Below are 72,089 nucleotides of genomic sequence, written 5' to 3'. Positions count from 1 at the left end.
ACAGCCTTGACGTACTCCTTTTCCTATTTGGAACCAGTCTATTGTTCCATGTCCAGTTCTAACTGTTGCTTCCTGACCCGCACACAGGTTTCTCAAAAGGCAGGTCAAGTGGTCTGGTATTCTCATCTCTTTCAAAATTTTCCACAGTTTATTGTGATCCACACAGTCAGAGGCTTTGGCACAGTCAGTGTATAAACCAGATCACTTCTCAGGGACTAATGTATGTTCAGTTAGAAGGTCACATAAATTTAGAACTGTGGCATCCATGATTGGGCCATGTTCAGTGAAACAAAGAGAGTAATTTTGCTAAGAAGAGAGTTAAAAATAAGAACCAAAATAAGCATTAAAAAGGGTTTAACAGGTGGCTCAGAGGTAAGGAGTCTGCCTGCAATGCGGGAGCCACAGGAGACTGTGTTCCATCCCTGGGTCGGGAAGATCCCCTGGAGGATGGCATGGCGACCCACTCCAGTATTCTTGCCTGGAGAATCCCATGGACAGAGGAGCCTGGCGGGCTACAGTCCACAGGGTCACAGAGAGTCGGACACGACTGAGTGACTGAAGATGCATGCAGCAGACCTCAAGAAGGAGTAACAGATCCAGATAAAGAGAAAGTCCATGTGTATATCCGGTTCCTACAGCCTCTCCTATTCTTAGATGTTTACTGTCTCCATGAGTTTGCTCTAGACTCAGATTTTACCTGGTCATTGCAGACACATCACTTTGATGTTAATGCACTTTGAAGAAATTGTTCCATTAAAAAATAGTTTTAGACTGCAGAAACATTGTAGAACTAATACCAAAAAAAAAAAAAAAGAGAGAGAGAGAGAGAGAGAGATGCCCTTTTCATTATAGGGGACTATAATGCAGAAATAGGAAGTCAAGAGCTACCTGGAGTCACAGGCAAATTTGGCCTTGGAATACAGAATGAAACAGGCAAAGGCTAATAGAGTTCCTCCAAAAGAACGCACTGGTCATAGCAAACAGCCTCTTCCAACAACAAAACAGAAGATTCTACACATGGGCATCACTAGATGGTCAATACCAAAATAGACTGATTATATTCTTTGCAATCGAACATGAAGAAGCTCTACACAGTCAGCAAAAACAAGAGTGGGAGCTGACTGTGGCTCAGATCATGAACTCCTTATTGTCAAATTCAGACTTAAATTGCAGAAAGCAGGAGAAAACACTAGATCATGCAGGTATGATCTAAATCAAATCCCTTATGGTTATGCAGTAGAAGTGACAAATAGAATGAAGGGATAAACAGAGTGTGTAAAGAACTATGGACAGAGGTTCATTCCAGAGGCAGTGACGATCAAAAACATCTCCAAGAGAAAGAAATGCAAAAAGGCAAAATGGCTGTCTGAGGAGGCTTTAAAATAGTTGAGAAAAGAAGAGAAGTGAAAGCAAAGGAGAAAAGAAAATATACACCCATCTGAATGCAGAGTTCCAAAAAATAGCAAGGAGAGATAAGTAAGCCTTCCTAAGTGAACAATGCAAAGAAATAGAGGAAAGCAATAGAAAGGGAAGGACTAGAGATCTCTTCAAGAATATTAGAGATCCTAAGGGAACTTTTCATGCAAAGATGGGCACAATAAAGGACAAAATTGATATGGACCTAACAGAAGCGGAAGATATCAAGAAGAGGTGGCAAGAATATACAGAAGAACAACACAAAAAAGATCTTAATGAACCAGATAACCATGATGGCATGACCACTCCCCTAGAGCCAGACGTTTTGAAGTGCAAAGTCAAGTGGGCCTTAGGGAGCATCACAACAAACAAAGTGGAGATGATGGAATTCCAGTTGAGCTATTTCAAATCCTAAACTATGATGCTGTTAAAGTGGTGCACTCAATATTGTCAGAAAATATGGAAAATTCATCATGGGCATGGGACTTGAAAAGGTGGGTTTTCTTTCTAATCCCACAGAAAGGCAATGCCAAAGAATGTTCAAACTACTGCACAATTGCACTCATTTCACAGACGAGCAAAATAATGCTCAAAATTCTCCAAGCCAGGCTTCAACTGTACACGAACCAAGAACTTCCAAATATTCAAGCTGGATTCAGAAAAGGTAGATGAACAAGGGATCAAATGCCAACGTCCACTGGGTCATAGAAAAAGCAAGAGACGCCCAGAAAAACATCTACTTCTGCTTCATCAACTATGCTAACCCCTTTACTGTGTGGATTTCAACAAACTGTGGAAAATTCTTCAAGTCATGGGAATATCAGACGATCATACCTGCCTCCTGAGAAGCCTGTGTCCAGTTCAAGAAGCAACACTTAGAACCAGACATGGAACACTGGACTGGTTCAACATTGGGAAAAGAATATGTCAAGGCTGTATAATGTCACCGTGCTTATTTAACTTATATGCAGAGTACATCATGTGAAATGCTGACTGGGTGCAGCACAAGCTAGAATCAAGATTACAGGGAGAAATATCGATAACCTCAGATATTGACAAGTGACACCATGCTTGTGGCAGGAAGTAAGGAGGAACTAAAGATCCTTTTGATGAAAGTGAAAATGAAGAGTGAAAAAGCTGGCTTAAAACTCAACATTCAAGAAACAAAGATCATGGCATCCAGTCCCATCACTTCATGGCAAATAGATGGGGAAACAATTGAAACAGTGACAGACTTTATTTTCTTGGGCTGGAAAATCACTGCAGATGGTAACTCCAGCCATGAAATTAAAAGACACTTGCTCCTTGGAAGAAAAGTTATGACCAATCCAGACAGTGTATTAAAAAAGTGACATTACTTGGCCAACAAATGCCCATATAGTAAAAGTTATGTTTTTTCCAGTAGTCACGTATGGATGTGCAAGTTGGATCATAAAGAAAGCTGAGCCCGGAGAATTGATGCTTTAAAACTGTGGTGTTGGAGAAGACTCTTGAGAATCCTTTGGACAGCAAGGAGATCAAATCGGTCAATTTTAAAGGAAATCAATCCTGAATATTCATTGGAAAGACTGATGTTGAAGCTGAAGCTCTAATACTTGGCCATCTGAAGTGAAGAGAGCTGACTCATTAGAAAAGACCCCGATGCTGCGAAAGATTGACGGCAGGAGGAGAAGGAGATGAAGGAGGATGAGATGGTTGAACCCAAATACTAACTCAATGGACATGAGTTTGAGCAAGCTCTGGGAGAGAGAAGGACAGGGAGACCTGGTGTGCTGCAGTCCATGTGGTGGCAAAGAGTCGGACACGCCGGAGCAACTGAAGAAAAACAACAACACAGAGGCATTGAGAAGACGGTGCGGAGGGTTCGTGCCTCCTTCTTCCATTTCCCGAAGTTATCATCTTACGTAGCATTGATATGTTTGCCAAAAATAAAAATTTAACTTTGGTATAATACTGCAGACTTCATTCAGATTTCAATTTTAAGTTTCTAAGAGATAGAAAAACAAATTTTAAAAAAGAGAGAGAATTTTATTGGGGCAGATAGTATATTGAGAATTCAGTAACCCAATGAACATTTAAGGACTGTTGCTAGAATGCTCAGGGCTTTGTTCTGTTTTGTTTTCAGAGTTCTCTTAGAAACTACCATGAACCTTTATCATTTCCTAATTAATGTCTCGGGATTTTCCTGGTGTCTCAGATACTAGAGAATCTGTCCACAGTATGGGGGATTTGGGTTCAATCCCTGGGTCAGGAAGCTCCCCTGGAGAAGGGAAGGTTATCCACCTGGGAAGTGTTCTCGCCTGGAGAATTCCATGGACAGAGGAGCCTGGCAGGCTATAGTCCATGAGGTCGCAAAGAGTTGAACATGACTAAGGGACTAACATTAATCAATGTCTCTGGAGCCATATTAACATAGTTCAGCATCTAACATAATTCAGTATCGGATATAGTACCAGAACATAGAAAGTGCTCATTAAATGTTTCTTTAATTAATTGTTCTTATTTTTGACTTCTGTTAGACCTGGATGATAAATGTCTTATTCTGCAAACATAGAAAAAGTACTTTAAAATCATATTCAATTTTTCTATTTAATATAAAAATGTATGACTCAAGTCCATTGAACCATCCACCAACCTGCCCGCAATAAAACAGTGAAGATATGTTGAGGAAATAGCAGAAAACACTTTTTTTCTCACTTTATAACACACTCATAATAAGCTAGAGTGATATAAGTTATTTTTAAATCACACTACAGTTTTGTTTATCTCAAATATGTCAATCTACATTATTGATTTAACATGGAAATATTCAAGTCACAACAGATCTTGCAAAAATATGCTTTAAAACATGGTTTTAAAATTTTATTTCTGCTTCCCTAGCTGGAAAATTATAAAACATTGTGAGTTTTGTGTTTGCTTTTTTGTTTATACATAGTGATAATATGTTACTATGTTACCTTTAAAACCAGAATGGATTACTAAAACCAAGTGAGAAGTTAAGGGGAAAATTTTTATGTGTGTGGGTGTGTGTTCGTGTGCATGTGTATGAGAAAATGCTGATTCTGAGAATGAAAGCATCATTCCAATTAAATGCCGGAAATATTTCCCTGAACAAGACTGAACTTAAAGAGCAAATACTCTTTAGCTTCTTGTTATCTCTCTCTTATTAATTAGGTACTAACTTTAGTACATTGAACAACCTCGTTGCACTTATTTAATATTTCTATTGTTTTACTTTTTATCTCCTTTGATTTTTAAAGAAAAATTTCCAAAAATAATAACACTTTTCTTAGATACTCTTTTTAAAAAATTATGAGACTGAGTATAATACAAATTGCATGGATTCATTGAAACAACATTTACTCTGAGACTGCTAGTCTCCTTCTAACTACTTCTCAGGGAGCACTGAGAGCGGGAGAATGGGCCTCTAGCCTGGGGTTTGCTTCCACACAGTGACTTTATCAAATAACTCCCCATGGCCTCAGTTTTTGTAAAAGAATTAATAATAATAATGTGTGATATGCATAATGTCTAATTCATAGGTACACAGGCCTCTAGATATCAGGTAGAAATTTTGCAAAGCCTCTATGCAGAAAATTACAAGAGATATTAAAGAACATTTAAAGATGGATTGTATCAGATATATGAAGTAGGCAAATAAAAAAATCAATATTTAAAAAAATCTAGCAATACTTGTTAATGATATAGCAATTAACTTAACGTATGTTCTGCTAACCATTAAGAATATAGTATGAATTCTTTTAGAGGTTGTGGGATCAAAATACAAAGTAAAAAGACCCTGTCACCTTCCCCTAAAAACACATCAAAACTACAACTATATATAGAGAAACTCTCACTAAGAATAACATGAAAACTAGCAGAAGGTCTCATCTACAGTTAAGGCTGTAAAGAAAAAAGAATTTGATAGGCGGTAAAGAGAAATGATCCAGTCCTAACGGACATACCCACTAGGAACCCCAAAAGAAGAGACATCGCAAGCTCAGGCATCTTCCCTAAGGAGTGAGGTGTCCCAGCCCCGTACTAGGCACCCCAGGCCCGGCGTGGGACCCCAGGGAGAGGGTCCCCGTCGTGGGTTTGACAGTCAGGGGCTTATTGGAGAGCCGGCAGAAACAGCCCTGGGCTTGCACAGCACACTCCCGGACTGGCTTGCTCCCACTTCCAGGTGGAGGTGGCCGATTGAAAACTGCCTGTGGCTCTGGCCCGCCCAGGAGGACTGCCTCGGCAAGGCCCTCCATCCTGACTCTGCTTCTACCTCCACACCGCCTGCTCAGGCACTGTGCCCACTAAGGCTGAAACCACCGCGGCCGTCAGGCACGTGTGCAGCTGCGCCTGGGAGAAAGCAGAGCCAGGTTAGACGCGCAGGCCCAAGCACTCACACCCGGGCAAGCGAGCCAGAGGCCTGCCCCTGTATCACGCCGGGGAGAAGCCCAGCACCCTCAGGGCTTCTGCTGCAGCGCCGTGGTCTCCAGGGCCTCCCGCGGCTGCTAACCCCAGAGAGGATGCTGACCACTACTGGGCCCGGGGGAGCGCCAGCCGGCACTCGGCTCTAGCTCAACCACCCACCGAGAAGGGGCCGCCAGCACAGCCCAGAAAGCCACGCAGCCTGTGCTCACCGCAGAGCCGGCCGCGCGCCGCTGCACAAATGCGGACTGCACGCGGGCTCCGCGCGAGGACAGCCCTTCAAACGGGGTGGGTAACTCACATCTAATTTGATGGAAACACACAGAGAAAGTCAAGCCAAATGAGAAGACAGGACTATGTTTCAAATTAAAGAATGAGCTAAAATCCCAGGGAGTGGGGGGAGAGCATCTGAGAAAGCAGACAGCTTTCCTGACAAGATGTTAAAAGCGATAATAAGATAAATGCTCACTTGACTAGGGGGGGAAAAATGGAAGGTCACAGTGAGAGCTATAGCAAAGGTCTAGAAAATATGAAAAAAAAAATCTGTTTTCCTAGACCCTCTCCCCCACAACAGCTTGTATGTATGTGTGTGTATATATATATATACATATGTGTGTGTGTATATATATATATCTCACTAGAAGGAAATAGTAATAGAATAGGAGAAGCAGAAGGAGATACAAGTGAGTTGCAAGAGAGAATAATGAAAATAACCCAAGAAGTAAGGAGAACAGTAAAGAAAATAAATGAGGATTGGTTAAGGGAACTCTGGAACCAAATCAAACATAGTCATATTCTCATTATATAGTTCTCAGAAAGAGAAAAGTGAGAAAAGGGGACAGAAAATGTGTTTGCTAAAATAATGGCTGAAAAATTCCATAACAAGGAAGGAAACAGACATCCAGATATAAAAGGGACAAAGTCTCAAACAAAGAGACCCACACAAGTGCATATCATAGTCAAAATGACAAAGATTTAAGAGATGACTGAAAAGGAAGCAAGAGGAAAACAGAGTCATAAGCAAGTTGATAGGATTCTGAAACTCTCATAATATTACCAACTGATTATCCAGTAGAAACTTTTCACATAAGAAGAAAGAAGCATGATATATTTAAAGTGATGAAAGAAAAAAAAATGAGGATATTCTACCCAGAAAGATCATCATTTAGGATTTAAAGAGAGATGGGTTCTTAGACAATCAAAAACCAATAGTACATCACCAATAAACCAGCATACAAAAAACGTGAAAAGGTCTTTAAGAGAAAAAAAGAAATATGCAACAAAAATTAAGAAAATACCCTAAGGCATAATGAATCTCCAATACATTGGCCGCCTGATGTGAAGAGCTTCTTCACTGAGAAATACCCTGATTCCGGAAAGATTGAGGGCAAGAGGAGAAGGGGGTGGCAGTGGATGAGATGGTTGAACAGCATCACCAACTCAACGGACCTGAGTTGGCCCAAAGTCCGGGAGACGTGAAAGACAGGAAGCCTGGTATGCTGCGGTCCATGGGGCCAAAAGAGTAAGGCATGCCTTGGTGACTGAAAAGGAACGAAAAATCTCCCTGAAAACAGCAGATACATAATAAAGGCAGAGGGCCAACCACTTGAAACAGTTAGCACAAACGTTAAAAGACAAGAATTTTGAAATTCACTGTAACTACATAAGCAGTTTTGTGATAAACACAAAAATATGACATAATAAACATGAAAAATATGAGGGAGTCAAATGCAAACTGTTTAAAACGCGTTTGAATTTGAATGACTATCAGGGTAAAGCAAATGATATTGCTATAGGTTAATGGATATGAAGTCCATGATAACTGCAAACCAAAATTCTATAATAGACCCACACAAACACAGGAGAAAGGAGCCCAACCATAGTACTAAATAAATTCACTGAACCATAGAGAGAGAGGCTGAAAGAGGTAGAGTTATAGAGACAGCCCGAAAACAAGTCACGAAATGCCAAAATACACACTCATCTTTATTCAGAAAAGCTGTAGGATATAAATCCGATTTTCAGAAAATGTTGCATTTTTTACACTCTTAACTATCAGAGAGAGAAATTAAAGAAACAATATCATTTGCTATTGCACCAAAAATAATAAAATACTTAGGAGTAAAACTACTTATGGAGATGGAGGATACAGATTCAGAAACAATATAATAAGACAGTGATAAAAGAAATGAAAGATGACCCAAACAGATGGAGAGATAGACCATATTCTTGAATTGGATGAGCTAATATTGTTAAAATGGCCATACTGCTGAAGGCAACGTACAGATTCAAAGCAGTCCCTATCAAAATACCAATAACATTTTTTTTTCTCAGAACAAGAACAAATAACTTTAATATCTGTATGGAAACACAAACTACCCTAAAGAGCCAAAACTGACTTGAGAATGAATAACAGTGCTGGAGGAATCATAATCCCTGACCTCAGACCATACTACAGGGCTACAGTAATCAAAACAGTATATTCCTAGAACAAAATCAGACACATACACCAGTGGAGCAGAGTAGAGAGCTCAGAAATAACCCTAAACACATATGACCAATTAATCTAGAACAGAGGAGTCAGAAGACTGTGCAATACAGAAAAGCCTGCCCCCTCAATAAGTGGTGCCGAGAGACCCTGACAGCTACGTGGAAATGAGCGTTACAGTATTCTCTAACACCATACAAAATAAAGTCAAGATGGATTAAGGACCTCAGTGTCAGCCCAGAAACCGTAAAACTGCTGGAGGAAAACAGTCATAACGCTTTTTGACATAAATTATAGAAATATTTTTTGAATTCGTTTCCTGAAACAAAAGAAATAAAAGCAAAAATGAGCAAATGAGACCCAATTAAACTTAAAAACTTTTATATACCAGAGGGAACCATCGCAAAATGAAAAGATAACCTAGAGCATGAGAGAAAATATTTCATCCCATAACATATGAATATCAGAGTTGAAGAAAATGCCAGTTAATGCCACAAAGCAACATTGCTTTGCAGCTCCCTGAAGGAATGTGATTAAATGTAACTATAAGACCATGTGTCTACTGTGTTAAACAATTAAAACTAGTACAATCATCACTGATAATGTGTTAAACTGCTCCATCCACATTGCAAGCTACTTGGCAGCATATCAATTCAGTTCAGTCGCTCAGTCGTGTCCGACTCTGCGACCCCATGAATTGCAGCACGCCAGGCCTCCCTGTCCATCACCAACTCCTGGAATACACCCAAACCCATATCCATCGAATCAGTGTTGCCATCCAACCATCTCATCCTCTGTTGTCCCCATCTCTTCCTGCCCTCCATTCTTCCCAACATCAGGGTCTTTTCCAGTGAGTCAACTCTTCTCATGAGGTGGCCAAAGTACTGGAGTTTCAGCCTCAGCATCAGTCCTTCCAAAGAACACCCAGGACTGATCTTTAGGATGGACTGGTTGGATCTCCTTGCAGTCCAAGGGACTCTCAAGAGTCTTCTCCAACACCACAGTTCAAAGGCATCAATTCTCCGGTGCTCAGCTTTCTTTATAGTCCAATTCTCACATCCATTCATGACCACTGGAAAAACCAAAGCCTTGACTAGATGGACCTTTGTTGGCAAAGTAATGTCTCTGCTTTTGAATATGCTATTTAGGTTGGTCATAACTTTCCTTCTAAGGAGTAAGTGTCTTTTAATTTCATGGCTGCAGTCACCACCTGCAGTGATTTTGGAGCCCCCCAAAATAAAGTCCCCATCTATTTCCCATGAAGTGATGGGACCGGATGCCATCATCTTAGTTTTCTGAATATTGAGCTCTAAGCCAAATTTTCACTCTCCTCTCTCACTTTCATCAAGAGGCTCTTTAGTTCTTCACTTTCTGCCGTAAGGGTGGTATCATCTGCATATCTGAGGTTATTGATATTTCTCCTGGCAATCTTGATTCCAGCTTTGCTTCCTCCAACCCAACATTTCTCATGATGTTTTCTGCATATAAGTTAAATAAGCAGGGTGACAATATATACAGCCTTGATGTACTCCTTTTCCTATTTGGAACCAGTCTGTTGTTCCATGTCCAGTTCTAACTTTTGCAGCATATAACAAAGCTAAATACCTGCAGTCCTATAACTTACCAAGTTCACTAATTATATATATATATATATATATATATATAGGGAACAGCTATCTAATCTCTAATCCACTCTGATATTCTTGTCTGGAGAATTCCATGGACAGAGAAGCCTGGTGCTGGTGGGCTACAGTCAGTGGGGTCGCAGAGTTGGACAGGACTGAGCAACTGACCCTTACTGAGCTACTAACAGATATATGCTACGAAATTTCTAAAAAGTATTTCCACAGCAGTGCTGCCAATTTAAACCTGAAATTGAAAAGCGCAAATGTTCATCTGAAACATAATTAGCCTCCTCCTCCAAACAAATGTCAAATCAAACAAAACAGTGTGGTGCATTCATATAATACTAGTAGGAAATGGCAACCCGCACCACTGTTCTTGCCTGAAAAATTCCATGGACAGAGGAGCCTGGCTGCTTTCTCTGTGACCATGGGGTCCCAAAAATCAGACACAACTGGTTGACAAAACCACCATATATCTGTGAGAATAAACACAGTATAAGACTCTAGGCAACAGCATAAATGAATCTCCTATAATCATGCTCATAAAAAAAGCCAGACTTTAAATAAGCACATCTGTTATGATTCCGTTTATAAGAAGTGCAAACTGTAGTGTGTCCCATTGAAAGACAGAATAGCTGTCACCCTGGAGGGTGCAATGCGATAGGAAGGGGACAGAGTGTGTTGCTGGTAAAGTTCTATTTCCTTCTCTCAGTGTTGGGAAAACGTGTGTGATCGCTTTATAAAAAGCCATTCAGTATATACTTAGTTTTCTGGGTTACTATCATACTTGAATAATAACATTCCATAAAATATTTTTAAATAAAGGATTATTTATTCTCATCACAATTTGATATCTATTTTCAAAATTTTTTAAGGTTCCTGAAAGCTTATTTGTTAAAATCCACTAATAATTAAAATTAGCAATCTAGATCTCATTAATAAAAACTCCATTTACACCACTTACATTTACAACGTATATAATTCTGTTTGTAGTAATGGTGAATGGATTGTTAACCTTCATTTTATTCCACTTTATTTCACTTAATTTTATACTTGTCGCCTTCCTGCTCACGCCCCATCACTCAGTCATGTCCTGCTCTGTGACGGCAGCCCACCAGGCTCTTCTGCTCGTGGGGTTGTCCAGGCAAGAATCCGGAAGTGGGTGGCCATTTCCTCCTCCAGGGGATCTTCTTGACCCAGGAATCAAACCCACGTCTCCAGCATTGGCAGGCAAATTCTTTACCGCTGAGCCACCTGGGAAGCCACACTATTTCACATTAATATAAACAATACACATTTAGTTCTAGTAATGTTTTTATAACATTTAATATTGAAAGAAATGTGTATATATATATATATATATATACATATACACACACACACACATATATATAGAATAATGTTAAATTTAGCAACAGAAGAGAAAAAGCAGATCGTTCATTGTATGTGGAGAAAGTAAACTGATAAACTCCCAAATTAGATTCAAAGAAACAAGAGCCCCTTATTTTGCTTCGCTTATGAAGCCCTGAACAACCTTGCTTACATTCAGTAGCCAAGCGTGCTTCTGCTCTTACAGCTTTCGAATCCAGTACTTTGAATCCAGAATTATCTGTCTCCTATAAAAGAAACCGAGTTCTTTGAGAATAGCTGATTTCATGACTTGGGGCCAAAATTAATTTAAAAAATTAATTACTCTGAAATGGCTTAATATTTTAAGAATCCAAGAATGCTCTCTATTAATTATCACTATGTCTCTTCCTCTGAGGCCTTCAATCCATTAACCACTTCTGAATGTTTCTTCTTTGGCACAGTACTGAAATCTGAAACATCTCTAGTAAATAGTTGAGGCATGTGGCCTCAAACACAAGGACCAATCATTAGCTAATATTCGCATTCAAATACCAGGTGTGTGCTCAGGAAATATGTGTTGGAAGATTTAATATGGTGAAAATTTAATCAGCCCAACTAGGTTCCCATAAATTCCAGGTATTATTTGCTTACTTTGTTTCAGATGTAATGTTTCATTCTGAAGCAGTCATGTGCAATACATTTATGCCCTGAAGATTTTGATACTATTTAGCATGATTTACCTTTGGTTTTGAAGGAGCATTCTAAGGACCAGAGACAAACATTCCCTTGGAAATATCACCGCTATTCTCCATTCTCTTACATCAAGTATTGCTGGTAATCATACAATTGTTGTTCTTGGCAAATTAGCTTATAATGAAAGAATTTAATACCAGTTGCATTTTTTCTTCTCTTAAAATAAAAATCTTTAAAGAAGACTCCCCAGAATATATGTTGGTCATCCTCTTGGGCATCAGCTAATTTTATGTGATGTCAGCCTTGAAATAGAAATCATCACTCCTTCCAATTTTCCTTGAAAGAACCAGCTCACCTCAAACTTTTCTGTTCCTGACTCTTCCCTTTCCAACCCTTTCCATTTCCTTAGCAAAACAGATTCTACAGTTACATGTGCCAAATTCCTTTGAGAGCAGTAAAGAAATTACAAATAAAGTAACAAAAAAGGTAAAAGCTTTCTAAAAAAGGGATTTGTATGAAAATTATCTCTAAAAGTGATCAAGAGATGAATGACGTGCTTATTTAATAATTATATACACAATAATTATTTATGCTTTGCTGACAAAGGTCCACCTAGTGAAAGCTATGGTGTTTCCAGTAGCCATGTGTGGATGTGAGAGTTGGACTATAAAGAAAGCTGAGCGCTGAAGAATTGATGCTTTTGAACTGCAGTGTTGGAGAAGACTATTGAGAGTCCCTTGGACTGCAAGGAGATCCAACCAGTCCATCCTAAAGGAAATCAGTCCTGAATGTTCATTGGAAGGACTGATGTTGAAACTGAAACTCCAATACTTTGGCCACCTGATGCGAAGAGCTGATTCATTGGAAAAGACTCTGATGCTGGGAAAGACTGAAGGCCGGAAGAGAAGGGGATGACAGAGGATGAGATGGTTGGATGGCATCACTGACTCAATGGACATGAGTTTGAGCAAGCTCTGGTAGTTGGTGATGGACAGGGAGGCCTGGCATGCTGCGGTTCATGGGGTCACGAAAAGTCAAACACTACAGAGCGACTGAACTGATATATACAAGGCAATATTGCTCAGACAAGAATGGAATAAAATCGTGCCATTTTTGACAATATAATTCTAGTGGCTATTATGCTAAGTGAAATAAGTCGGACAGAGAAAGAGAGATTCCATATTATTTCACTTATATGCGGAATTTAAAAACCAAAACAAATGAACAAAGATAATAAAACAGCAACAGAGTCACAGAGAAAAAGCAGGTGGTTGCCAGAGGGAAGGGATATGGGAGCATGAGGAAGTAGGTCAAGGAGAGTAACCGGTACAACTTCCAGTTATGAAATGAATGAGTCACAGGATGAAAAGTACAGCAAGGAGAATATAATATTGATACTGTAATATATTAATACAGTGATAATATTGTAATATCTTTGTGTGGCCACAGATGGTAAGTAGACTCTCTGTGCTGATCACTTTTTTAACATGTAAAAATATCAAACTAGCATAGTGTTATAAATCTGTCAATGAAATAAATAAATATATTCAAATATTTTGTATTTCACAATAAAGTCTTTGACATTTTGTCAACATTTTTTGAAGAAAGGTTCACGTGGCCACCAGAGAGGATGCAGTTAAATCTGAGGATGCAGTTAAATCTCTCGGTGCACTACTCTGACTAAGCCACTCTAAGCAAAGGAAAATAGTTTCTTGAACCCTATCCTTTCCCTTGCTCCCTCTTGCTTTTTCTCTGCAATTTTGCAAGCAGAAAATTATCTGTTTCTATTAACTAGGTCTAATTATGTGTTGAAATCCACCTGTATAAATATACTGACTACACTGGTTTCTATCTATATCTGTGTCTGTCTTTAGCTGTATCACTTTCCAAAAAGAAGTGTATTGTATTGAAAAAGATAACGCCCTGGGGAATCTAGTCTATTTTTAACTCCCATCTCCTTCATTACAGCACTGTGATAATGAGATATTTATACAAAAGAGCTATTTATACAGATGTTTTGCTTCTTGTTTTCTTCATCCCCAAAATGGGACAATAAAGTCAACTATGCTGTAAATTGTGAGGTTTAAATAGGACAGTATCTCTAAGGATACTGGCATATAAATGTTGGGTGTTGTTCTTAAGCTGCAAGAGTACCCTTTACCAATGCAGATTTAACTGTACAATGAAAAGAAGCAGAGGAGAAACAGGAAGCAAAGGGCAGAAATTTTAACACTGATTCTGTATAAAATTAGAGCTGATCTAGGTATCTAAATAAAATTTAGATAAATATACCTAAATACAATTAAAATCTTCCTACCTCTGAACTCAGATAATTTGAAATGAGTAGAGATATGGGGACAGTAGAAAATTCTCTTTCCTCTAGATATGCTTGAGGGAATTTACCTCCAAGACCTGCATTGGGAAGTCAGAATAAATGAACCTGCACTTAACAGTATGAATAAATTTAGCTAAATGGAACAAAGCATGATCTACTATGAGGTGGATGATCCAATGGGAAATAAAAGTTTTACTTGCCACAGAATAAGTCCCATAAGTTTAGTTTCAGTTTAAAGTAAGTTTGCAAACTTGAAAAACTATGGGTCCAGGCTATTTGATCCAAGTTTATCCAAGCATAGTCTAAATCATATGCCTTAGCAGGAATCCTCCTCAAAGGAGATTAAATTCATCCATCTAAAATTCACCTAAATATTTCACATTTTATATAAAATTCATCTCCTGTCTTGAGTCCTCTTCTGCTTTCTGCAGAAATTCCCTGAGGAAAAGTATTTTGCTCCATATTTTTATGGTAGATTGCCTTTCAATAAGGTATAGCTCAGTTTCCATTTGATGAGATTATTAGAAACATTCTACAAAGTAAAACACTCCTATGTTTTATTTTACTTTCAGAGATACTAAATTTAGGGAGCTCAGTTCTCTGTTGTCATATGGATATAAAAACCTCAAAAAAGAAATTTCCATGAGTCCCAGTGATACTTCAATTGAATATAAGTTTATGATATTAAAAATATCATAAATAAACAAATTTATTAAACAAGCAGTTCCAAATGTCCACAATTAGTTGTGAAGGTCTTTGCTACTTTTATGAGGATAAATTCCAGAAAAAATGCAGTGACTTTCCACAGTTTTCAGATGAAATTATTTTATTACCCCCATGATAATTTAGATTACATTTTCATATACAGTAGCCATGTACAAGATGTCATAGAGGGCGGTAGAATGAGAATATTAACCAGATCTGTAAATAGAGCATACAATAAACTGGAAACATGATATGGTGTTGAGCGAGCATTAACAGATTTACATGAATGTAAGCTGAAACCTTACATGAAAGGTGATGGAATTCCAGCCGAGCTATTTCAAATCCTAAAAGATGATGCTGTGAAAGTGCTGCACTCAATATGCCAGAAAATTTGGAAAACTCAGCAATGGCCACAGGACTGGAAAAGGTCAGTTTTCACTCCAATCCCAAAGAAAGGCAATGCCAAAGAATGTTCAAACTATCACACAATTGCACTCATCTCGCACAATAGCAGAGTAATGCTCAAAATTCTCCAAGCCAGGCTTCAACAGTACATGAACCATGAACTTTCAGATGTTCAAGCTGGATTTAGAAAAGGCAGAGGAACCAGAGATCAAATTACCAACATACATTGCATCATTGAAAAAGCAAGAGAGTTCCAGGAAAAAAACATCTACTTCTGCTTTATTAACTATGCCAAAGCTTTTGAACATGTGGATCACAACAAACTGTGGAAAATTCTGAAAGAGATGGGAATACCAGACCACCTGACCTGCCTCCTGAGAAATCTGTATGCAGATCAAGAAGCAGTAGTTAGAACTGGACATGGAACAACAGACTGGTTCCAAATAGGGAAAGGAATACGTCAAGGCTGTATATTGTCACCCTGCTTATTTAACTTATACTCTGAGTACATCATGAGAAATGCTGGACTGGATAAAGCACAAGTGGGAATCAAGATTGCTGGGATAAATATCAATAACCTCAGATATGCAGATGACACCACCCTTATGGCAGAAAGTGAAGAACTAAAGAGCCTTTTGATGAAAGTGAAAAAGGAGAGTGAAAAATTAGCTTAAAACTCAACATTCAGAAAACTAAGATCATGGCATCCGATCCCATCACTTCATGACAAATAGATGGGGAAACAGTGGAAACAGTGACAGACTTTATTTTGGGGGGCTCCAAAATCACTGTGGATGGTGACTTTAGCCATGAAATTAAAAGATTCTTGCTCCTTGAAAAGAAAGTTATGACCAACCTAGATAGTATATTAAAAGCAGAGACATTACTTTGCCAACAAAGTTCCATCTAGTCAAGGCTATGGTTTTTCCAGTAGTCGTGTATGGACGTAAGAGTTGGACTATAAAGAAAACTGAGTTCTAAAGAATTGATGCTTTTGAACTGTGGTGTTAGGGAAGACTCTTGAGAGTCCCTAGGACTGCAAGGGGATCCAACCAGTTCATCCTAAAGGAAATCAGTCCTGAATATTCATTGGAAGGACTGATGCTAAAACTCCAATACGTTGGCCACCTGATGCTAAGAACTGACTCATTTGAAAAGACTCTGATTCTGGGAAAGAGGGAAGGCAGGAGAGGAAGGGGACGACAGAGGATGAGATGGCTGGATGGCATCACCGACTCAATGGATGTGAGTTTGAGTGAACTCCTGGAGTTGGTGATGGACGGGGAGGCCTGGTGTGCTGCAGTCCATGGGGTCACAAAGAGTCTGACATGACTGAGAGACTGAACTGGACTGAAGTTAGCACAGAAGTGAATACATACTTAGAACAAAATATTGCACATTTTATACAGCAACACAGAAGGATGAACACTAACTTATCTCAAGAGAGACAAATGTGTAACCTAATACAACACTGAGATAGATATATAATCAAATCAAATTAAAAATTGATGAGTTAGAATAGCTGGAAAATCGGGTACGCTGAGCCATCAAAATTACCTTAAAATTATTGTGTAATAATGAACAATATTGATACATATAGTTAAGGAAACTTTTAAACTGTTAAAAATTAACAAGCAGACTTTAAAAATCTGAATCATAAGAGTTTCGAAAGAGGATTTAGGCAGACAAAGGAATGTTTATTGAGTAGTTATGGCCTGAGTTCATAGACATATATGTTTCAAATATTGTACTAAGTGCTTTATGTAAACTGTTACTTTTAACTTTCATAAGATCTCTGTGTTGTTATTGTGCCCTTTTGGAGGGAAGCAATAGAAGCTTAGAGTTCAAGGAAACCTGTCCAGTGTCCCACAGTTAGTTGCCTATCAGGCGATGGCATTGACATTGAATTCCAGATGTTCGTAACTGGAAACACCATCCTCATTTCTAAACCAGCTCGTTCTCTTTTGTTTGCTCTCTCCACAAATAGCAGAATGATCTGCAGTGTTATCTCAAGTTTAGAATCTGAATCAAGGTCTTGAGATTATCTCACCTATACCATTGTTTATTTCTTGGATAATCCTTCATGGTTTAACTCATGTACCATTGCCATCACAAAGATTCCTCTGATTACTCCAGAATTCTTTGGGTGTCCCTTACACAACATCCTGTACCTCTGTCTACCGTATAGCTTATTATATTATCTTAATGTGCATATGTGTGTTCTCCACACATGATAAGAACAAATATAACATTATACTTGCCATATGCATGCTCAGTCCTGTCTGATTCTTTGAGACCCCATGGACTATAGACCCCAGGTCCTCTGTCCATGGCATTCTCCAGGCAAGAACACTGGAATGGGTTGTCATTTTCTTTTCCAAGGGGATCTTCCTGATCCAGACATTAAACCCACATCACCTGCTTTGCTTGCACTGCTAGGCGGATTCTTTACCACTGAGCTGCCTGTTAAGCCCTAAGACCTATTGCCATGTCTTTGTGTTTAGTTTTCACCATCTAACTCAATGTAGAAAAAGATTAAGATTCCCGATAAATATTTGGCTATTAGAACAGAAATTTCATGAGTGAAGAAATGTCATCCCAGTGAAAGTCGATGCTCAGTAACTACTTGGAGAGTGAATTAATGAATGAATGCTGAATAAATGAATGAATCAGTGGAGAGCGATGAGAAAACCACTGCTAGAGAAATGTGAGTCGCAGCACAACTCGATAGATATAGGGATTAGCCGTCTAAACAAATGGAAGAGTTATGTCTAGAGTAAAGGGCCAAAGGCGAGTTAGGCAGGCTAAAATGCATGAAAACAGATTATAGAGAATTTAGTGCAAAATGAAGGTTTTAGGCCTCAGGGAGTAGAACCAAGCATGTAAATTTGAAATAATGTACACTAAGCATACATAAAAAAGAGAGATCTGTCTGGTTACTCTTATTAGCCAAACTAACGAAGAGTTTAGTAAGATCGCAAAATTTTTCAGCTCTTACTTCGTTTTAGTAAAATATATCACACTATTTTGGAATTTTGAAAACTCGTCTTATAAAAAAATGGTGCCCGATCATTATAAAATATTGAAGATGTGTAAATGAGTAGGACTGTGTCCAGAAGAAGAGAACAGAGCAATAAACAAAATACGCTTGTAGATGAAGTACCTGTTGCAGTGAAATAACACCGTTTTTGTCATATTCAAAGTCTTGCAAAGACACAGTAATAGTAAATGTTGGACATTGAGACTCCAGAGAGAGATATAACCAAAAATAATGTTTATCTTATTTATAATCCATAATGAAAACAAGCATTATAAGTACATAAAATGTGAAAATAGTTCTGAATTCATTTGAAAACTGTTTTTTTTTAAATTTTCTTTGATGACTAGCAATAAACTGTAATCAAAATCCACATTCATTCCAATAAAATGGTTTGAAGGTCTGTGTTGAAGCTATTTTTACTTTCAAACTTTAAAATTTTTATTTGGCCTGGTTATTAAAAAATTTAAAATGATTAAAGGAACTCACAGAAAATCTACTTTAAACCTTATGCTACAGTTCACTATGAACTGAATCTTTTTCTACTTTTATATTCTGAGTACTCAGTGTTATTACTACTCCTTCTTCATAATATGCATTGAATACATGAGTTTTGATCTGAACTGGACATCTGAATGTAAAGGAAATTAAAATTTTAGGAGCTACAGTACTTACCTAAGACAAACTATGTGTATAATCTAGTAAGTGACAAGAGTGGAAAATAATTTCTAGGTCCCTTGATTTTCAGGATGTTATTTACTCCATGCCCTGATGTTGGCTCAAAGACTGAAATTCCGCTTCGGACAAGGCACAGAGGGACATGGACTCCTCAGGCGGCTCAGTGTTAAGAACTCGCCTGCAGATGCCAGAGACGCAGCAGATGCGGTTCGATCCCTGAACGGGGAAGATCCCCTATGGGTGGAAATGGCAGCCCACTCCAATATTCTTGCCTGGAAAACCCCATGGACAGAGAAGTCAGAGGCTACAGTGCACGGGGTTGCAAAGGGTCAGACGCAACAACTGAGCGTGCACGCACACTGAGGAACATACTGATTTTTATTTTGTAAAGTTAGTATAACCTTCAGAGAGTAATTATCTTGCTTTGTGACCTCGTGGAACCTTACTATATTTTCCTCCTCCGTAAAATGGGTATGCCAGCAACAGCAGGTATAAAGCCATGGTGCTCTCAAACGTATGTAAGTCTGTGAAGCAATCAGTGCATCCTTAGCACGATGTAAATGCTCCGTTCAGATAGCAGGTTTCTACCACACTGTCTTTCTATTACAAAATGTCTACTGCACACAGATAAGCCTTTGTTCAGTAAATGAACTGTGGACTGTTTAACCCACATATTTAAAAACATTTAAAGACAATTTGATTACAATGTTTTCTTGATGCTTGTGCAAGGTTTTCTTCCTGCCCAATGCTTGTTCATCATAATTCACTCACCGTGGAATTTATCTGGGCAGAGCCAAAGGAAGTATAGAATAAATCTACAAACTGCAGAAAATCTTGGGAGGTAAAAATATCCAAAATTGTATCAGGAGAAGTCACTATATACACTAGAAGGTCTGGCTTTTTGAAGTTCTGATCAAAAAAGGATAGAGCTAAGTCCAGGCTTTCAGAACACAAAATGAAGGAATAAAGAGCAAAGAAACAAGAGCAAGAAAGGCGGCAACAGCTAACACTGCTAAATCACCACTTAGTCCTCAGGGCAGGCCCTTCCCTGCATCTGCCCTTGGGCAAGCTTCTTAGGGGTCAGGAACTCTGTAGTGTTATAACAGTCCTGACCTGTCTTCGGGTTGTTATAACAAAATACCATGGACTAGCTGGCTTATAAATACTAGAAATTTATTTCAGAGTTCTGGAGGCTGGAAGTCTGAGGTCAGGATGCCAACATGTCCAAGTATTTTTATTTTGCAAAGTCAGTATAACTTTGAGGATCTCCACCCCTCCCGTAGACTTACAGTTAAATACATGACTTACAGTTGCCTCACATGACTGAAGGGCCTAGGGTGCTATATTCATTTATAAAGCCACTAATCCCATTCAGTGAAGGAAATGGCAATACACTCTAGTATTGCTGCCTGGAAAATCTGATGAACAGAAGAGCTTGGCTGGCTACAGTCCACAGGGTCACAAGAGTTGGACACGACTTAGCAACTAAACCACCACCACCATCAACCCCATTCAGGAACTCTCATGAACGATCACCTCCCAAAGTCCAAATATCATCACCTGTTATGGTTAAACATATGAATTTAGGGGGAGACAAAAAGGTTCAGACCACAGCCTGACCTTAACCGTGTATGTGAGAAGTGCAGAGACATCGAAGCTGTCGTTAGAGCGTTGATGTCGTTAACCCTCACGGCGTGTCTCAGGCACATCACACAATAATGCCATCTGTGTTAGCTTGCTAGGGGTGTCACAACATGGGAACTGAGTCGCTTCACAGACACGCGTGCTGTCACAGTTCTGGAGGCTGGATGCCCCAGAGGCAGGTGTCAGCAGGGACGGTGTTTCCCGAGCTTCTCCTCTGGTTTTGCAGATGGCAGCTTTCTAGTTGTTTCCGTATGGTTTTTCCTCACTGCCCATAGCTGTGGCATCTCTTCCTCTTCTTATAAGGCCCTACTGGATTATCACCCTACTGGATTAAAGAATCCCTCTTATGACTACATTTAACTCTAAGTACTTCTTTAAAAGCTCTGTCTCCAAACACAATCACATTGAGAGTTAAGACTTCAACATAGGAATTTGAGGGGATACAATTCAGTCAATAACAACCCTTCAAATCACCATGCAGAAATTTAAATAATGGAGAAAATGTTCTAGGGAGTCTTACAGATGTGCGGTTGTTCTAAATAAGAGAATGATGGTGATGCTTTTGTGGCTTTATTGTGGTTTTACATACATTCTCTAAAACAGTAAGACCACCCAAGATAGTGAAAAGGGAAGGTTATGTGGTTAAAAAACTCAGAGAAAACCAGATTTTAGCCAGGGAGGAGAAATGTCGCAACATGCGCGCATGCACACACACACACACACACACACACACACACACACAAGCACGCACGCAGGAGTTTGAGCAGAAACAGTCGTAGAGGTGGAGGGAGCAATTTAAGGAAGTGTGAGAATGTGAGTCAAGGCTCAGGAAACAGTTTCAGAGGGTCTTGAAAAGTGTCAGATATCAGAGAGCAAAAAGGATGATAAGAATAAAAAAAGGAAATTACTCATTTCATAATGAGAGCAGCTTAATGAATGAATTAAGCAGTTTTGTACATGACTTGAAGAGTGAATTACAAAAAGAAATTTGCAATAAAAAAGAAGCAAAACTTTCAGTTAACAGGATTGGCTATATACAAATAAGGAACAAAGTAAACCCAAAAATGCATTTGATTAGAATATGATGTGAACATTATGTGTTTAACGAATACTTTATAAAGGACTAAGGATCGGTAAAATTTTTTTTTTCAGTAAAAATTGTAATTAACTTATCCATGTTAGGAAATTAAGAGTTAAATTGTTTCATTGAGTTAAATTGTTTCATTAATTTAAATTCTCAGATATTATTTAGGGCTAACCATATTCATCCTTGATAAGCTTTACATATATTAATTATATAGCTTATATTATATGATAATGATAATAATACAGTATGACTTTAAACATTATATATTTGATTTTATATTCAGGTATATCAAGAATACCCTTGTGTTAGACTATCACCATTCTGTAAAAAAAAATTTAAATATATGAGCCAAGCAGCAGTGAGAAATAATTGACAACAAGTCTGAAACAAAATACTAAAGCACAAAACCTGTATTTTATAAAGCTATAATAATCTTATGCGGTCGTTTTTATAATTAGAGAAATCCAAATTGACTCATGGCTTTAAATCTGGTTCTTTTTCTAAGTTTTCTTGGAAATATGTATTATATTGCTACCCTTTTATTTCTCTAGGCATTTGGCCTAAAGGGAATGTTAAATGCATTGCAGATCTTCAATATAAAACACATGCATTCTTCTCAGGTATGGAAATTTTTATTCAGTGCTTGCTTTATTTGCTCTGTGACTACATATTTATAATGCAAAATCCATTCCTTCGAGGAGCACTCGTTTTATTCCTATCATATTATTGCAACAGATCAGTGACTAAATGCTTCAGCTGCAGAACTACCGAACACACAGCAGGATTATCCTCTCAGAAATAAATCCAAACCTGGAGGTCTTGATAAAGGGAATGAAGTATGCTTCCTGTGAATAGCTCCAATCAAATGTCAAAAGGCAGTGGATAAATTGTGTTACTATAGGATTAAACATATTGTTGCTCGCTAGATTCTGCTCGGTGGATTTTTGTTTCCTTGTTCAGCATGTTCATCAAAGTCCGATTTCATTATGTTGGTGACAGGTGAAGTAGGTAAAACCATAGCACATTATAATAAAGATACGCACCCAACCCCGGGTCTGCTAAATTCATTGTTTGTAAATGCAGTTCCAAAATCCAATGAAAGAAAATGCAGAGATCCTTCTCCTGCATGAAGCAACTTGTTTTCCTGTTGTTGAAAATTACATCTCCTGTTAGATATCCCCTTTGTTTAAAAATTGGGCACTTCACAGCCAGGACTGTGACCACCCTGTATGAAACAGAGTTAGGCTAAAAGAAAACTCCCAGTTTCCTAAATGACTACTGCAAATAAATCAGAAAAAGCTGTCAAAATTATCTGCTGTACATCAGCAAGTGAAGAGTTACTCAAAATCAGTTTTATACCCGATATTGTTATTGGATGGAAGCACCCAGTTGAAGGACAGGGAAACTGCATTGGCAAAAAAAGATGCAATTCAGTGTTTGAAAAATCTTCAGAATTATTAAAGTGTCAATTTGAAATCACTTCTGTGAATACAGCAGTGATTTTTTTTTTCTTTTATGCCGCTCTGCTTTATATTACAGGGTATTGAGTATTTCAGATATCTCAGAGACCATTTATTAAAAGTATTCATTGCTAGCTCCATTGCTTAAAATTACTTGGAAACAGTTAAGTATGAAGCTGATAAAACTTGAGAAGAGAAATTAGATGAGGAAATATAGTTCTATATACGAACTGAAAGAACGGAACCACTCAACTTAGTAAGAACAAATTAACGCTTGTGTGTATTTCCCTAACTACAGCGGTAGAGGCGGAAGCAGATGGAGGAGAGCAGGCCTTGGACGTGTGTGGGAGTTGATGGGATACGCACTGGGTGAAAATCAAATGGGAGAAAGATGTATTTGTCTTTCTCATGAACTGACTACCTTACTACAGCTATGATCCATCAACTGTTTCATTCACAGACGCTTGGATCTGATCCCTTTCTTTTTCGTGCAGTCTTGTTATTGGAAAGGCCACTGTCAGTAGAAGCCCTCAAACTCCTGTGCATATGAGGATTACAGCACATGTAAAATATATTGTTCGTATTTGATAACATTTTTGGACTCCAATATACTGAGATCATCTTTGGGGCAAGAAATCAGTCTTTTTCATTTTTGAAAACTGGGTACAAAGTCCAATATTTAGCTGTTTTAAAAAAAAAAACAGACAAAATTAGTCTAACATCCATTTTTCTCTAATTCATCAAAATCTATTAAGTAAATGCAAAACTCTTTAAGTTATTTGAAAAATTAAATGCAGGTGTTTTAACACAGAACCGATGCTGGGAAAGATTGAAGGCGGGAGGAGAAGGGGACAACAGAGGATGACTTGGTTGGATGGCATCACCGACTCAATGGATGTGAGTCTGAGTAAGCTCTGGGAGTTGGTGATGGACAAGGAGGCCTGGCGTGCTGCGGTCCGTGGGGTCGCAAAGAGTTGGACACAACTGAGCGAATGAACTGAACTGAGCTGAACTGAGCAATGAATGTCTGTTGCTCATTCTGCTATATCTGGCATCAGGTGTAATATGTTTATTTGTTGTAGCTGTTGTTTAGTGGCTAAGTTATTTATGACTCTTTGCGACCTCTGGGACTATAGCCTGCCAGGCCCCTCTGTCCATGGGATTCTCCAGGCAAGAGTACTGGAGAGGGTCGCCATTTCCTTCTCCAGGGGATCTTTCCAACCCAGGGATCAAACCTGCATCTTTTGCAATGGCAGGCAGATTCTTTACTGTTGAGCCATGAGGGAAGCACCAATATATTTATTAATGGAGTATTATTTCTGGTTTCTTGAGATTGACATTGGACGCTGTATTAATACTGCTGCTGCTGCTGCTAAGTCGCTTCAGTCGTGTCCGACTCTGTGCGACCCCATAGATGGCAGCCCACCAGGCTCCCCTGTCCCTGAGATTCTCCAGGCAAGAACACTGGAGTGGGTTGCCATTTCCTTCTCCAATGCATGAAAGTGAAAAGTGAAAATGAAGTTGCTCAGTTGAGTCCAACTCTTAGCGACCCCATGGACTGCAGCCCACCAGGATCCTCCGCCCATGGGATTTTCCAGGCAAGGGTACTGGAGTGGGGTGCCATTACTTTTCAGTATATTATTTCCTGGAAGAATATTCATTTAGTAGGTAAAGTCAGTCAAATATTTTCACGTAAGTAAAATTTAAAAATAAGATAAAAAATTCATGCATTATAGCATTCAGTTCAATGAATTTACATGTAACCACCACAATAATACATAAAACAATTCCATTTTTCCCATAAATTCCCTCACATACTTTTTAAAAATTATTTTTTTTAATTGAAAGATAACTGCCTTACAATATTGTGTTTGCTTCAGGCATTCCACAACATGAGTGAGCCACAGATACACGTACATCCCCTCCCTCATGAAATTTCCTCCCACCTCCCACCTCTTCCCACTCCTCTGGGTTTATGGAGCCTGGTCTGAGGTCGCTGAGTCACACAGCAAGTCCCCATTAGCCATCTGTCTTACACGTGACAGTGTACATGTTTCCGTGATATGCTCTCCATCATGGTACACTCTCCATCACGGTTCACTGGAGGGTTTGGCAATCGGTTACAGGCTTTCTGTGCATGTGGCCTCTCTCCATGTCTTGCTCACTACCACGTGGTAAGCCGCTGTGGGTGATTATTCACGTCTTGCATGTTGGTTAATCTAGCATGTCAGTGTGGCCATGCCACAGGGTGCCTGAATACATGGTGAGACATTATTTTGAGTGTGTCTTTGAGAGTGCTCTTGGGGAGGATTCACATTTGAATCAATAGATTGAGTAAAGTGGATTGTCCTCCCTAATATGACCAGGCATCATCCAATTCATGAAAGGCCTGAATAGAACAGAAGGCAGAGTGAGGAAAAATTGGCTTTTTCTTCCTACATTTCTTGAGCTAAGACGTCAGTCTCCTCAGGTTCAGAACCAGATGGGATCTTATATTGTTAATCTTCTCAGTTCTCAAGCCTTTTATCTGCCGATTCTAGGACTTGGCCTCTATAGTTATCCAATTCCTCAAATGATAGATAAACAGATAGATAGATAAAATAGACAGATAGTCAGTTCAGTTCAGGTCAGTCGCTCAGTCGTATCCGACTCTTTGAGACCCCATGAACCGCAGCACACCAGACCTCCCTGTCCATCACCAACTCCTGGAGTTTACCCAAGCTCATGTGCATCGAGTTGGTGATGTCATCCAGACATCTCATCCTCTGTCATTCCCTTCTCCTCCTGCCTTCAATCTTTCCCAACATCAGGGTCTTTTCTAATGAGTCAGTTCTTCCCATCAGATGGCCAAATTATGGAGTTTCAGCCTCAGCATCAGTCCTTCAAATGAATATTCAAGACTGATTTCCTTTAGGATGGACTGGTTGGGTCTCCTTGCAGTCCAAGGGACTCTCAAGAGTCTTCTCCAACACCACAGTTCAAAAGCATCAATTCTTCGGCACTCAGCTTTCTTCATAGTCCAACTCTCACATCCATACATGACCACAGGAAAAACCATAGCCTTGACTAGACGGACTTTTGTTGGCAAAGTAATGTCTCTGCTTTTTAATATGCTGTCTAGGCTGGTCATAACTTTCCTTTATGATAGTCAAGTGTCTCACATGGAGAACCCTGGCTAGCATAGGTTGCTGCACTGGTAACGGGGGTTTAATACAGTCACTGTTAATCTGGTCTGTTCTCAGTCTTAGTCATGTCCTAGGTTCTTGCACCTCAGGGACGGAACTTTCTCACTGACCTTGCCCTCGCCCCATTGGTAAGAGACGCCTTCATAATCTGGGCCCATTACGGTTTCATGTCCTTTCTTTAGGAGTATAGTTTTATTTTTGTTTTCAAAGAAAAGATCCAGCCATAGTGAGTTTTCAAATGTATCTGGAGGTTAACAGAGTTTGCTGCACTTCAGCAGCAGTTTACAGCTAATTTCTACAGGCAAGAAGTATCAAGCAGATATTCCCATCATTATGACAACAACTACTCTGTGCATCTCAGGTAGCAAGAGAGACGCTTCCTCTAGTCTCCTGACCTGCCTTTCTTGTGAAAGCTTCCTCCAGTCTCCTGATCTTTCTTGTGAATACCCAGTAGATCTTGGAAAGAGAATGCCACTGCAGAAACTCTCTATAGTTTCTATCGGTTTTATACTCTCTGTCAGCTCACATTTGGTCATTAGCCAGTTACTAAATATTGTGGCCACCTCTTCCAATGTGAAGAGCCAACTCATTGGAAAAGAAAGACCCTGATGCTGGGAAAGATTGATGGCAGGAGGAGAAGAGGGTGACAGAGGATGAGATGGCTGGATGGCATCATCAACACAACGACATCAATTTGAGTAAACTCCAGGCGCTGGTGAGAAGCAGGGAGACCTGGTGTGCTGCAGTCCATGGAGCCGCAAAGAGTTGGACATGACTGAGCGACTGAACAATAACAATTATGAAAACTGTTAGCTTGAAACTCAACCCTTCCTTCCAAAAATCTGCTACCAGGAAGTTGATTCTCGTTTCCCATCATTCCTAGACATAGCTGTCTTCACTTAGATTCTATGTTAGTTTTTGGTCCTGTAACTTCAGCTCATTTATAGGTTCCAATAATATTTGGATTTTATAGGTCATTTATATTTTCTTGTGTGGATGTGAATGCTGTTCTTTCAACTTTCTGCATTCTAAGAAGTCATTAGTACATCAGATGATGTTTGGTGTCAGACCATTATTAAAACGGATTGATAAACAACAGTAAGCTCAGACTATAAAACATTCAGACCATTTATAAAACTCATGATCTCAATTCATCTCAGAATAGAGCCAGACCTTCACTTGACCCAGCTCTCTGCACTAAAGTTGTTAAGTCAGTGGTGATACTCCCATCTCTCTTTCATCATATGGTGAATCAAAGAAGCTAGTAAATGCTACTGACAGACGTTTGTAGACTTATTATAGGTATACATTTTAAGAATGCTGTTCTTTACTGACAAAATTTTGATGACCAAGTTTTAAATTCTGTGTAACTTGATTTCTTTCTTTCAAAAAGACTATTGTTAAACTGTTTGTGCTAAATGTTTGATAGTTAAAATTACAGTTTATTTATTTTATTTACCTCCAAACTGGGATAATCGTACACTGAAATGACTTATGCATCTCAATAAATGGTTCATTTATAGGCAGCCAGTAAATGCCAGTTAAAACCTACAGTGTTTGCATATTTTGTATACTTGAGAATTAGAAACATACTATTCTCATAGATTTAAAATGAGAACTGTCATCTAACTATTTGAAAGTATATTTACTAACTTAATCTTGAAAAATGATTAGGAATTATTCCTGATATTACCTTCTCCCTGAAATCTAGCTCAATCTTTTTTTAACAAGTTTAATCACCAATATGTTTTTCCAATTCATCTCCACTTCTCTCTTGTCCTAAATTCTTCACTCTAATCCAAGATTTCATTCTCCCTCCCCAACCATATTGCAGTAGGCTTCACCTCATATACTTGTATCCATTCTTTCTACAATTGATTTTTCCTTCCAATATTTGGAGAAATCATTAAAAGTAAAATGAGCCTGACTCTTGGTTTCTAACTATAACCAGTCATTAAAAGCTTCTGAAGTCTAAACCGCCTAATGTGGCTTTCAATAATTTTTATAATCTGACTCTTCAGTATGTTCTGCCCTCCTATCAGAATGCTCTATTACTTTCTATATTTATTTTGCCAGATTCTCCTCCTTCAGTTTTCTTGAATTTGTCATGATCCTTCTCTCATGAAGATTTTCTAAGATGTTATTACCTTTCTTGGAATCATCAGGCATCCTGCTGATCTTTAACCTGTCTACTTACAGCATCAGGTATTTGTTTACATGTCACTTTCTTCAGCAAAATTTTTCTTACCACTTATTTCATCTTTAGACTGAGATAGGGTTCATGAATCTATGGGGATTATACTGAATTTTTTGCTCACTGAACTTAGCATAATAGAAATCAATTTTCGTGCAATAATTTTAAAAGCTTTTTTCTCAATAAACTAGATACTCCATTTAAGCTTCTCATATTCAAAATGAGAAAAGCATTTAAAAACAAGATTTTTTAGAATAAAAGAAAAATTATTTTGCGAGGATAAAAATTGGAGACACTTCCAAAGAAATAGTGTTGAAAAAATATAGAGCTTTTTCAGAGGCTCACATCTAGAAATATGCCAATTTAGTGTCCAGAATTATAACTCTATCCTCATGAAAATTAAAACAGAATTTAATTTCTTGAAAATCCAAAAGACAGTTGAATTAATGTTGGTAATGTGTTTACAGTAAAAAATAATAATAATAGTTAGAGGTGATTAGTCTGCTCATTGGAACAAATCATGCAATATTTTAAAATATTTTTGAGGAAGTTAAGCCTTTCAGCTATTACTTTACTTTAAGAACAGGACTTAGCTGAATTGACTTATTCACTCAAGGTTTATTTTGTTCCTGAACCTCACTCATGATTTCATGAAAAAAAGGACTTATCAAATCAATAATTGAAGAAATATGGAGGTGAGCATCACAATTTGATATACTTCTAGAGGCTAAAGTGGTTGTTAGTTCAATATAGTAAAACAGACTTGGACGGCAAGGAGATCCAGCCAGTCAACCCTAAAGGAAATCAGGCCTGAATTGGAAGGACTGATGCTGAAGCTGAACCTGAAGCTCCAATCGTTTGGCCACCTTATGTGAACTGATTCATTGGAAAAGCCCCTGAAGCTGGGAAAGATTGAAGGCGGGAGGAGAAGGGGACAACAGAGGATGAGATTGTTGGGATGACATCACTGACTCGATGGACATGAGTTTGAGCAAGCTGCAGGAGTTGGTGATGGACAGGGAGGCCTGGCGCGCTGCAGTCCATGGGGTCACAGAGTCGGACACGACTGCGCGACTGAACTGAACTGAGATGTAAACTTTGAAAACACAAATGCAATGGGTTTCACAGAATGCAACTCAAAACCGAAATTTGAATTATATTATGCAGCAATATTGATGCAATTATTTATCTCAACAAAAATACTAATTTCTCTTTGGTTTTCATACATGAATTCCTCATATGTATTTGAAAAGATTTGCTTTTTTTCTTTTGTTTTTAAATTTTTGAATTTATTTTATTTTCAATGAGATGTTTTGGATTCTTGATACCATGGAAAATTACCTTGTATTGATTTCAAGTACAAGTGTTAGTCACTCAATTGTGTCTGACTCTTTACGACCCCATGAACTGTAGCCCACCAGGCTTCTCTGTCCATGAATTCTCCATGGAAGACTACTGAAGTGGGTAGCCATACCTTTCTCTAGGGGATGTTCCTGACCCAGAGATCGAACCCAGGTCTCCTGCCTTGCAGGCAGACTCTTTACCATCTGAGCCACCTTATCCTTTTATTTTTAAATTTATTCTCTTTTCAATAAGATGGTTTTGAATTTTGATTCTATAAAAATTACCTTATGTTGACTTCAAGTATACAATGCAACCTGTTTGTTATTGTTTATTTCAGAATTATTTAAACATCTTTATATAAAAATTAAGATGAGCTTATAAAAGTGTTCATATCAGATATGTGTGCATGAGAAGATATATATATATATATATATACACACACACATATGCACATATGTATTCTACTATTTTTATATGTGTAATCTTGCCCTCTGCCTCCAGTCAGATTTTCCAGAAGTAGTATCCTGAGAGTATTTGGGGTTAATATGGAGATCTTCCTAACTCCCTTCTTTCGTCCCTTTATTTACTTCCTTTACTTTTTCCTGTCTCTCTCTCTCTCTTTTTTCTCCTTTTCTTCTTTTTTTTCTTCCTATCTTTTTCATTGATTTTGTCATTAGATATGTGAGATACTAATGCACTCGAAACCTGCACTTGCTTATACACTTGCTGTGTCATGAACCATCTTCTGTGTAAGTGAATACTGTCTATTGTTTTAGCAAAATCTTTTCTGTATATACCCAACAATTTATTTCCCTACTCCACTTCAGATGAATATGCGAGTTGTTATTATTCGGTCGTTGCTTATTTCTGAAAGCAGTGCTACAGTAAGCATCAATTTGTGTGTGTGTGCACACGTGAAGTTGTGTGTGCGTGTTTTTGGTTGTTCTTTTTGTTTGTTTTTGAGTGTTTTCTTTTCACTCAGATAAACCATGTGTGAATAAGCACATCAGTGACCTGTCTAATTCCAACCTGCTCCCAGAATTTCTTCTTGCGCCCCTCATTTCTTGTTTGCCCCTTTTTGACAACCTACCTCTGAACAATATCTTCACTCTGACCTAAGATTTTGCCAGTCCTAATAGTTTCAGAATTTTTTCAGAGTAAACGCATTGTAAGTGTCCTTAGTTGTGACTAGAAGATTCTTAACTATAAACGTGATCCTTGAATTACCAGTATACAGGACAAGGGGAGATAAGACACTCGCCCTTCCCCCTCTCTTTTGCACTGCCAGACTGTGTTAGTTATAACAACGTTTTTTCCAATTCTCATTTTGTTGAACATTCAGTGACTGAGTGTGCGATTACTAGGTGGAGTCAACGTTCTTAAACAAGTTTCTTAGATGCCCCTTCAAATCTAAAGTAGTTTATTTCGTTTTTATTAATGTTTGATGTTATTGACTCTTATATATCTTGTTGATTAAATATACAATGTATTCAATTAGTTTATAACATATAACCCGAATACTGTTATTGAAAACAGATGGAGAATTCTGTATTGAGCAAAATATCTCTTTAATAGGAATGTCCTCTTTTTAACTATGACCAAATATAAAAGAGACATGACTTTACGGACCCAGCACAAACTAATTTTACAGATCATAATCACCAAGTTTATAAGCGCAACTTTATAAATACAAGCACTTTTAATGTATTTTGATGTCATAAAGTTGTTATTAATGTTTTGCTTGATTATAATTTATCCTTCTTCTGACAGCCAGAAAGAGTGTTTTCTTACTATTTACACTCTCTTTGGCTCTAAGAAAAATGAATTTTTTAGCTATTTTGACATGTGGCTATTTATGAGTTGATGTTTGCAACAAAATTTGTTCAGTATTTTTTATTTCTATTATATAAATATTAAAGATGTCTACATAAAACATGAAGCATAGACAGTGTTGAATTAGAGGAGATAATAATGCAGAGTACATCATGAGAAACGCTGGGCTGGAGGAAGCACAAGCTGGAATCAAGATTGCTGGGAGAAATATCAATAACCTCAGATATCCAGATGACACCACCCTTATGGCAGAAAGTGAAGAGGAACTGCAAAGCCTCTTGATGAGAGTGAAAGAGGAGAGTGAAAAAGTTGGCTTAAAGCTCAAACTAAGATCATGGCATCTGGGCCCATTGCTTCATGGCAAATAGATGGGGGAACAGTGGAAACAGTGGCTGACTTTATTTTGGGGGGCTCCAAAATCACTGCAGATGGTGACTGACTCAATGAAATTAAAAGACGCTTACTCCTTGGAAGGAAAGTTATGACCAACCTAGATAGCATATTAAAAGCAGAGACATTACTTTGCCAGCAAAGGTCCATCTAGTCAAGGCTATGGTTTTTCCAGTAGTCGTGTATGGATGTGAGAGTTGGACTATAAAGAAATCTGAGCACCGGAGAATTGATGCCTTTGAACTGTGGTGTTGGAGAAGACTCTTGAGAGTCCTTTGGACTTCAAGGAGATCCAACCAGTCCATTCTGAAGGAGATCAGTCCTGGGTGTTCATTGGAAGGACTGATGTTGAAGCTGAAACTCCAGTACTTTGGCCACCTGATGCAAAGAGCTGACTCATTTGAAAAGACACTGATGCTGGGAAACATTGAGGGCAGGAGGAGAAGGGGACGACACAGAATGAGGTGGTTGGATGGCATCACCACCTCAATGGACATGGGTTTGGGTGAACTCCGGAAGCTGGTGATGGACAGGCAGGCCTGGTGTCCTGCAGTTCATGGGTCGCAAAGAGTCAGACACGACTGAGCAACTGAACTGAACTGAACTAAACTGAATTAGCAAAAAAGAAAACTAAGTTTTTATGATAATTTTACCGGTATTAATCTGGCTTAAATTTTTCAAAAATTTAATGGAAAATATAATTCTTCTGCATAGAGAACTATCGCTTTATATTAAGATAGCATTGATTTTCAAATTGACAAATCTGAATATCGGTCTTAATTTATTAAAGAAGAAAGATTTTAGGGTTTTCTAAGATAAACTACAGGTAAGTATGTGTTATGGGTTGAATTTTTTTTCCTTTCTGTTAGGAAAAAAACTCACTTTTTTTTTTTCTTTCTGTTTGGGGAAAAACCTAGCTCTTCCCTACTGTCTCTCTTCCATTGTGAGTTGCCTTTAATTATCAAACAGAACACTTCACTTGTGACACTTCCAGTCACCAGATGTGTGTGGATTTTTCCCACAGCGACAAGTAAGCACCATTCTTGTGTCCTAACGCAATTCTAATATTGCCTGCCGGGAACTAGCATCCAAGTCACAGGGAAGGGCTCAGTCCCAAAAGACGGCCTCCCCCACCTCCATTTCCAGTTCCAGTCACAAGTTCATCTCCTGACCTGCTGGCTGTAGTTAGGAGACTCCAAGAACCCCTTCCTCAGGTTTGACTGATTTGCTACAGTGGCTCACAGAACTCAGAAGAACACTTACTTATGGTTCCCAGTTTATTAAAGGAAATGATATGGGACACAGATGAACTCATGCTGGGTGAAAGGCTACTTAGGGAAAGTTCTGGGAGTGCCCCAAATACAGGAACTTCTGTCCCCATGGAGTTGGGGTGCCTCACCCTCCCCCAGTGTGGATATGTTCCCCAGTTGGGAAGCTTTCTGAATCTCACGCTATTGGGATTTATGGAAGCTTCCTCAGGTTCACAGGACCATTTATTGACTGCATTTCCAGCTCGTCTGCCCTCTCTAGGAGATGGAGGGGAGTTGGGGCTGAAACCTTCAAGCTTCCAATCATAGCTTCCTTCTTGTGGTGACAAGCCCCTCTCCAGGAGCATTCAGGATCCTATCCAGAGTTGCCTCATTAGAACAAAAGATGCTTTTGGCACTCTTATCCTTTAGAAAATTACAAGTGTTACTTAAAGTCAAGTCCAACTTGACGTAGAATATCTTTTTTACTTTGGGCTAGGCAAAAATGTGTTAGATTCAAAAACAAAAGGATGATATTAAAGACACAGATGGGTAAATTGGACATTAAAATTAATTGGTCTGCTATTGGATAGTTGGGCTTCCCTGGTGGCTCAGACGGTAAAGAATTTCCCTGCAATGGGGGAGACTTGGCTCAATCCCTGGTTTGGGAAGATCCCCTGGAGAAGGGAATGGCAACCCACTCCAGTATTCTGGCTGGAGTGTTTCATGGACAGAGGAGCCTGGAGGGCTACAGATCATGGGTCACAAAGAGTCGGGCATGACTGAGCGACTTTCACTTCACTTCATTGGATAGTTACAACTGAAAGAATGAAAATCAAACTACATGTGTATGTAGAAGGGGAGTGTATTTGAAAGTCACATACATGATAAATTACTTGTATCAGTGGCTAAAGGACCCACCTTCAATGCAGGAGACACAGGTTCAATACCTGGGTCCTAAAGATCCCCTGGAGAAGGGAACAGCAACTCACTCCAGTATTCTTGCCCTAAGAATTCCATGGACATAGGAGCCTGGCCAGCTGTGGTTCAAAGGGGTCACAAACAAACACAACTGAAATAACTGAGCACACACACACATGCACACACATACACACACACGTGCGCACACACACACCTAGAACATATAAAAGATATTAAAAATTCAGTAATAAAACAGACAAATAAAGAATAGGCAAAAGATTTGAACACTGAGGAGACAGTTTAACAAAGAAAATATGCAACTGGCAATTTAGCAAAGAAGTGATGCTCCACCTCATTAATCATTAGAGCAATGGATATATTAACCATAACCAGATGCCAGTTAGAGTCACTAAAATAAAACCATACTAATGTCAAATACTGATGCGGATGCAAATCAATTTGAATTTTCATAGGTTACTTGCAAGTCCTTTGGCAGATAACTTTGGACATTTTGAAAGTGTCTTATGAAATTAGATATGATTCAATCATCTCCTATGTATTAGCCCAAGGGAAATAAATAAACCAGGTTCATACAAAAACTTTCATATTAATATAACCATATTTTTCATAATCAACAAGAAATGGAATTAACTAAGTGCCTTTAATTTGCTAATTAATCAAACTGACTGGAACATACATAAATGAAAAGGAGAAAACCACTCTTACAGTTGACAACATGAACAAATCTCAAATACTTTTTGCTAAGTTAAGAAGTGAAACTGAAAAGACTACATCCTGTACAATTCAATTTAAATAACACTTCAGAGAATGTAAAACTATAGATATAGAAAACAGATCAGTGGTTACCTGAATCTGGGGAAGAGTGTGGCTTCAAACAAGCATAGAGAAATTTTGTGATAGAGGGATTCTATACCTTTAAAAAAAAACTGAAAAGAATTCCAAAATATGACTTGAAATCAGAGTTTTTCATTTTCGCTATTTTCATGCTCAATATTCAAACCATCTATTCACTTCCCGCTCTAACCAGCTCTTAGAGGATTCATTCTTAAAAATTCCATTTTGGTACGCATTTTCCCCATTGCCTGAACTCTTCTTTTCACAGCTTCTCTCTTGATTAACTTCCATCCATCTTTAGACCAAACTGTTATCACTTTATACGGTGACACCTTGACTCAACTGGACTGCGTTTCCCAGAATTCTTTTTCCTGTATATTTCCAAACAGTACTGGGTATAAGAGCAATTTCAGTGTGACGTTCAGAGGAAAGAAATGAAACAACTGTCATCGGTAGCTGATAAACCCTGGTTCTTTGTGGAAGTAAGACAGTGGCCAGGCTTAAAACTTTGACCTTTCCCTAGATTCTCCTTATGCTTTCCCCAGTTTTCCGGCAGTTGTATATTTTTACTTGGCTCCCTGTGGGGAAGAGCTTTTATGCAGAATATCCATACCATCAATCCAGAGGCAACAGCTGCTGGCAGGCATGTCAGTAAATCTTCCTTGGCTCAAGATTTTGTATTCCAGAATTGTTTTGCTTTCCCATACTTGACATCATTCTTTCCTTCCTCATCACCTATCCCGTAAACTTTAAGACTCAGCAGCAGAATTAAACATCAGACGTGTTGCTATAAAGACTGCTTAAAGTTGGGTAAGATCAAACCTTTCTCTCTCCCCTCTTTCTGTCTTTTTCTCTAGGTAGCTATATTAGAAATGCATATAGATATTCCCTGGGTTGGGAAGATCCCCTGGAGAAGGGAACAGCTACCCACTCCAGTATTCTGGCCTGGAGAATTCCATGAACTACAATAGTCCCTGGGATCACAAAGAGACATGACCGAGCAATTTTCACTTATACTTTAGAGCTTCCCTTGTGGCTCAGACAGTAAAGAGTCTGCCTGCAATGTGGGAGACGTGGGTTCAATCCCTGGATAGGGAAGATACCCTGGAGAAGAAAATGGCAACCCACGCTAGTACTCTTGCCTGGAAAATACCACGGATGGAGGAACCTTGCAGGCTACACTCCATGGGGTCACAAAGAATCAGACCCAACTAAGCAATTTCATTTTCACTTTCATAGATACTTATGTATAATTTAATTTTCTACTAGTAGAGTTCTCTTATCCCCCAACTTTGTGTTTATTTTATTTTCTACAAAGAAGTTTTATTTTCCTATCATAGCCCACTTAAGGCTGCCATGTAATACATGTTTACTTGTTCATAGGTTCCACTGAGTTGATCACCATTAAAATGAAAAACCATGATTTTCCTCTTTATCTTTAAGGTGTCTGAAAAAGATAAGTTATTCCCTTTTGTTGTTTTAAATTAATCCATGAGAATGTAATATATTCTTAAAGGCATTCATTCGAGCCAAGGAGTTTGGTGTTTATTTGACATATATACGGAAATCACTGAAGGCTTTAGATTTAAAGGTGCACACTTGTGAAGGGAGAGCATGGAGACAGCCTGAATTTATTGCAGTGTTCAAGTACAAAGACACACTGGGATTGATCGGGCCAATGCAAACGAGAAAATCCAAATAAAAATATGAAAATAAACAGATTCTGGTAAAGAATGAGATAAGTCAGAGTTGGTAGCAAAGTTTTTAGTCCTGACGATTTGAAAGTGTACTGTGAGGAAGTCAGTAGGGGAACACATTTGGGGAGTGGCTAAATCATGAGATCAGTTTTAAACGTATTGAATTTGGTGTTGGCTTCTTGGTAGTTCAGCTGATAAAGAGTCCACCTGCAATATAGGAGACCCCAGTTGGATTCGTGGGTCAGGAAGTTCCTCTGGAGAAGGGATAGGCTACCCACTCTAGTGTTCTGGCCTGGAGAATTCCATGGACAGAGGAACCTGGCCGGCTGCTGTCCATGGATTGCAAAGAGTCAGACATGCCTAAGTGACTTTCACTTCACATGACAACCCTATGAGGTATTTATCAGGTAGTTAGACATTGTTGGAATGCAGTTTTTAAGAAAACTTTTTGAGGTATACTTGGATGTGTAATCATGAAGAGCCAGTATTGAATCCATTAGAGTGAGATTACATCACACATGTGTGCAAAGACTTGACTGCACTGTTTAGAAATCTTAGAGTAATTATCATTTGCTGGTGGGTTTATAAATAGTTTTCTTTTTCCTCTACATTCTATTCATTTATATTATTCAGGCTGTGCTTCACCAAATACTTTGAATGTGCTGCATTAAAGAGGAGTGTGTTAATAATCTGAAAAATATTTTTTGACCAAAGGAAAACTTAGTTTTCATTTATACAAATCTCAATCTGTTTGGTTTTTCACCTGTGAAATGGAAATGGAATATGTATGATAATTTGAATATTAAACATATGTAAAAAGGCCTAGCACAGGTGCTAGAAATAATAGATGCTCAATAACGGAAGATAAATGTGTGTGCTTCTCTGAAAGCTGAAGGGACCAAGACATAGTGTGGAATTCCGAGGCATCAGAGAGAGAGTTATTGGGTACTTGAGAAATGATGAACAGGTTGCCGTGAGAGACGTGCAGGTAGCTGAGAGCTGGGGACGAGACAAAGGGAAACTCTGGGTCCTCAGAAAGCTTTCCTAAAGACCAAACATACCAGGTCACATTTCGAAGCTAATTTTGCGTACAATTTATTCTTTAGATGGGACTCAAGAATTTTGGCAAACAGTTTCCTCTGCATTTTGATATGAGTTTTCACTGAGCAAATAATCAATTTGTAAGGTCCTGAAGGCATTTGACACAGTAGTTTATGCGGTTCATTAGGATTGTTGAGGAGTGATCAAGTAACGCAAATAATCCAATCTACATTCTAACAGGAATTAGGGGGGAAAGCGATAGAAATCTCACTTTGCTTTCACCACTTTTATTTTCCTGAAAGACAGTATGCTTCAGGAAGGATTACTAATGCAACACTATACGCTGGTGGATAGGAAAATGGCTGTGAAGAGTCTGGCCAACTAAAGGGCAGGCAGCAATGTGAGTTGGATCACATCTCTCTAGAGCGATATGTCATTCTCTGTTTTCTAAGGTGAGAATGTTGGGAAATTAAACAGGTTAAATTTATGTGCTCATAGACTTCCTTTTTTTCTGAATTTTATCTGCTTCCCATTCTTTATGACACTCTGGGGTTCTTTTTTTAATAGGTTTAGATATTGCACATAAGACCCACAGTCATAAATTGTGTGTAATATACTATTCCTCCAAAATTAGTTCAGTAGATGTCCTAATATTTCATGTTTTAGAATGTTTGTGCAAAGACAGTTTAGGAACTCTCATGTCTTGAATGGTTTCTCCAGTCAAGCATGTTGATTACCTCTTTGCCTGAAATAAATGGTAACTGATTTTAGTTCTCTAAGAGAATCCAATTTCATTCCTTGAGTATACACATAAACTCTGAGAAAGATGAATTTGATTTAAATAGAAATGCACATTTAGGCGCACTTCACTGTGTAAATGTTGACACATCTCATCAGCAAACAAAGTAAATGATACAGTTCAGGTTGAAGAGGGTTTTTTTTTCTTTCTTTATTTTTACAACAATCTCCCAACTCTTTATTACCTAACAGGCTAAATTGGAAGAGTAAAGGCATATTTATTAGTTTAAAATCTCATATTTCAGAATGTTAAGCAAGCTCAGAAAAGATATATCTTATTCAACATTAAATACTAATAAATTAGAGTCTACAACAACTTATAAAAGAATGTCTATAATACAGGATGAATATATTTTGAATATGACGTGAATATACCATTCTACTAATTAGAAGCTGATTTATGCTTCAGTTCATTCTGTATTCATTTTAAAACATTTTAAACAGTTCTTGAAATAAAAATAATCAGTGCAAATTATTTATTTTGTGCAAATTATTTATTTTGTGCAAAATGAAACAAAACTTGGCTAGCTTACAGTTTTTCATGATCTGTGACTTGTCTCCTCAGCTCTAGTTAAAATGCTTAAGTAGCGTTAATTTTTAGTATGTATCTACCTGTTTACTTGTAGATATATACTTGCTCATGAGAATCTGAAACATGAATCTGTGGTGTTTTTTTTTAAATATTTGGATATATGTCAGAACTTTTGTAGGAAGTGTTTATTCTGCTGCTTCATTGCACCATTTAAGTATGGCTAAAATCATGATGAAATAATGATGAAATTTATTATTTCATGTACCACACTTACTTTCACTATTTTGTTCCACAGACTTTTCTGGCTATTGGTGGTAAAATATTAACCAAGGCAGGAAAAGTCCCCAATTTCATGGAGCTTATTTTATAAATTAATAGACTAGCAATAAACAAATTAGCATAAAATATAATAAATGATAAATCTATGAAAAAATCATTTAGGACAGAGGAATTCTGGAGTGGTCATGGGAAATTGAGGATGTAACATTCAAACAGAGCTATAAATAACATGAACCTGCAAGTCATAAAAGCTCTGAGGAGGTATACCTCTGGGCAAAGGGAATATCACACACAAACGGGGAGCTAGAAAACTCCAAACACATTTGAGAAGCCACAAGGTCAGGGTGGCTACAGCCAAAGTGTAAGCAAACAGAAAGATAAGTGGTAGAAGAGCCGTGAAACGTAAACGGACGCCAGGCTAACTCGGTGCGTTCTTTAAGAAAAAAAAAAATGTCCCCTCCCTCCTGACGCCCCTCCCACCTCCCTCCCGACGCCCCTCCCACCTCCCTCCCGACGCCCCTCCCACCTCCCTCCCGACGCCCCTCCCACCTCCCTCCCGACGCCCCTCCCACCTCCCTCCCACTCCATCCCTGGAGCTTGTCACGGAGCTCTGAGCTGAGCCCTCTTGTCACACAGCAAGTTCCTGCCTGCACTATGTTACATACGGTCATGAATGTGTTTCCTGGCTGCTCTCTCAATCCGTCCCGCCCTCTCCTTCCCCCACGGTGTCCGCAAGTCCATCCTCCCTACCCGTGTCTCCGCTGCTGCCCTGAGATAGGATCGTCAGTATCATCTTTGCAGATTCCCCATGCACACGGTAACATACAATAGTTGCTTTTCTCTTTCTGACTTACTTCGCTCTGTATAATAGGCTCTAGGTTCACCCACCTCATTAAGACTGACTCAAATGTGTTCTTTTTATAGCCAAATATAATCCTATTGTATATTTGTACTACACTTTTTTTATCATCTGTTGATGGACCTATAGGTTGTTTAGGAGATAAACTAGATTATTACAATATTCCAGTCTAATTACTAGAGTTGCTAGGATTAAAGTGGTAATGGTTAATGAAGCGAAAGCTGCTCAGTCATGTCCAACTCTTTGCAACTGTACAGTCCATGGAATTCTCCAGGCCAGAACACTGCAGTGGGCAGCCTTTCCCTTCTCCAAGGGATCTTCCCAAGCCAGGGATGGAACCCAGGTCTCCCGCATTGCAGGCAGATTCTTTACCAGCTGAGCCACAAGGGAAACCCCAGAATACTGAAATGGGTAGTCTATCCCATCTCCAGCGGATCTTCCTGACCCAGGAATTGAACTGGAGTCTCCTGCATTGTAGGGAGATTCTTTATCAACTGAGCTGTCAGGGAATGGTTTAGTAATGATTAAGTAATTGAGAATGTGTACTGCAGTCAGCAACAGGTTGTTGAGTTTGGGTGAGTACTCAATAGAAAAAAGAAATTTTAAAAAATTTCTGAACATTTGGATAAATGGGAAGGTAATTATGATCTGAGAAAGATTGAAGAAGGACTCTCTTGACAGTGTATGAAGTCTGGGAGTTCTTCTGGACATACTAAGGTACATATTAGGGAGGATCTTGATATGTGAATCTTGACCTCAGTGAAGATGTTCCTGTTTAAAAATAAATCTGAGAGTTACATCTTCACAGAAAATATTTAAAGTCATGGCACTTTAAGACCGTTTTAGATAGAAAAGTTTGGATAGAAAGAAAGAAAGATGAGGAAGTCTGTGATGTGAGACATTCCAATATCTGCATTTAATTTAGGACCTTAAAGGGAAGATTTAGTGAAATAGGAAAAAAGCGGGATAGTATAGCATCTTCAAATCCAAGTAAAGAAATGTTTTAAAAGAAAGTAAAACATTTGTGCAAATGATACTGCGTCAGAACAAAAGGCCTGAAAATCAGCTATTAGATTCATGAAGCTGGAGGGTCATGTGAATTCCATTGTTTCAGAGCATTAACATAAGCCAAAAAGAAAGAGAAAAAGGAGCGATAATATGAAAGCATCATCAAAGAGTATGTGCAAAACTTTAGTGGAATTTCACTATAAAGGAAATTAGAAAACTAGGATTATATGGGAGAATGAGAAGTCAAAGGAAATTTTCTTTTTAAGCATAAGAGATATTATAATGAAGTGAAGAATCCATAGGAAAAGAAAACATTGACGATACTACAACAGTCAAGATAAAACATCATAATTGCTGTCTTTGCTTAGGTAAAAGGGAATGGAATCCAGAGCAAACGCAAGTATTTCTCTTAGAGAGGAGCATGGGGAGGGGGAGGGGAGCTATATGCCTTTTTTTTTTTTTTTTCAGTGAAAGCGCAGTAAATCAGCACAGGTGAAGGTGGTTTGAAGGATTCTGCAGCGGCCAGCATGGCTTTCTTGTTGCTGTTCAGGCGCTAAGCTGTGTGCGACTTTTTGCAACCCCCCAAAACAGTACATCAGGCTCCTCTGTCCTCTGCCATCTCTCAGAGTTTGTTCAGATTCCCGTCCACTGAGTTGGTGAGGCTGTCTAACCATCTCATCCTCTGACCTGCTTCTCCTTTCGCCATCTAGCATTGGGACATTTTCCAGTGGGTTGCCTCTTCGTCAGGCAGCCAAAAGATCGGAGCTGCAGCTGCAGCGTCAGTCCTTCCGGTGAATGCACTGTGCTAATTTTCAGCCATGGCCAATTCTTCACAACCCTGTGGATGGTAGCCCACAAGGCTACTCTGTCCTTGAGCCTCTCCTGGAAAGAATACAGGAGTGGGTTGCCATGCTCTCTTCCATGGGATCTTCCCAAACCAGGGATCAAACCCAGGTCTCCAACATTATAAGAGGATTCTTTGCTGTTTGAGCCACCGGGGAATCCCAAGAACAGTGGAGTGGGTAACCTATCCCTTCTCCAAGGAACTTCCTGACCCAGGAATTGGACTGGGGTCTCCCGTATTACGGGGAGATTCTTTACCAGTTGAGCTGGGAAGCCCATAGATAAAGATACTAGAGACTAAATAAATTTAAATTTTCAAAGTCACACAGTTTTAACATGGTGAAACCTGAATTGAAAATTATATCTTTCTGAATTTAGACCCAAACATATAAAATTATATATATTTAATATTTTACACAAATGACAGAAAATTCATTTTGGTTAGAATTTGATTCTAATACATATTTACATTTTGTTTCCTCTTCACTATTTTGCTTATGATATTGTTTTGTTCTTTCATCATACTATAGTTACTTGGAAAGATTTTCTCAAAATGAGTAGTTGAATACTATTACTCTTGTGGATTTACTTTTTTGAAAAAAATGGCATGTTTGTCGTGCAGTGTACAGAACTAATTTACTAGCAAAACTGATTTGTATGAGTTTAGACCTCAGTTCAAAGCAACTCTTTAAGATTGCTGCATAAGTTCTGAAGCTTTTAAGTAATTAATCATAGCAGTTTTTCTGCTGAAAGGGGTTTAGTCTGATATTTCAAAGAAAGTGTGAACCGTATTTCTTGCTCTCTGTCCTGTCTTCCTATTAGCCATTTTCTTAAATCTCTGATTTATTTGAAGTATTCACCAGCAAAATAATAAATATCACCTTTCTGAGGGGTCAAACAGAGAGAACAAACAAACAAGCAAGCAAAAAGCCAAAAGTCATTTCAGCTGCACACAAATTTTCTTTTACAAAATTTTCATTAATTTGGGTTCAGAATTTAAACACTTTTGTCAAAATCAAACTATTTTTTTTAAATACCATTTAATGCCATTTTACCTTACACATCTCTTATCATCTCCCTAAATCACATTTAAGCCCTAAGAAATTACGAAAAAAAAGCAATGTATTATCCTAGATTTTCATTCTCAGTTGAACTTGATATTTTTATCACCATGTTTTAATAAATTCTCCATTAGTCAATTTCTGAGAGTAGTTAGCTAAATGCATACATGCTTTTTGATGATGTTTGCTAGAATATTTTTCAGTTAGTAATTTCAACATTGTGGTAAGTATTTTAAGTGCCTGTGATATGCCAAACTGTTCTACTGGCTGGAATACACTAGTAAACATATCATATGAAGTCTTACCTTTTGTTAAATATATGTTCTGTAGGGGAAAAAAAGAGACAAATAAGTAAAAGTAATGTAATGCTGTACACTGATAAATATTATACATGAGATTAATCATTCTAAGTAGATGGTCATAAATTTTGGTCAAAACTTATGACCAACCTAGACAGCATATTAAAAAGCAGAGACATTACTTTGCCAGCAAAGGTCTCTCTAGTCCAGGCTATGGCTTTTCCAGTAGTCATGTATGGATGTGAGAGTTGGACTGTGAAGATGGCTGAGCACCGAAGAATTGATGCCTTTGAACTGTGGTGTTGGAGAAGACTCTTGAGAGTCCCTTGGACTGCAAGGAGATCCAACCAGTCCATTCTAAAGGAGATCAGTCCTGGGTGTTCATTGGTAGGACTGATGTTGAAGCTGAAACTCCAGTACTTTGGCCGCCTGATGGGAAGAACTGACTCATTGGAAAAGACTCGGATGCTGGGAGGGATTGAAGGCAGGAGGAGAAGGGGACGACAGAAGATGAGATGGTTGGATGGCATCACCGAGTAAACTCCAGGAGTTGGTGATGGACAGGGAGGCCTGGCATGCTGCGATTCATGGGGTCGCAAAGAGTCAGACACAACTGAGCGACTGAATCGAACTGAACTGAGCTCTGTTTAACAATTGGCGCAACATATGAATGCTAAATGGATTTTATTACATCTGGTAAAGGTGTGCAGTCCCACAGATTTGGGTCAGCTGCTGCCCTTTGGTGGTATTCAACCAGTGAACGAGTGACTCTGGACTGTTTGGGAAGACTTCAGTTGCTTTTCTTGGTGGGTGACCGTGAGGTCTGGATCCCAGGGCTGCTTCTGTCTTCCCAGCGTCGGAATAGGAGAACACGTTACAGTGAGGCTTGAGGCCCGCAGGTGGAGTTCTCCAAAAGACAAGACGGAGAAGCTGCAAGCCTCCTCAGGCCTGCACCAGACACCGGCACGCCACTATCAGCACAAGCTACTGGCCAAGCACTCACTGAACTTCCTAGAGGCGCAGGAAGAGGAAACAGAACACGCGTAGCTATGAAAGGACGGCCAGCATACGCGTGGCTACTCGTAGCACGCTGCATCCATGTGCTTATATGAAATTATGTGTTGACTACACTCGTCCACTTCAGCAGCAGGTGTTTGGTGGGGGACAACGTGTGCTTTAATTGTCAAACGTCTATGTTCGTTTAGCTCTCATCATAGTCTTGTAAGTGGAAAAAATCGACAGGGTAAGGACATCATGAGATGAGATCCAGTACTTTTCCTGTCTGATTCAGAATATACTTGGAGTTCAAAGAATGGTATACATATTTCTCTACAGTTGACAGGACCCAGTTATTTTAAACCTCTTTGCTGTATTGAGCTGTTTTCCTTTATGGCTTTTCTAAACTCTCATTGTCCTTGAATCTTGGCATTATGCGTAACAGACTAAAATTTTCAAAGAGAAATTTCACTTGCTGGTATTCTCTCTCATAGCATGGCTAGATTTTAGACTCAATATATTGAAAGACCACCTAATCAGGATAAAGCTAGGCAAAGAGTATGAAAAAATACAGGGAACCATATTCTAGTATATTTTTTAGGATCTTCATTTCTGTGCTCTTGCTTTCTCCGTTCTCTCTCAATTTCTTTCAACAACTCTCCAAACAGGATATTCACTCATTATTTTGTCTCCCATTGTGTTAGTCAGCAGTGTGCTTTCTTCTGAGCTTCTGTAAATAATGTCAAATAGTGCATATCAAGGTTTAATCAAATAATTTTAAATTGACTAGAAAATAAGCAATAATAAAACTCTAACTTTATGAGTAGATACATTTGCATTTCTCATTTATTTCCCTGCTAATGGACTCTTCTCTCATATGTTTTTGCCATAAATCTATCATTGTTATACAAGCTGATGGCACTGTGTGTAAGCAAAAGGAAATGTATCTAACACATGCATTTATTGTAAATAATTACCATTCATTCATTTGCTCACTCACTTGAAGGTAATTTGGGGACAAGATTACACGTCAAATACAAGGTCATGTTTTGAAATAATGTGAGGTGACAGTGCTTGAATATATTGATCTAAACACATATGTTTCATTTTAACATTTTTATTTGTACTTTTCAAGCCCTAGATGACAGTTATTCATTTAGTATTGAATTTTGTATCACAGATGTTCAAGTACAAACTTAGAAATTGCTACTTAATATGCCACTAGAGCCGCTGGTTATGAAGGAATTCCATTCCATTTTCCCAAATAGGACTCCAAGTGAACTAACCACATCAGAACCATGCGATGTTCTTATTAAAAGAGAAAATGCATTTGCCTCTACTTCACATTTAACAAAGCAAAACAACCCTCTGGTGTAGGTTTTGGATATTTATTTTATTCCAGAGCATACCAGGTGATTCTTAATTACAGATATTTTGAGAATATATGGCGTATGTTTCAAATATTTCAATCTTGAAACTAATTGGCTTAATTTATACTAATTCTACCCTTGTCATGAAATAGACAGAAATATAAATTAGAGCATTAGTTTTTGCTTTTTTCATGCGAACATTCATGGGAAGGAGGGTGTTACTTTGAATTTCATGCCAAAGTAAAAAGCATTTACCTATGAATAAGCTCTGAAGCATAGTGATGCTGACTCCAGTACAACTGTGTGAAGTCTTTTCTGGAACTTACCATCAAAAGTCAGAAGCCACCACACACAACCCTTTGTTGACTCACTTGGGCAGCTCTCGGTTGAGCAGAGCTGTCCTGCACATTGTGAACTAGCAGCAGCCCTGATCTCGACCGTCTAGTCTCTAGTGCATCCTTCTCACACCTGCGACGCCAAAAATGTCTTGATGTCAAATGTGCCTGGGAGTGGGGGCTAGAAATAAGCCCCAGTAAAGAGCCACCGGTATATTACTGTATTTCAGACTTAGAGCCAAAACACTGTACCCGTGGTTATTTCCCAAACCCCAAACCTCTTCCAATTTCATTGAGTAACATTGTTAGAGGACTACCAAAACTAGAAACTCTATGAAGGATCTTTTAACCTTAAGGCAAGCAGACTGTTCAGGATATTACCTTAAAAATAGATATGTTTTCTGTTATCCTTACTAGGTATAAATATATAATTTAAAAAGCAATGTATGACTATCTTTCTAAATTAGGAAAAGTAAGTTACTCATATTATGCTGATATGTGTGTGTGTGCGTGCACGTGTGTGTGCGTGCATGTGTGTGTGCGCACGTGTGTGCCTGCATGACTTTGGCATTTATCCTCGAACTCTGTATTTAACCTACAAGACATTAACATATGACAAAAAGAAGTTTTACTGAAAGATTATACATTTATCAGAGTTCGTAATAATATTGGGTTAAAGGGCAAAATAGAATATTTGCCCTAATTTGCTTATAAAACTGCCATTTTTATTACTATGCCATTTTTCAGAGACTCATTCTTCGCCTAAATCTCTTAAAGCTATTGTTCCATACCAGGAGATAAAGTTCAATTTTAAGCCATTTTAGAGGTTAGCTTACTTTTTCATCTTAAACTCGGAAATCCAATTTAGGGCTTAATCCTTCTATATGATAATAGACGATTCCATTTTCATTTAGTTTTGAAACAATTATAGCAGGATTTGAATAAATCAAACTCCCTCCAATGGAATAGCCCAGAACAATGCCCCACTGTGAACTCTTTTTATTTCAGGAAGCTGGTTTCTCACAATAATTTACCTTTTCTTTTTTATCAACCATAGTTATTTGTACTATATGGTAATAGAAGCAAGGTTTAAAAATTGATAAGGAACTTGTTGATTTTCTTACCTTTTAACATGCTTGTAGACTAATGTGATGTAAAAGGCAAAATAATCCAGGTAAAAGCAGCATGGGTTTTCTAGACCAAGAAGTTCTTCTGAAGTTGGTTTATATCCAAGCTTGATTACTTTTGTGAATCTAGGAAAGACACTGATCTTTCCCAGTCTCGGTTTTCTGTTCTGTGATACAGAGTTAATGGGCTACTGTTAAAAAGTCAATAAACAGAAGCCTCAGGTAAGCAGAGTTGAAGAGCAGACGGGAGCTTTCATCCTCGCATCGCTATCGGAGCAGGACGAGAAGAAAGACTCCGCTTCTCTCCTGGCAAGGACCCAGCCAGTGAAAAGCCAGGGACGCTCTGCTTCCTACAGCTTTCTGGCATTCTTTCCCTCTGCATAGAAGCATTCCCCCTCCTCTGCAAAGACTTGCACTTTGCTTGCCATGGTTGCCAACCCTAAATTGCAATTCTTTGCTGATCCTAAATAAACACATCTTTGCTGGAAAAATATCTGGAGATCTCTTTATTTCAGGTCAGCACTACTAATAGCTAATGGGCAATGGAGGATTGAATTGAGTATGACATTCAAAGCATAGAGCACAATGAAGGCCACAGAGTAATCACTCAAAAATACAGATTTAGCTGTTCTCAGCTTCCAAAGTAGAATCATCTGCTTTGGTACTCAAAAGTAACTATGTCCCTATAGCAGGATACTGTTGCACAATTTAAATGTTTCTATATAGAAAGCTAGTAAATAATGTATCTGAGCTTTCCCTCACTCACAGATAACTCTGGTCAAGGAAAATGATGACTGTTTTTCATAAGTATGTTTGAGTGTGAAATATCCACTCAAAGCATGGGTTCTAAAGAGCCTGCCTTTTTAATTCAGCAATGTTTCTTCAGGCTAAAGCAGTTTCCACTAGGACTATAGTGCCTGAAAAAAATATACACTGGCTTTTGGAGTTTTTTTTTTTTTTCCAAATTTTATTCTTCTCTCCTGAAGGATAGACAACAAAAGCAATATATAGCTAAGGAGAGTATGGCTTGATTTTAATTCTTCTCCTCAGTAGGTACTACCTTGTCAAATCAGGGGGGAAGATTATCCATGTGCATTAAAATGACACAATGTGGAAGATATTCTCAGTTCTCATGAATAGGGTAAGTTCATATGTGAGCATAACATGAATCTTCAAAAGTCTTATTATTATTATTATTTATTGGTAAGTCCGAGATTAAATTATGTGCTTATATCACTATATAATTTTTTATTTAGCTTTAATATTTTAAGAAATTATTATTTAATATTTAATATTTTAAGAAATTTTTGAATAATGCCTCCTCTTGTTATTTTATTGTTCTATTTCAGTTTTATTTAAAATATCACTGTACTGGTAACAGTAGCTCAGTTTCTGATAATGGCAGGCTAACAAGCCTAAACCACCATACTTACTGTCTTGGGAGGTGGGTTGAGTTCTAGGAAATTGGACAAAACTTGTTGAAATGAATTTGTTTCGCTGAAAGAGAAATAGAGTGGCAGCCAGAACATTGGAGTTTAAGACGAAGGAAAGACTCAAAGGTCCGAGCCTAAGCCTGCTATGTGTTTCCTCTTTTACCGTATTCTAATGCAGTCCACTCCAGCATTCTTGCCTGGAGAATTCCGTGGGCAGAGGCGCCTGGCGAGCTACAGGCCATGGGGTTGCAGAGTTGGACCCGACTGAGCGACTTTCACTTCACTTCACTGGTGCAGTCCAAACGCAGGGAAAATTAGCAAAACGCGGCAGTTGGAGGCCACAGTCCTTTGCAGCGGTCCAGGCAGTCTCACAGCTTCAGGGACCCGACGGCGAAATGCGGGGCCCCCCAAAAGGGAGCCCTGCTGAACCTCAGGAGATTTCTAAACTTTCCCACCACAGCCTGAGAGGCAAATGGACCAGAAGTGGGCCAGGCCTCACAAAGACTGAAAGCCAGCTTAGAACTGGTTCAACCCTAATTGAATCAACTATAGTATGTTCAACAGATAATGCTTGTGTAACAGAAAGGCAGTTCATTACAGGAAACGGTAACACAATTTAAAAACACACAGTTACTCCCTAAACAATATGCACACGGATTTTGAACTTTTTTGTATGCGTCACTTTTGCCAAGTGGGGGGAAAATACCATAATTTTGAACTGAGCATTTTATTGTTAAAACAGGCATATATACCATTGTTCAGAAGTATGAGGGGATTTCCCTTCTGACAGCCACTGGGAATATTTTCACCATTTGGTCCCATCTCATAAATCTGTTTGGTATTAGGATTCAAGGAAGTCGAGCCCATATGTCAGTCCTAGATAACTATTTCTATATGTACAACAGTATGATTCTGTTTCCTCCTTTGTACAAGGGAGCTATCTATACATACTTCTGAGACTTATATTAATGACTAAGTGAGTAAACTCTGGAAAAATGGGCAAGCTGTCTGCCTCATAGTGGTAACTTTCTCCTTCCAGTTCTTTCTTAAAACCAAAGTGGAATTCTTCCATCCCTCGTCACCCCCTTTCTTTCTTCCTTCTTTCCTCTTTCCTCCTTTTCCCTCCCTCCTTCTTTGCTTCTCCCCCTTCCTTTTCCCCTTTCCCTTCACTCCTGTCTTTTCCCACCTCCTCTTACCCTAGCCGTGATTATACATATTCATGCAAAAAGTAAGAAAGCCAACCAATATTTAAGAATCAGAATATTTCTGCCTGCAAATGAGTTCACCTCTACCCCCTTCCTGTTTATTTAGATTCCACATATAAACAACAAATGTAAAATACAAACACGGTTAAAAGGGAGTAAGGAGGGGAACTAATATATGAACACTACTGTATATAAAATCAATTACTCTAAAGGGTCTACTGTATAGCACTGGAACTCAATACTCAGTAATGGCTTATATGAGAAAATAATCTAAACAGAGTGTGTGTGTGTGTGTGTGTGTGTGTATATATATATATATATTTAAAACATTCACTTTTCTGCACAGCAGAAACTAACACATTGTTGTAAACCAACTATTTTCCAACTTTGAAACAGAAGCATCACAGTGTTCCAAACAGATGGAAATAATTACAAAGTATTCCATAAACCCACCTCTATATAGATGAATTCTTCTGTATTGACTATATACCTACCTATAGTGTCCTCATTTGCTTATCTGAGACATGGCTATATTATTTGCAAGATTTTTTTTCTTTTTCTGCCATTTCTGTTGCAAATGGACACTTTATCTCCAATTAGAACTGCTCTTCTGGGAAAAATTTTTCAGATTCTTTGAGGAAACAATCTAAGGTGCATCACAGGTGATATGTCTCCAAATGATAAGGGGCTCAGCTCATAACAAAGAAGATAATGAGATAAGAACTCTGTGTTCTGCATATTTAATAATTATAGCAACTTGAAACATAAATTCTGTAATTCATGTCCCCAAAGTAAAAACCAGGAAACTCCTTTAAAAAGTCAAATTGCTTCCAAAGTTCATAAGATGTGTACTTTATAAAATAATAAGGATATCTGGTCTATTTCTCTGCCTTCCAAAAACTTCTCTGAGAAAAATAAAATGTAATAGTTTATGAGTTTCTTTATTTAATGTCTTAGGATGAATTTACTGACTAAATTTTGTCTTATCATTCTTTGTATTTACAGAAAGTCTTTATCTTGATTTTTATATATATTTGAATAGGTGTGACTTTCAAACTAACTGATAAGCAAAACCTTCTTATGTCGACTTACAGAAATGTGGGCTTTTGCTGAGATCTAGCGGGATGTCTGAGACTGTGAAAGCCTTTGAAATGACTTGTTTTCTGTACTGACGGTGGGGGAACTTTTTTAGTATCTGCAAGAATTGAGGTACTTTGTGCATTCAGTATTAGAAGCATAAAACGTCTGTCTGGCAAAAATATTTTTATTTGTTTATATTTTTGCTTGTTCTTGGGCTTCTCTGGTGGTTTAGAGGTTAAAGCGTCTGCCTGGAATGCGGGAGACCCGGGTTCAATCCCTGGGCCTGGAAGATCCCCTGGAGAAGGAAATGGCAACCCACTCCAGTACTCTTGCTTGGAGAATTTTTGTGCATTCAGTATCAAAAGCATAAAAATGTCTGTCTGGAAAAAAATTTTTTATTTGTTTATATTTTTGCTTGTTTTTTTTTTGTAAAAGCAGACTTCAATATAAAATTCACAGTATGAAATTTTATCTTTGTAAATATATTAGTTCAAACATATATATAAAAATCACAGACTGCTTCTACGTTAACTCACATACATTTCATGTATGTTCTCATATATAGTAATATATAGTGTGTGTTTATATGTGTACACATACCTATGTATGTATGTGTGTGTGTGTGTCTGTGTGTTAGTCCCTCAGTGGTTTTTAACTGTTTGTGCACGGGGTCACAAAGAGTCGGACATGACTGAGCGACATCATTTTCACTTTCGCTTTTCATCCCATGGACTGTAGCCCTCCTGGCTCCTCTGTCCATGGGGTTCTCCAGGCAAGAACACTGAAGTGAGGGGGTTGCCATTCTCTTCTCCAGGGGATCTTCCCAGCGCGGGGGTTCCCTCTGGTCTCCTGCACTGCAGGCAGATTCTTTACCATCTGAGCCACCAGGGAAGCCCCAACCATTGGGTGTATTACAAAAGTAATAGAATGCAACGTGTGCTTCCTTCAGACCAAAGCATTCACTTGGAAACGTGCAGAGAGAAGGATGTTTATTGACGTTTTCAGTTGAGGTGAGTCTTATCTGATAACTACCTTTCAGGAAGGGGACTGCACTACCGAGGCTCTGACACCTCCCTGGGTGTAACTAGCGCTCAATGTGGTGGGAAGGGGGTGGGGGGGAAGGCCCAATCTCTTTATTTTCATTAGAGCATCTCTTTAGAACAATCTCAGCTCCAGAATCCCTTGTATGATTGGCAAAAGCTCTTTTAGAACTTCATCACAGTTCAACTCCTCTTCCCAACCTTTCTCCACATGCTCCTAGAGGAGGTTTGGGGGCTGGGAGTTTGTAAGGCTGTTCTAATGAGCACTCCCTCAGAAATGTCCTACATGCAGACATCTGTATCAGAGTTTGTTTCCCTGGGATTCCAGCGTAAAATAGTCATTTCATTCTATTTTTAAATATGTTCACTCTATTTATCTCGTGAATTCTAATAATCCTTCCCAGAATGACATTGGTATATTTCCTATTATTTTTATGAAGTACATACTATAATAAGTATTGTGATATATATATTATATATTATAATGGCTGGCTTATATAAACTACAAACAACCCTCGGAGATGGGTGGTATTATTATTCACATTTTACATAAGAGGAAACCCCAGAAGCTAAATAACTTACCCAAGTTTACATAAAAATTGTTAAACCTGAACATTAATCCCAGACTTTTAAGCACTCTCTTTTCTCTTACCTTTGCTTATCTGAAGGGTCCCAAACCACTGACATGTCATCACTATTCACATCAGTAGTTAGACAACATTTCCTAATGGTAGGGGAGGGGACAGAAATGGCCAAGCTGATTGGTGACAACAAAAAGAGAAAATAAAGCTCGATAATAGAAGTATAAAGAATTATGAAAGAACATTACGCTTCTGATTTTCTACGTTCAGTTCAGTTCAGTTCAGTCGCTCATTTGTGTCCGACTCTTTGCGACCCCATGAATCGCAGCACGCCAGGCCTCCCTGTCCATCACCAACTCCCGGAGTTCACTCAGACTCACGTCCATCGAGTCCGTGATGCCATCCAGCCATCTCATCCTCTGTCGTCCTCTTCTCCTCCTGCCCCTAATCCCTCCCAGCATCAGAGTCTTTTCCAATGAGTCAACTCATCTCATGAAGTGGCCAAAGTACTGGAGCTTCAGCATTAGCATCATTCCGTCCAAAGAAATCCCAGGGCTGATCTCCTTCAGAATGGACTGGTTGGATCTCCTTGCAGTCCAAGGGACTCTCAAGATTCTTCTCCAACACCACAGTTCAAAAGCATCAATTCTTTGGTGCTCAGCCTTCTTCACAGTCCAACTCTCACATCCATACATGACCACAGGAAAAACCATAGCCTTGACTAGACGGACCTTTGTTGGCAAAGTAATGTCTCTGCTTTTCAACATGCTATCTAGGTTGATCATAACTTTCCTTCCAAGGAGTAAGCGTCTTTTAATTCCATGGCTGCAGTCGCCATCTGCAGTGATTTTGGAGCCCAGAAAAATAAAGTCTGACACTCTTTCCTCTGTTTCCCAATCTATTTCCCATGAAGCGATGGGACCGGATGCCATGATCTTTGTTTTTCTATGTTATGTTCAACAATATTATTCCACTCACATTTTATTATCCAATCTTTTTTTAATTGATGTCAAGACTTCCTAAAACATCAGAGAAGATAAAATAAAGATTCACAGTTAAACAGAGAGAGTGGGTAAGAAGGAGAAGGAGGAATAGATGCAAAGGAGAGGAAATAAGGGAAAAGGATATGGTAATGGGGAAGAGGAGGGCGAGGCAAAGATGAAGGAGGAGAGACGGGAGAGGGGAGGAAGGAGGTGGGGGAGCGGGGGTAAGGGGGAACCAGGGAGGGGGGCGAAGGAGCAGCCGGGGAGAAGAAGGAGGAGCTGGGGAGGGGGGGGAAGGGGATCCAGGGAGAGGGGGGGATAGGGGAGCCGGGAGAGGACTTCGCCTGCACAGGACAGAACACTGAGACTGCTGAGCGCAGCTTCTCTTGCGTTGACACAACAAGCAATATTATAGTTTGTGAACTGGGTTAGCATTATCACGTATACTAAATGTGTTGTGTTCAATAAACAATTATCAAGCCCTTAATAAGTGTCAGGGTCTGTTCATACTGCTATTTCCTATGGTCATATTTATTATTCATAAGTCATATAAGGTCAGTGTTACTAGATCTATTTTAAAAGATTAGCAATGTAAGATTCCAAGAGGTTAAATAGCTTGCCCAACATTATGCATCTGGTAAATGAGAGGAGATGGTAACCAGTCTCCAGATGCCAAACGAACAACTTTTTTCACAATGTTTTAATTTATTCCTTATTTCCCTAAATGTCTGTCTTTCTTATTCTTAAAAACTTTTAAAATTAAAAGTTTCTTAATCTTGGGAAATCTCTACTCATTCCTTCTGCCTAAAATACCATGAAATATAAAAATCTGATCTGTAACATCTCTTTTTCCTAAACCCATAATTGACCTTTTCACTGGAAATTATATCTTGCTTTTAATTAAAGCTCTTCACCAGCTCCATTGGACAACATTTGTAATTATGAATAATGAGAAAAATACTCTCATGATCTCTTCTTTGAGAGTGTAATATTACTATAAGGACTCAATTCCTGGGAATTTTGCAATACTTGAAATTAATTCTGAAGAATCTTTATACTATGATTAACTAACAAATTATAGTCATGTAAATGTAAACTCTCCTTGAAATTAAATGAAATATCATTAGTGAAACTTCATTACCCATACTCTGTAACGGACATAAAGATCAATCTGTTATTATTGGTCTGTTTCTTGTTTTGAATCTGGAGGAAGTGTCATTCCCAGACACACAGTGGACACATATACACACACACACACACACACACGTGCACAAGTAATTGCTATCTGTGTGCAGGTTTCCTCTAACTTCTCTGTAGCTCACCTAGCAGCCTCACTTGCACAAGCTCTAAACAGTTAAAACACAAAAGCAAGGTCATCCTGTTGCATTTGTATAAGTCAGGGAGCTTTGAGGATATTGAAGACTTGTGGGGCAAGCTTCCAAAGCAAGGGGTGTTCAAGACGTAAGCTCAATGCTGGACACTGCTTTTCCACTTGAGCTATTCATTATCTCCAAAAGAACGCTGAGACGCTGAGTAGATAGCGTCCTTTTGACAGCCTCACACAGCGGAGGAAGTCCCGCCAATGAACAGGGCCCTGGGAATCATCCTATGGGCTTCCTCGGTGGTTTAGTGGTCAAGAATCCCCCTGCCAATGCAGGAGACACAGGAGACACTGTTTCAGTCTCTGGGTTTGGAAGATTCCCTGGAGGAGGAAACGGCAACCCACTCCAGTACTCCTGCCAGGAACAATTCCCTGGACAGAGGAGCTTGGCAGGCTGCAGTCCATAGGGTTGCAAAGAACAGGAATCGACGGAGAAACTGAGCAAGGTAATCATCCCATACTTTTCCGTCGGGTCACGGAGAGCTGCTAGCAAGAATGAAGAGTCAACAGAAAATAGGCGCAGTCTTTACAAATCTGAAAAATTTCAACAATTCAACTCAATATGACTGAAAGAGATGATTATGCCCAACAACGACTTCTTGCCAGGCATATAACACTTACAGTATTGATGCAGGGAACTTCAATCAGAGCTCAAAGAACCTCTAATATAGTTCATATCCAAAGACCAACATTCAATAAAAAAATAATTGGCATAAAAATCACAGGTAAATATAAGAACATTTTATCTCAACTAATTGAGCAATTTAAGTGGAGACAGCTGTTGGAAAGTACAGGTTTCCTAAACTGAAATAAGGAAAAAGAGAAAATTTGGTTTGTCAAAGTCTATTTAAAATATTCCACTTCAGCATTCTTGCCTGGGAAACCCCATGGACAGAGTAACCTGGCGGGCAGCAGTCCACAGAGTCATAGACGAGTCAGATGTGGCTTAGTGACTAAACAACAAGAAGAAGCAAACAACATTTAAAAACTAAATCTCTAGTTAAAATATTGCAGGAAGACTATTCCAGAGCCACAGCGAAAGATCAGGTGGCTATAAACAGCTGCATAATATTAATAGCAACAATATCATGCAAATTGTTTTACAGAAGCAATAAGGGGACATTTTCCAGACATTTTATGGAGCTGGTGTAACCTTTCTACCCATACCATGCACTATAATATGAAAGAAATGTGTAGAATGATCTCATGACCTTTGGGACAACAAACTTTATTTTTTTGCTGCCTCAGATCTGAGTTTGGAGAAGGCAGTGGCACCCACTCCGGTACTCTTGCCTGAAAAATCCCATGGATGGAGGAGCCTGGTGGGCTGCAGTCCATGGGGTCGCTAAGAGTCGGACACGACTGAGCGACTTCACTTTCACTTTTCTCTGTCGTGCATTGGAGAAGGAAATGGCAACCCACTCCAGGGTTCTTGCCTGGAGAATCCCAGGGACGGGGGAACCTGGTGGGCTGCCATCTATGGGGTCGCACAGAGTCGGACGCGACTGAAGCGACTTAGCAGCAGCAGCAGCAGATCTGAGTTGCCACACGAGGGATCTTTCTCTGTGGCGCGTAGCCTCTCTAGTGGTGGGGCATGGGCCCGGGAGTGCAGGCTCAGAAGCTGAGCTGCGTGGGCTCAGTTGTCCAGCCAACATATGAGAACTGAACTCCCTGACCAGGGGTCGACCTTGCATCCCCCAGAAGGCGTGGTGGATTATCAACACCTGGGCCACCAGGGAAGTGCCTGGTGCAATAATTTAACCAAAATATGAGGAAAGAAAATCTGGTAATATATAAATTAGAGAATACACTTTGGCAAACTTGGCTTTTGTCAACCAAGCAGAGGTGGTTTACCAATTAAAATATTAATTCATCATTTCTAACACATTAAGAGAATAAATGAGAAAAGTGGAGTCATTGAAATAGATAGAAGAAGTAGAAAACTAGAACTAGAATGGATTCATTTAATATATATTTTTGAAAACCCATAGGAAACATTATTTTTTAATATGAAAGACTGAGAAATTTCTGCCGAAGAAAAGAGAAAGAATGTCTATTATCAGTTCCAAAGAAAACTTGAACAAGATTTTTTAACAGATTAAATTCAGCTCAGTCGCTCAGTAAGGTCTGACTCTTTGTGGCTCCATGGACTATAGCACACCAGGCTTCCCTGTCCCTCACCAACGCCAGGAGCTTGCTCAGACTCACGAAGATCGAGTTGATGATGCCATCCAACCATCCGATCCTCTACCGTCTCCTCTTTCAGTTGCCTTTAATATTGTCCAGCATCAGAGTCTTTTCAAATGAGACAGTTCTTCGCATCGGGTGGCCAAAGCATTGGAGCTTCAGCTTCACCATCAGTCCTTTCAATGAACATTCAGGACCGAATTCCTCTAGGATGGACTAGTTGGATCTCCTTGCAGTCTCAGAGATTCTCAAGAGTCTTTTCCAACACCACAGCTCAAAAGCATCAATTCTTCACCACTCAGCTTTCTTTATCATCCAACACTCATCCATACATTACTCCTGGAAAAACCATAGCCTTGACTAGATGGACTTTGTTGGTAAAGTAATGTCTCTGCTTTCAAATATGCTGTCTAGGTTGGTCATAGCTTTTCTTCCAAGGAACAAGCGTCTTTTAATTTCACGGCCGCAGTCACCATCTGCAGTGATTTTGGAGCCCAAGAAAATAAAATCTGTCACTGTTTCCAATGTTTCTCCATCTATTTGTCATCAAGTGATGGGACAATATGCCACGATCTTAGTTTTCTGAATGTTGAGTTTAAAGGCAGCTTTTTCACTCTCCTCTTTCACTTTAATCAAGAGGCTCTTTAGTTCCTCTTTACTTTCTTCCATAAAGGTGGTCTCATTTGCATATCTAAGGTTATTGATATTTCTCCCGGCAATCTTGATTCCAGCTTGTGCTTCTTCCAGCCCAGTGTTGCTTATGATGTACTCTGCATATAACTTAAATAAGCAGGGTGACAATATACAGCCTTGACGTCCTCCTTTTCCTATTTGGAACCTGTCTGTTGTTTACTGTCCAGTTCTAACTGTTGGTTCCTGACCTACATACAGATTTCTCAAGAGACAGGTCAGGTGGTCTGGTATTCCCATTGCTTTCAGAATTTTCCACAGTTTATTGTGATCCACACAGTCAAAGGCTTTGGCATAGTCAATGAAGAAAAAGTAGATATTTTTCTGGAACCCTCTTGCTTTTTCAATGATACAATGGATGTTGGCAATTTGATCTCTGGCTCCTCTACCTAAATTCAGCTTGAACATCTGGAAGTTCACGGTTCACATACTGTTGAAGTCTGGTTTGAAGAATTTTGATCATTACTTTGCTAGTGTGTGAGATGCATGCAATTGTGCGGTAATCTGAACATTTTTTGGCATTGCCCTTCTTTGGGATTGGAATGAAAACTGACCTTTTCCAGTCCTGTGGCCACTGCTGAGTTTTCCAAATTTGCTGTCATATTGAGTGCAGCACTTTCACAGCATCATCTTTCAGGATTTGAAACAGCTCAACTGGAATTCCATCACCTCTACTAGCTTTGTTCGTAGTGATGCTTTCTAAGGCCCACTTGACTTCACATTCCATGATGTCTGGCTCTAGGTGAGTGATCACACCATCATGAATATCTGGGTCATGAAGATCTTTTTTGTACTGTTCTTCTGTGTATTCTTGCCACCTCTTCTTAATATCTTCTGCTTCTGTTAGGTCCATACCATTTCTGTCCTTTATTGTGCCCATATTTGCATGAAATGTTCCCTTGGTATCTCTAATTTTCTTGAAGAGAGCTCTAGTCTTTCCCATTCTGTTGTTTTTTCTGTGTCTTTGCATTGTTCTCTTAGGAAGGCTTTCCTATATTTCCTTGCTATTCTTTGGAACTCTGCATTCAGATGGGTATATCTTTCCTCTTCTCCTTGCCTTTCACTTCTCTTCTTCTCATAGTATTTTTGTGAGGCTTCCTCAGGAACCATTTGTCTCTTTGCATGTCTTTTTCTTGAGGATGGTCTTGATCATTGCCTCCTGTACAATGTCATGAACCTCTATCCATAGTTCTTCAGGCACTCTGTCTATCAGATAAAATCCCGTGAATCTGATTGTCACTTCTGCTGTATAATCATAAGGGATTTGATTTAGTCATACCTGAATGATCCAGAAGTTTTCCCTACCTTCTTCAATTGAAGTCTGAATTTGGCAATAAGGAGTCCATGATCTGAGCCACAGTCAGATCATAAAGATTGGAATGGGACAGATAAATCATCATTTTTCACAATGAAATAATTGTAGGTGAAGATTTTTAAATAACTCAAAGTTCTAAAAGAGTCACTGATAACAATATAAAAATCACCAAATAATTAAACAAATCTAATGAAAGTTGTTCAAGAACTATACACAGAAAATTAAAAAAAAAAACACAAGAAAAAGAAACATTACTGAGAGAAAATAGCTTTTGTTTTTAAATGGGAGATACACCATGCTTATTGATTGGGAGTCTCTGTGAAATAAGTATGTAAAGAAAATCAATAATATCTCAGTAAGCTGGATGAAGCTCATGAAACTGGATGAAATTCAGAACCTGGATGAGCATTTGTTACAGTCAAATACCTCCAAATATCCCATGAGATATTACCAAAAATTTTCATTGAACAAAATCTGTGATTATTTTTAATACACATTTGTTACACAGAATTGCCAATAATAGTTTGAAAGTCGTCAAATTAGGTTTCTTTATTTGGTGTGACTGTTGAAGGTAGAATGGTCAGTACAGGGCAAATGAGAACAGGTTTGTATGTATAGGGGTTTTCTTGTGTTAGTGGTTATTTTGCTATGTCTCTGCAGGCAGAAAGATAACTAACTAGTGGACACTTATCTATGTTGTGTGTTCTTATTTTTCAAACTATGATGAGACTAGAGAGAATAACAGCCTCTATAAAACAATCTAGCACACGTAATTTTTAACACACATAATGTGCAATGTTATTGCTACCATTGACTCAATAATTCAACCCTTTAAACACTTTAGTGAGTTCTGGTTAAGTGCAAGACGAAGAGGAGATTCTATTCAAGGAATGTATCTTGGTGATGTATACCCGTGTATCTCCATATACAGTGTGAGCCTCATTTTCTAAGGGATGTATCTGGTACCATTTCTGAGAGTGTGGTCATTACAGAGAGTTTTGTCTTAGAATGTAAATCCTTTCCTAATATATGTGCGTGCTCTCCACACCTCATCTTTAATTATTTTAGTCTGCACCATCGTCGTTAATAGCCAGCATGTGCATTAGTTTCCCTAAATTTCCTCTGGCTGAAGGATTCTGTTCTGCCTGAAGGCATAGGAAAATAGAAATATCTGGGAATTAATGATCTACCCTCCATCACAATAAGAATTATCGATCACTGACTAATAGAGTTGGTGAGGTAACTCTGAGGCATATTTATACTGTTTTCAGAGACACTAGTAAGGATAAGTTTTAGCTGACCACTTCAGTGACTTACCTAAAAATGCACTTTTTTGAATTTCCCTTATTTATTTGGGTTGCTGTTCTATTTATGACTGTATCTTAGTTTTAATACTTGGCACTTGATTGTGTTTATTCATATGTGTGTGTACATATTCAGCTAAACCCATTACTCTTTACATATGAATTAATTTATTGTAATATATCCCAGGTGGTTCAGTGCTAAAGAACCCACCTGCCAATGCAGGAGATGTGAGAGACGCAGGTTCAGCCCCTGGGTCGGGAAGATCCCCTGGAGGAGGAAATGGCAGCCCACTCCAGTGTTCTTGTCTGGAGAATCCCTTGGACAAAGGAGCCTGGTGGGCTACAGTCCATGGTGTCACAAAGAGTTGAACACGACTGAGGTGACTTAGCATGCACGCATCCAATATATTGATGAAAATCAAATCCCTTAAATCCTACCAGGCTGTCCTAAAGGTCCCTTAAATCCACCAGGCCCTCTCTTGGAGTTGCATAATGACATTAATTTAAAGATATTTTTCCTCACCTAGTGCATTTGACTCTAAATCTAAAATAAATGTAAAGAGGACTTTCACTAAGGAAGCAGAAGTCAATTACTAAAATTTCTGAATATGAATAAACAGAGAAAAATAAACATACAAGAGATTTTTAAAATTTTTATCTGTGATGAAAATTAAATCAGTTATTTTTAATACTAATACTAATATAATCTGAGTTAGTTTGGTTAAATCTCTAATAAAAATGAAAGCGTTAGTTGTTCAGCCGAGTTGACTCTTGAGATCCCGTGGACTGTATCCTGCCAGGCTCCTCTATCCATGGAATCTTCCAAGCCAGAATACTGGAGTCAGTTGCAATTCCCTTCTTCTCCAGGGAATCTTCCTTACCCAGGGATTGAACCTGGGTCTCCTGCATTGCAGAGAGAGTCTTTACAGTCTGAGCCACCAGGCAGCAAAGATATTAGCAGAATTATTACTTTGCCTTGTGTTGAGTGAAGTTTGTCATTAATTGCAAAATTGTGCCTTTGGTGGTTTCTTTATTATATTGTTGACTACTTAAAGAGTTATTCTGAGGAAGGATGAGTACAGATCAAATGCGTCTTCCATAACCTGATGCAACCAAGCAGGTAACAGATAATAAACTCTAATTTCCAACAGTGTTTCTTGACTTAATAAAAAGAAGCTACCAACAACCCCATTAAACCGGCCGATTGATCTCGCATTTTGTTTGCAGAATTCAATTTCAATAAAATTATTTTTTTAATAAATGGCTTTCCCAGACTTTAATGTAATGTGTTTATAGTAAATCTCCAAAACATCTCTAAATTTTCACAAAAAATGTAAGCTATCAGAAAACATCAAATTGGGTAGATAGGAAGAGAAGATATATCTGAAGAGTTTGTTGCTCTTAAAAAAAATTTGTCTAAGTAAATCAATAATTTTGGATTTAAGATACTGAATAAACACACCACTTTCGTTGGCAGCATTTATATGAAAGGTCTGAGGTCAATGGAATGGTCTCAGATCACTATTTACCATTCATAGACCGTGCTCTTCTGTATGCACAGAAGACATTTCTCATAATGTTGATTTATAGGTACACTTAAAAAGGGCAATTGAAAAGAGAGCTGTTTGCAGTGAGTATATGCTGGGGGATGAACAATCAAAGGCAGAGGCTTCAACTAAGCTTCCAAGTGTCAGAAAATACAGTTATATCAGTTTGGGTATTTTGAGACATAGATTTCAATCTAAGAACTGCTGTGTTTAATGTTCCCCCACCCCCTACCCCCAGCCCAGCTCTGTTTTTCACACCTTAAACAACACTTCTGAGATGAATAGCTTTTCATATGCTACTGTTTTAATGTAAATAGTGAACAGAACAATGAAAATAACTTGAAGTTGTTTTTATTATTGCTAAACTCTTAAATAGAAAGGTTGCAAATGTAAGTTCCAGTAGGGAAATAAAAAGACATCATCTTTTGGTTAAATGCTAACATCAGCAGATTAACCTTTTAGCAATAAATTACAACTTTTTTTCCCTAAGATTTCTTCAAAAGATATTGTATTTCCAAAGGGAGATTAATAAATTTAGAGAGAAAAAATTCTCAGCAGCTTCAGATTCAAAGTATCAAAATATGTTTACATTTCTTTTTCACATACTTATATATTATATGCAAAAAGCTACATATGTGGTTATTATTTCTGAAACAATACTTAAGTGGATAAAAAAGCAAAAATTTCAACATATATACCGTTGTTTCCTTTTGAAAATGTATTACTCATTCCATCTCCCTTTGTTCTGTGATAGCTATGAAAGAGTTTGTCTGAGACTGAAAAGTCTCTCAAGGATAGGGGCCATGATATATGCTTTGTTTATTAGTTGTAACCCTCAAATAATTCTTCATTTTGCACAGTTGATGGCTAGTTGCCAAAAGAACTGATTAATCAAAAGCTGAGGATATATGCATTTTTTCTTTCCTATAGTGAGGGCAAGTAGAGAATATATTATAAACTCAGCCTTTAAAATTCTAATCCAAAGGCATAATTTTCCAGTAAGATGTTTGTGATCTAAGAACTGAGGATCCAGACTAGTTCCACTGTCAACTTTCAAGTTCTAAGATATGAAAATATCACAATTATTTTTGATTTGACAATGTTTTCATCTGATCTATTATAAATCATTATTCACATAATGGTTATATTTTCTTCACGATTTTTCTCACACTGTTTTGTCAGTCCGGTGGTCCTATGTGGTCAAGTTTCTTTCATGTTAATAAAATTATTAGCTTACAAGAGACTTACTTTATAAATGTCAATATACGTTGAATAAGTATTTAAATAGTTTAAGTAGATATTCTAAGAACTCCAAATAAAATTTGTTGTTCTAAAATGTTCACGTAATTTCCATTTTAAGGAAAAGAGCTTTTAGCATTTTTAGTGATTTTATGCTACATTTATAGACTGCTTTATTCACCCAGTTGAAGCAATATATGATTGAAATTATTTCTGCTACTAAAGGGGATGAGATTACTACCTTTGAAATGCCATCTACCTATTCGTTATTTGAGAACGCATCAAGCACAATAAAATGACTAGAAATGCTAGCGTTCGAGGCACAGAAGAGTGGAATGGTTGACCAGTCTTTTGCAAGGCTGAACCAGTACTGCTGCTGCTGCTGCTGCTAAGTCGCTTCAGTCGTGTCCGACTCTGTGCAACCCCATAGACGGCAGCCCACCAGGCTCCCGCATCCCTGGGATTCTCCAGGCAAGAATACTGGAGTGGGTTGCCATTTCCTTCTCTGAACCAGTACTAGAACACCCATATTGCGATTTTTACCCAGCAAAATAGTCTCTTTCATAATAAAAGGTACAATAATATTTTATTACTTTATATTCCTTGTAGCAGTAGAAATCATATAGTCTATATTCAACAAGGGCTTTTGCAATAAAAATCACTCTGTTAACAATCAACGCTAATTTTGGAGTCCCAATCTACATCAGATCATAAAATTTTTCAAGGACAAATGACAGTATAAGAATATCAGCGGTCTGATGCCTGACTCAAAGAACTTACAATGAAATGCAATAAGAATTAGGATTAATGTAATAACCACATTTCCAGCAGGAAAATATGCGTCAGGTGTATTAGTCTGTTAGGGCTGCCATTACACATGTCCACAGTTTGGGTGCATTAAAGAAATTTATTTCCCCATAGTTCTGGAGGCTAGAAGTCCAACATCACGGCATGAACAGTATTGCTTTTTAAGGAACTAGCTCCTCTCCTTGGCTGCTAGGTGGTCGTCTTCATATGATGGCTTCATGTGACCATCCCTCGGTGTGTGTCTGTCTCCTAAAGTCTCCTTTCTAGGAGGACCACAGGTATGGATTAAGACCCACTCCAAGGACTTCACTTCACATTAATTGCCTCTTTAAAGAGTCTTTTACCAAGCAGTCACATTCTGATGTACTAAGCATTAGGATTTCGACAGAGGAATTTAAGGGGGATCAACTGAGCCAAGAAGAGCCGAGAATGAGCATGAACGTTCAGGAGAGGAGGGAAAATGTTTCTTTGCCCAAGATCACAGACAATGCTGCAAATATATTACACTAACTTAGACATTGTTTCTAAGCACATTAAAAAGCAGAGCCATTGCTTTGCCAACAAAGGTCTTCTAGTCAAAGCTATGGTTTTTCCAGTAGTCGTGTATGGATGTGAGAGTTGGACTCTAAAGAAAGCTGAGCAGTGAAGAATTGATGCTTTTGAACTGTGGTGTTGCAGAAGACTCTTGAGAGTCCCTTGGACTGCAAGGAGATCCAACCAGTCCATCCTAAAGGAGATCAGCCCTGGGTGTTCATTGGAAGGACTGATGCTGAAGCTCCAATAATTTGGCCACCTGATGGGAGAAGCTGACTCCCAGACCCTGATGCTGGGAAAGATTGAAGGCAAGAGGAGAAGGGGACGACAGAGGATGAGATGTCTGGATGGCATCACAGACTTGATGGACATGAGTTTGAGCAAGCTCTGGGAGTTGGTGATGGACAGCAAGGCCTAGCGTGCTGCAGTCCATGGGGTTGCAAAGAGTCGGACACGATGGAGCAACTGAATTGAGACATTGTGTATTATATGAGATTGTCAGGCCTTTTGGGTATTTGAGTCATTGTTCTTAACTGATCTCTTTTGCTTTAGCTTCTCTTCTAGTATAAGCTTTCTAGGTGTTCTAAAACACTCAAACGATCGCATTTTCTGAGACAGTCTCCTTTGGCAGCATTTTTCCTTATAGCCCTTATATTGATAGCACTTCGCATATTTACCTAAAAGAACAACACTGTAAATGTGATAATATGCTTTAGGTTTCAAGCTAACCAGGGGCTTTCTTACATGATTATTTATCATTTATTATTCACCATTATTATCTTGTTCAAGGAGAACATATTAATTAAAGAAGAATACTAAAGAAACACTTGTCCCTTATTTAGTGCTTGTTGAGTGTGACCAACTTTAATTATATATTCCTCAATTCAACCCAGAACTTTTTCTCTATCACAAAAAAATAGTCCTATGCTGGTGCTTAGCAACCAAAGCAGAAGCTCTTCACTAAGGTCATATGATCAAGGAAAAGTAAGCCTTGCATGGTACCTGTTCTGCATGGAACCAAAGACAATCTGAATCGGACAACTGTTCATATAAAATATTAATTCTCTGGCGGGGGTGGGGTGGGGCAGAGGCTTCCCTGGTGGCTCAGATGGTGAAGAATCTACCTGCAAATTCAGGAGACGCAAGTTCTATCCCTGGGTTGAGAAGATCCCCTGGATACGGGAAGGCTACCCACTCCAGTGTTCTTGCCTGGAGAATTCCACGGATTCTGAGGATCCTGAGGGGCTCCAGACCACGGGGTTGCAAAGAGTTAGACCCGACTGAGCCACTAACGCTTTCACTTCACTGAGTCATGCTATGTGACTAAGGATGACCATGTTACTTGGAAATGAGACTTATATAAGACAGTTAGTAATTGTATAATACTGATGTTTATTTCCAGCGAGGAATGTGAAATATTAATATGTAGAAAGCAGTAGCAATATTATGAAATTTTTCCACTTTTGTTTACTCAGTCTTTAAAATGTTATATCAAAAAATACTATCTCCCTTTATTTTTACATTATATTCGCATTGCAAGATTTCCTTTATAATCATCTATGTGAAAAATCCCTGTTTGCGGTATTACAGCAATTAAAATGTATGTAACATCTTGGTTTTTAAATGATGACTATGAATGATTTTTTTTTAATGTATATAGAGAGTAATAAGGTAGTTAGGAACTGGGATCAGAAAGAAATCAAGTGCAGTTTGGAAGAGAGCCAGCCCGATCCACAACTGACGTGTGACTGTGCTCCCACAGACCATTTGTGGTTATCTTATAACTGTCTTACATAAATAGTCATCTTATATCATATATGGTATCTTATGGCAGATGATGGGAAGGAGCACCAGAGCAATGTGCCGGTTGGGGCAACCTAATTTATTATTCACCTTCAACTGCAGAATAATTACTTAGGCATTTGGGGGGACAAGGGGTGCTGTGAATGCTTCTCACTTTATTGGGATCTGAGCTGTAGTTTACTATGTGGAAAATCTCACTATATATCGAAACCATAATAACCTATGCCAACAGGTTGCAAGAGTTACACTGGCTATACGATATCCACAAACAATCCCTGAATTTTATCATAATAAAACTTCAGTCTTCCCTATGACCATTCTTGTATTATTTAGAACTAACAAAATTTCCTAGATTGACTGATTTGCATTTAATTTTTTGATGTTTCATCTAGTCTACTGTGAAACAAGCTGAGTAAGTTTACGAAAAAAGAGAAGGAAAAGAGATTCAATTAGCATACTTTTCCTTTGTACAACCTCTAAAATTCTGAGCTGATCTTCTGTATACTCTTTTTGAAAAGGTCTGATGGTACCACAACCTGTCATTTAAAAAACCTACAATGTAAAGATAATGTAAATAATAACTATTTCTAAATTAAAAACCACTATGAGCAGATTTGAATTAACATGGATTAGATTTTTTGATGTATGAAAATGAATGTCTACTTTCAATTCATGATGTGAAGGAACTTACTGAAAATGTTTGATGATTTGAATCCAGATGAACAAAAATATTTTGTTTTTTCAAACTGGTGGTATGTTTACAGTTAAGATATGATGTAATTAAATAATTCTTATAATTGCACATATATGATTATGTGTCTATAACTGATTATCTATGATATATTTACATGAGTAAAATAAAAATTTTAATTGTGCTTTGAAAGCTTAATATGCATAATTGATGGTATTGAAACACATTGTGATATTAAGAAATGTTAAGCACATAAATAAATGAAAAACTTATTTAATTATATGAAAATACATTAGCATGTATATTTATCAAGTGGATACTAAAAGGAAATAATATTCACTTCTATTCTAGGAATATTTCTGAGAAGAAGTAAAATCATGTGGACTATTTAAACAATGAAATGAAAGAAATTGTTCTAAGAGTTTATATGGCAAGCTTTTAAGAAGAGTTGCATAGTTTTATGGTTAAGTAACCTGTGGACTGTAGCCCACCAAGCTCCTCCATCCATGGGATTCTCCAGGCAAGAATACTGGAGTGGGCTGCCATTTCCTTCTCCAAATAAAATTTATAGTTAGACATAATTAAAGGAAGGTAAAGGCTATGAAATATTATGCTGTGATATTTCAATAGCATTAATTCAAGAAGGAATTTTATTTAATTTCCATATAGTCTTACTTGGTTAAATAACTTTCCTAGAAGCAAATAGGTACAGAAAATTCTGTTATTTTATGAACAACTAGCATGATGAATTCTGAAATTTTGGTGTTACAGTGTTTCTGTTAAACCTATAAAAATCAATTTGCTTTGTAACAACTTTTAAATGATGGAACTTGAAGACTATAAATTTATGAAGATAAGAATTAAAGGTTTAGTTTTATAAAGTTCATTTTTTAAAAACTTTTTAAAAAACTAAAACAGTAAACTTATGCATGTGACGGAAAGCAACAGGAGCAGTCGTGAATACATACTCATAAGCAGCTAAAGTTGAAACTTATATACATTTGCCTCTGTGTTTCATAGCCACACACGCATACGTATATATCATCTTCTGTAAATTTGCCTGCCTCATATGTGAAGTAAGTATTTCCACAAGTTATAGAGCTGAGATTATTCCAATATGCTTAAAATTATTCAGTTTTGTATTTCATGAGACCTGCTATCTTATAAAACATAAACAAGGAATCAGTATATTTCTCACAATTTAAAATTATACATGCATTCAGTGACATAATGAATATAAAGATAGAAAGTGAAGATTATTTCCATGGGAATGAGTGCTTTGTGAGAGACAAAGATAATAAGAGACGTTTTATGTACTTTCTATACAATAGTAATATTGATTTACAATCTTACAATTGCCAAGTGTTTCCTTTTTTCAACTTTTGTTTAAGTTTTAAGCAGCAAATCAGTAAACATTACGTACAGCACCCTTCTACCTATGTATACATAAATATATCCACAGAATCAATAAACCTCAGTCAATTCTCTTATAAACTAGTTTTTAATAAGATTCTAATAAAGAACTCAATCTCCTGAAATATAGTGTAAAACAAAGGGGAAATATTCCAGTACTTAAGGAAGGATACGAATGGGTATTCCTCCATTTCTCCACAGTTCAGTTCAGGTCAGTCGCCTCAGTGATGTCTGACTCTTTGCGACTCCAGCACGCCAGGCCTCCCTGTCCATCACCAACTCCTGGAGTTCACCCAAACTCATGTCCAACAAGTCAATGATGCCATCCAAACGTCCCATCCTCTGTCGTCCCCTTCTCCTTCTGCCCCCAATCCCTCCCAGCATCAGGGTCTTTTCCAATGAGTCAACTCTTCGCATGAGGTGGCCAAAGTATTGGAGTTTCAGCTTCAGCATCAGTCCTTCCAATGAACACCCAGGACTGATCTCCTTTAGGATGGACTGGTTGGATCTCCTTGCAGTCCAAGGGACTCTCAAGAGTCTTCTCCAACATCACAGTTCAAAAGCACCAATTCTTCGGCACTCAACTTTCTCTGTAGTCCAACTCTCACATCCATACATGACCACTGGGAAACCATAGCCTTGACTAGGTGGACCTTTGTTGGCAAAGTAATGTCTCTGCTTTTCAATATGCTATCTAGGTTGATCATAACTTTCCTTCCAAGGAGTAAGTGTCTTTTAATTTCATGGCTGCAATCACCATCTGCAGTAATTCTGGAGCCCAGAAAAATAAAGTTAGCCACTGTTTCCCCATCTATTTGCCATGAAGTGATGGGACCAGATGCCATGATCTTAGTTTTCTGAATGTTGAGCTTTAAGCCAACTTTTTCACTCTCCTATTTCACTTTCATCAAGAGGCTCTTTAGTTCCTCTTCACTTTCTGCCATAAGGGTGGTGTCATCTACATATTTGAGGTTATTGATATTTCTCCCAGGAATCTTGACTCCAGCTTGTGCTTCTTCCAGCCCAGCGTTTCTCATGACGTACTTTGCATATAAGTTGTATTTCTCAACATTTCTCCACAGAGAAGTATTATAGATTTAAAATCAGAACTTTCCTTGTCCAATTCTTTTTTGCAATGGTGCAATTTATGTAATACATCTATCCTTAATTTTGAAGTCAATATCAAAGGAAAAGGAGAAAAATATAAAGATAGAAGTGTTGCTAGAGAAGACAGCTGGGGAAAAAATATCCCAGTATTGAAAATATGCCCCCCAAAATCATAACACCAACAAAGCAAAGAAAACTTAGGTTACTTCCAGTAGTTTTTAAGAAATCACAGAAAAGCAAAATAACAAGAAACACGTTGAAGATTTCCATAAATTAAAGTGTTTATTATTAGCTAGGTGAATTTCAGCTATCCAAAAATCCTCTAACATAGAACACCTCTTTCCCAGATGTGACTAAAAAAGTGTGACTGTAAGTTGTATAAATAAGACCATTACATGCAGCTAGATAGACACTTCCCTAGAGCTGGTCCAACGCTCATGTTATACATACAGGCAAAACGCGGTGACTTGCTGCGAGTCGTGAGGGCCACAGTCGACTAGACATTGAAGAGGGGTGTTCTTTCTTTCTTTCGTCGTTGCCCTTGATGTCCAGGAAAGCTGTCATCCTTCTGAAGCTCTCAGGATTATTACTTCATAAATTTACATTAGGTACCAGTGAACCTTTCATTTAAATTCATAAACAGCCCTCAAATAAAGTAATGCCAAGGGGATAATCAATTTAACTATCAAAAATACATTACATAAAGTGTCTTCAATGCCTGGACTCCAGTGACTCACATCCATCTTACCTGTGACCTTGGGGGAGGTGTGGAACTGCCTTTGCTTCAGTTTCCTCATCCATGGCGGGTGTACTGGTGGAAAGAATTTTCACGTATTAAGGTGTGGGGTTGTCATTTTGATTTATACGTGGTTTGACTTGAGCTTTATGCCAGCTTTAACAGCCGGTCTCGTGGCCTTTTACATAGACATTGCGTGTCTGCTCTAACCGTTAACAAATACATTTACCAGATTGTTTAGAACCGCCACTTTGAAGATACAGATAAACGTCTTCTCTCCCTATGACACCATAGCTGGTACTCCTTCAAATGTGATGTTCCCTTCCAGACGCCAAGCTCATCCTGACCAGCAGTGTATGGGCACATGTCTGTTTTGAAACCCTGAAGAAGCATACACCTGTCGCGCTGGTGCTTCTTCTTTGTTATGAGATGTAAAATTGTGGAGCCAGGTAACGACTGTGGATGTGGTTTCAGACATGGTCCTGCCTCCCGAGAACTTGAATTTTCTGGGCTGTATCAGACTCAAGGATAGCACCAGTCATTCTCACAGTCTGATAGCAGCTGGCAGCTGCAACCTTATGGTCTCAAGCTTCCCCTTATAAATATACAGCCATTTAGGAGCATGGCCAATCCTTCCTTCTCCATAAGCACCCTTACTTTTTGCCAGCCCCAAGCCTAATTCCTGACAAATAACTAATGCAGCTTTGTAACTTCTGCCGAGATAGGCCTCCTTCACTGGTATCTAGGGGAGCATTATTGACATGCTTCTTGAACCTGTGTCTCATGAGCCATTGTCCTCAGTTTGGCTCAAAGAAAGCTACTGTCTAATCCTTAATATAGATTCTTTGTGGATATGGCAACAATATCATGATGCCACCCTCATCTGGTATTGGATTGCACAAAGATAAAACATATTGGTTCATTACCAAAAAAAAAAAGACTTTTTTTTACCTTCTAGAATATAATGGAAAAGAGACCACATGTGTCTTGTTTATCCTTTAAACCATGTACCTGGTGTTCCTAGGCACTCAAATATTTGCTGAATGAATAAATGAATAAAAGCTTGACACCCATGGGGTAAATACACCAGAATGTCTGAGAAAGATATACTCCCTGCTTCCATGGAAATTACAGCTCAGATTGTGTTAATAAAATGAGAAAATAAATTTAAGGAAACCGAGAGACAAACTGGGAATAATATAATGTACCTGCCCTTACAGAGTTCATAGCACAGCATGTTATTTCTGATAAATTATTTTCTTCTAAAATAAAACATACCTCTGTCAACCACCTCAGCAGCAGTTGAAACAAGGCCTTTCCAGCTGCACATAAAAGAAACCATGCTACTAGTGCCCTGTGAAACTCAAAAGAGAAAATATCATCAATAAAAGGCTGGGAGTAGATGATGCAGAAACAGTGCAGCGATTTATCTGATTCCATCTGGAAAATCAGCT

Source organism: Capra hircus, chromosome 14 (assembly GCF_001704415.2).
Source record: "Capra hircus breed San Clemente chromosome 14, ASM170441v1, whole genome shotgun sequence".
Lineage (NCBI taxonomy): Eukaryota > Metazoa > Chordata > Mammalia > Artiodactyla > Bovidae > Capra > Capra hircus.
Note: the sequence above shows the minus strand (reverse complement) of the source record.